The 72,089-nt window shown below is 44.4% G+C and overlaps 1 protein-coding gene across 1 annotated transcript; it reads left to right on the top strand.

Annotated features, from left to right (window-relative positions):
• Nucleotides 1-18,664: 18,664 nt before the first annotated feature.
• On the top strand, nucleotides 18,665-42,629 carry LOC144755572 (uncharacterized). The gene is made up of 2 exons (XM_078644646.1): nucleotides 18,665-21,636; nucleotides 40,480-42,629. The coding sequence occupies exons 1-2, from the start codon at nucleotides 19,387-19,389 to the stop codon at nucleotides 40,672-40,674; spliced, it is 2,445 nt and encodes an 814-aa protein (XP_078500772.1). The 5' UTR covers nucleotides 18,665-19,386; the 3' UTR covers nucleotides 40,675-42,629.
• Nucleotides 42,630-72,089: the final 29,460 nt, after the last annotated feature.

The raw sequence follows: 72,089 nt of genomic DNA on the forward strand, positions 1-72,089 counted from the left end.
CTAAATGGAAGGACAAGCACTGATCCAGATGGGGTAAATACCTTTAATAGGCTTATTGGCCCATCAAGAATAGACTATATCTTACTGGACATTGATCTGTGGCGAGATCTAATTGATATGGAGGTAATACCATCCCAGGATAGTGACCATAACCTCTTGTGCATGAAGTTAAGGTGGGGCCCAAAACATGAAACAAGAATTAAAGCCCCCACTAATGCAAACCAAGGAAGTTGTTCGCTTTAATTCCAACCGCAGACTAAAATGGGAAAGGGTGCAATCCCAGGAAGGGAATTTGAGCAAGATTAGTGAGCACTTAGTAGAGATGATCGCTGACCTAGAGCAACCTGCAGTTGAACCTGTAAGTTTACAGGGCCTTTCTTTCCCACTAGTGTATAAAAGCTCAATAGAGAAAGTGGGCCAATATTTCACCATACAGGGTAGTAGTTGCAGACAGAACCACACTCAGGTAAAATCAAGTAATCCCTGGTACTCGGCTCATTGTAGGGATAAAAGGAAGGCGCTAACTGCAGCTTTGCTTAAAAAAAATCCTTCACTAGTTAGAGCGGCTAGGAAGGACTATGCCAGGTGCTTAGTGCTAGCTAAACAGGAATGGGAAGAACAACATTGGCAGGATCTTAAATCCGCTTCCCAGATGAAGAACTCTTCCCTATTCTGGGATCTAATCAACAAAGCCAGGAGGGGGGGCGCAGAGCCGATTTCGAATCATATAACGGAACAACAGTGGCACTCACATTATTATGAGCTATATGGCGGATCAGTCGAGCCATTCTCTCTACCATTAGTACTTGATAGTGTTGGCAGAGTACTCATGGTTGCCGAAGACCCCTTCTCCGTTAATGAGGTAAAAACGGCCATTAAACATCTGGCCCCGGGAAAGGCGGCAGGGCCCGGTGGGCTCCCCGGGGATCTCCTTCTAAATGACCCTGCAACATGGGCAAACCTCATTTCCCTAATAATGAACCTGATTTCAAGGGGCCACCCAGTCCCGGATTCTTGGAAGGGGGCTGAGGTGGTAACAGTGTTTAAAAAGGGGGGGAGAGATGACTCTACCAACTACAGACCAATCAGTCTGATAGATGTGATTCAGAAAGTGGTTGGCAGGGTCATTATCTCCAGGGTAGGGTCCTGGATATAAGAGGAGAACATCCTTTCCCATTTTCAAGCGGGATTTAGACAGAAGGTGGACACGATGGACCAGGTCTTCCGATTTTTGCTATTTATTGGAAGACCGTGACCATCGGAAAGGGTAGCCTGTACTTGGCGTTTATAGATCTTAAAACAACTTTTGATCTAGTGCCACGCTCCAGATTATGGAATGTACTACAAACAATGGGGCTCCCTGTCTCCCTCCTTGATTTCATTATGAAATTACATGAGGGGAACTATGCAAGGATTAGATGGGGATCCCAGGGCCACCTGACAGAGAGGGTGACTGTGAATAGGGGAGTCCGTCAGGGATGTGTGATGGCGTCGACTCTGTTCTCCCTCTTTGTGAATGGGGTGGTGGACAATTTGAGGGAGGAACCAGCCGACGCCCCATCCCTGGCGGGGGAAAAAACACCTACCCTGCTCTTTGCGGACGACACCCTCCTGATTTCTAAAACCCCCTCTGGCCTTCAAAGCTGTTGGACCGCTTCAGCTTATTTTGTGAGGACAGAGGTCTTACCATTAATACCTCTAAGACAAAGCTTATGGCCTTCTCCCCTTCTAAGAGATTTAAGAATAATGTCTCCCTTAATGGCACCCCACTGGAGTTGGTAGACTCATTCGACTATTTGGGGGTAGGGGTCAATAGTCGGATGAATTGGAGGGACCATTTGGCCCAATTTTTTTTAAATCATAAGCGTGTATCTGGAGCGATCCTGCGGGAGCAGCGAGAGTCAACGAGCAAACCTGTAGCTCCCGCCCTTTCTGTGTATGAGGGTCAAGCTCTGCCCTCTGCACTTTACGGATCAGAGTTGTGGGGGTTCGAGAATACTACTGACCTAGTGAGATCGGAAAATACGTTTTTCTGTGAACTGGTGTCACTCCCCACCTCCACTCTGTTAAAACCATTACGACAAGATATGGGTAGGCGGTCATTAAGGGACATAGCTTGTCTGCGCCCATTACTTTACTGGGTTCGATTAAGGAGAACCCCAGAACTCTCAAACTAGGCGGCTGTCTTGGACGAATTACTCACACTCAATTTGAGTAACAAGATCAAGTGGTTGAATAATCTCAGACAGCTGGTCTTAAAATTAGGATTGTTTGAAGTATGGGCCAGCCAAGCACCTCCCCCCAAGCAAGTAATGAAGAAATTATACTGGGATTGGGTACTGGAGGAGGATCTATGTAGAGGGAAAGGGGGTACCCTTTCAGAGCGGTTCCTAGAGTTTAAACCTGGAAGGAAACTTGAACCGTTTCTCGATTTTATACAAAAACCCCTGGATAGATTACTCTATTTAAAATTAAGATTTGGGACCATCCCGGTGAATAAATTTACGGAAGGGTGGAACAATTTAAGCTTGCCAGCTAAATCTTGCCCTGGGTGTGCTGCCCCTAAAGAGTCCGTGGCGCATCTCGTTTTTGCATGTCCAGCATATAGGGGCGCAAGAAAGACATGGCTAAAGCCAATATGTAAGGAGCTGGGCCTTAGGTGTCACCGGATGGCCCTGCGGGTATTTATTACTGATACTTCCTCCCTAGTCCTGATCTGTGGAGTAGCAACGTTTTTGGGTAGTGCATGGCAGATAAAGTTCAAGCCCCAATAGACGACTCTTTATATGGACTTTTGTACGTTGTTTTTATGTAATTATATATTGTGTTTTTATTGTATATTTTACCTTTTTTTTAAATTGTGCGTACATTTTTGTATTTTTAATCTATAGCTGAATGTACGTATGGTTTGGTGGTCTCTTTGGTACTGTAATGAATGTCAACTTTTATGATAAAAATTTTATCGAATAAAGTTACTTCTACTACTACTACATCCCTCTAGCTAATGACACGGGTGGACTGTGGTGCCCAGTACAGAAGCATGGGAGCATTTAGATCAGGGATCATGTGTGTGCAGCAGTGGTGAAAGGAGGTGCAAATACTGAAGATGCTCTTCCTCTTGACAGTCTGGCTCCTTTTCCCCCTCTTGTTCTTCCTCCGTTGGGTCGGCTGCCTGGTTTTCTTTGGACTTGGCCCTCGTAACTTTTGGACTGGAACTCGTGTGCGCCCCGCCATTTTGGGACCCTCTCCTGTTGTCGCTCTTGCCTTGGGTGCATATTGCCATGTTGAGATGGTTTCCATCGATGCCCATGACCTGGGTCCGCATTTTGTTGATTCTGGTCCCTTGGATTCCATCCTGCTGACCTTCAGACATTTCTCTTACGCTGGACTGCCTTATCTCTTTCTCCCCCTCAGGTCCCCCCCTCTTTCCTCTCACCAATCTCAGCCTCCAACTCTTCTCCTCCACATACCGCTCTCTACCCCTTTTTAGGTTTCGCCTGGCGAACAGCTGCGTAGCAGCGTTTCGCGCAGGCGAAATCTTATGTTAGAAACAGTGTGGCCTTAGTTCTGCCTCTCTCTTCCATTGGCTAGCTCCATAAATGGAGGCTAGCCATTGGAAGAGAGATCTGTCCGTCATTTACCGAGGCGATTGGTGGGCGTTCCGCCGATTTTTTTTTCCCTCTCCGCCCCTTTTAAAACATCATGCGGCGGTGGGCGGTGTTTTTTTTGTTTTTTTGGGTTTGTTGTGCTCATTTCTCCGAAGATGGCGGCCGGCGGGGGTCCTGTTCTGATGAACGCCCGCGCTCAGCTCGGGATGTCCTCGATTCCGGTGAGTGGGGAGCACTGGCACGTGTTCTTGTTGACTTCGTCTCATGGCTGTGCTTTTGCATGTTTGTACCGCGAAAAGATATTTCCTTCCTCTTGTGCATTTCCCAGTGACTCTTTGCTTTGTTTGCTTTTTTGATGTGTGCATAAGGCTCTCCACCTCTTTTCTGCGTTCCCCGCCTCTCTCCACCCTCTTGTTCTGCTTGCTTCAACTGTCGTTGCTTAAACTCATCTGCCTCCCATTAACTTTAAGCTATGTTGCACATCATTCACAGTGCTGTAAAATAAGGCTAAAAACATGTAAACAAAGCTAACAGCTCTCATAGGGGAGAGCTACTGACTTTGCCAGTGCTCGTTTCAGCACACCTTCAGCCCCCCTCCACCCCACTGAAAGCGCCCCCACCACGTCAGCCCTCCTTTCTTCCCCCTGATAACCACAGTGATCCAGAAGTTCACACAGGGCTCCCCCTGAATTTTCATAAAGTTGTCTCACCCTCTGGTTCCTCTTCCGTCACATGTTACAAACTGGCTGTTTTAATTACACTGCTCTCCCACATAGCGGTTTGCCTGTACACGGTAGGAGATGTGAATGAAATGCTTTTAGTAGCACATGCTCTGTGCTGAGGACAGGACAGTCTGTACCAGGGAGCAGAGTGACCAGTCCGTACAAGAGATAAACTCACGCAGTCTGCATTATGGTGTGGCACAAGCAGTCTGTTATGGGTAACAGTCTATACTGGGGATCCATGGACCGCTTGAACCACGGAGCAGTGCGAGCAGTCTGTACCGGGAAGCAGTGTGCTCGGTCTTTTGGGAGCAGTGTACTCTGTCTGTACCGTGGATGAGACTGCGAGCATTCTGTAGTGGAGATCGCACATACAGCATAAGTAGTCTGTACAGGAGACCAGTTGTGAGCAGTCTGTCCTAGGAAGGGCTGCTAGCACTCTGTACTGGATAGCAGTGGAGGCAGCCTGTACTAGGTAATAGCACAAGTAATGTATCCTAGGAAACACTGCCAGCATTCTCTACTGGGGAGCAGTGCATACGATCTGTACTAGAGAGCAGCGTAATTGGTCTATACCGGAGAGCAGTTAGATCAGTTTGTACTAGAACCAGTGCGTACACTGCACTAAAGAACAGCACAAGCAGTGCGTCGTGGGTAGCATTGCTTGCTGTCTGCAATGCTGTACCTGCTGTAGCACATCATCGGCGACCATTACAGTAATTCCCAACCATTTAGCTAAAGGTACACATGTGATCTATGGCCACTGCAATAGTAGATAATTTTAAATATTGCTTCATACTTTTACATTTTTTAAGCGCGTTAAACTATAGATGTTGTTACTGTGCAGTTGTGCAGTGCCGTTTTGAATGTATTCATTTGGATTTCCAGTTGTCTATAGAAGTTAGGCTATTGAATGAGTGTTTTTCTCCATGTAATTTCTAAATAATTTAGTCTAGTTACACTTTTTGGGGCAGCTGTTTGCATTGTTTTTCTCTTACCTTCTAGGTCACACAACAAGTTAGCCCGACTAATGCACAGAGCAAACTTCATCCAGGCAATCACTTCCTTGCTACTCGTAGTGTCGGTACAAAATGTCCTGTAGCAGTGTTGTGAAGGGCACGTACACTCACTTTCAGATGTAAATTGTGCAGGCAGTCAACACCTGCAGATTAAAGCACTGCGTTGAGCCTAAAAAGAGATGCAATTCTCATACCCTGATACTCTACCGGTTTAGGGCGATGCCCTTTACGTTCTGGGTGGGTGTGTGTGGCTCTGGGTGGGTGTGTGTGGCTCTGGGTGGGTGGGTGTGGCTCTGGGGGTGTGTGTGTGGCTCTGGGGGTGTGTGTGTGGTAGTAATTGCTGTCCGCTGAGCTCGTCCGTAGGGTATAATAGGTCTCACATTTGCGAGAGATTAAGCTAATGGCAATGCAAATGACAATCCATTTATTCACCTGTTTTCAAAACCAACACATAAATACAAATTTTGTCATTTACAATGCCAATAGCTCTAACTTTTCCAAAGGCGAAACCGTTGCATTGTAAATGCTTGTTATTTTAATTTAATTTTAATTTTTTTTATTTCTCTTTTCACTCTATAAATATGTGATATATACTTGTCCATGCCGAATCGCTGGTAAAATGGAATCCTGAGAAAATCTACTGTTTGTATATATATTTTTATAGAGATATGTACAAGTTGTAAAGTCACTCAAGGAAGAGATACAAATGGATAAACTCTAAGAATCACATAGGAGTGGTAGTGAGTATAAAGGTCTACTACATATACTAGTGCTAACCACTAGTATATGTAGTAGACCTTTATACTCACTACCATTCCTATGTGATTCTTAGAGTTAATCCATTTGTATCTCTTCCTTGAGTGACTTTACAACTTGTACATTTGCATTTTTTTCTATTTGTATCTCTTCCCTGTGTGACTTTACAACCTGTACATTTGCAAAAAAAATTCTGTTTGTATATTTTATGTAACCCAGTTGCGAATCATAGACTTAGTCTTTATGATTCGCAACTGGGTAATGTTAGAAAATCGCATTAAATAAATAAATAAACAAGCATTTACAATGCAACGGTTTCGCCTTTGGAAATGTTAACGCTATTTGCAATGTAAATGACAATGCCATTTATTTATCTGTTTTCAAAACCAACACATAAATACAAATGTTGTCATTTACAATGCCAATAGCTCAAACTTTTCCAAAGGCGAAACCGTTGCATTGTAAATGCTTGTTTAACTCGGTATCAACACAAACGGTAGTTCCGCTTCCCTGTGCTCAATAATAACTTTTTGGAGTGACGCTATCTCTGCAGGTGAAATCGCCGTGACTCAGAAGGCATTGACCTACGGGCCGGCAGCCATGATCGGTATGTCGAGAGCATGTGATTAGCTCTCACTGTGGAATGAGGCTCTGCATGTGCGTCTCCGGCGGCCGAGCCCTCCCACACTCAGCTAAGAAGTAAACCCCTGTGTTGGTGCCTCCGCCCGGAAGAAGAAACTACAGAGAGGAGGTGGGTGAAGACGGGCTGCTGGACCCGCCAAGGACAGAACAGCTGGAGCCGGATTGATGCACATGACTGGCCAGCGGGTCAGGATGCCAGAGCAGGCGCAGCGCTCGGTCGGTGTCATAATGCCCGACGGGCAGGAGATCTGCTTGGCAGTCGGGGTACGTGTTAATGCAGCAAGCCAGAGGGGGAATGGGATGCCGCAGGTGATGTGTGGAGCTTGTGTGGCGAAGGTGGGAGGGGGGCTAGGAAGGGCCGGGGGCTAAAATGAATGATTATTTAGCATTTCAGAACTTTTTCTCATGTATGAAACCCACCCTTCCAGCCCAAGGAAGGAGCAATTGCAATGTTCATTCTTTCTGCCAGGAAGTTCCCCTCTTGGATAGCTCGAAATTCTGACTCTTCTAATCAAATACTATTTCTGCTATGGTCTCCAAAATTGGCTTAGAAGTCCCGCGCGATTCTGCTGTGGCATACTGGCCAAATATTTCAGTTATGTGCAAATTACGCGGCCAGTGAAGGCACCGCGGGTTGCTGCCCTGCCCCTGACGCTTCTGTGTGTGCCCAATCACGAGCCTTGCGTTTTATGAGCTCCTCTCCTGTCACTGCGTATGTTATCTCTGGTACATCATTATTTCCGTGTGAGCAATCATTTAATAGCTGGCACTCGAGAACGGTTTCACGCGCACTCATTCGGCTTGCGTGGTTTCTAAGCAGTTTCCCAGTCTCGCTTATCATAATGTTTTGAAACCAGGATTCCTGCTGAAACGGAAATGTGACAACATAACTTTGCACTGCAGTACATCGGTGCTAAGATGAGAGTGTCGGACAACCAGGGCTTTAAGTGGGCTGGGTCTTGCCGGTGCTCAGCAGCGGCAGTTCTTAAAAGCAGGTGCCGAAATGGGTCCCCTATCACGCTCTCTATTTTTACCCTCGGGGTGGGGGTGCGTAACTTCTTCTTTTGTTTTATATAGCGCAAACTTGGAGGGCTTTACATTAGCACCAGTTACATTTCACAAGCACATATTCATTTTGTTAATCACCAGATGTACAGCTGACATTAGACTCGAACCTGCCGTCTCAGCTCGAAAGCTCTAGCCTTACGCCACATGCTCGCTCACAAAAAACTGCAGCATTTTCAGTATTATATACAACGAAAACATAGTTAGTTCATATTTATCTTATGCAACTTACAACAATTGATAAAGGCAATAGTACTGGCTTGTTGCAGGTGCCATGTCACTTGTATTTTATATCTGGCTATCTGGATGTAATGATAGAAGAAACACAATACCAATCCGGTGACACACTATGCTAAGCACAGATTTTTAGTACGTGTTTTAGGCCAGGCCCGTAATTACATTGGCCAAGCCCCTACGAGAGCCCCCCCAGTTTTTTAGTTTTTTTAATCCTACTTAAAGCCACGGGGACAACTTGTCGTCGCCATAGTGTTTTTTTGTCTGTGAAAATGTTCCCCAGGGAAAGCTACCCTAATCAGGAATTTAAAATATGTACTTGTGCCAGAAAACCAGCTCAAAACAGGCATTGTTTGGAAGTCGGCTGTGGTGGACAGAATAACACAAACTTGTCAGTAGAGTGTGTGTAGTCTAGCGAGTGGAATTGGAGTAATTGCTTCAGCAGCAGCGTCGGACTGGGAACAAACTACAACAAGTCAGGTCCCGGGCCGCGCTGTGATTGGCTGACGTCACGGGGGTGTCCCGGGCCGGCAGCCAATCACAGCGCGGCCCGGGAATGACGTCACGGGGGTGTCCCGGGCCGGCAGCCAATGGCAGCGCGGCCCGGGACAAAGGGGCGGGGCTTAAAAAAAGCACCAGAAACGCCCCCGAATCGCGTTTTCGAGAGAAAACGCGATTGACAGCCTCTGCCTCCCAATGGCTAGCCTCCATTTATGGAGCTAGCCAATTGGAAACAGAGGCTGTCCTAACCTCACTATTAAAAACAACAGATTTCGATCTAGGAGGGGCTTCGCCCCTCGCCAGGTTACGAAACCTAAAAATAGGCAGAAAAGATGGGGGGAGGTGGGGTGTCGGAGGACGATGGCTGGCAGCGAAGGGGTTACAAGAGAGGAACAAGCATTTACAATGCAATGGTTTTGCCTTTGTTAAAGTTAGAGCTATTGGCATTGCTCTTGACATTATTTTTATTTATGTTTTTTTAACATAAATAAATGGCATTGTCATTTACAATGCCACTAGCTTTATCTCTCGCAAATGACACACAGAGCCCCCCCACACACACACCCACACAAAGCTTCCCACACACACAGCCACACAAAGCTTTCCACACACACAGCCACACAAAGCTTCCCACACACACAGCCACACAAAGCTTCCCACACACACAGCCACACAGAGCCCTCCACACACACCCACACAGAGCCTTCCACACACACCCACACAGCACAAGCAGGCAACAGGGGCACAAGCAGGCAACAGGGGCACACGGAGGCACAAGCAGGCAACAGGGGCACACGGAGGCACAAGCAGGCAACAGGGGCACAAGCAGGCAACAGGGACACACGGAGGCACAAGCAGGCAACAGGGGGACACGGAGGCACAAGCAGGCAACAGGGGCACTTATGGAGGCACAAGCAGGCAACAGGGTCACGAAAACTGAGGCACACGGAGGCACAAGCAGGCAACAGGGGCACACAGAGGCACAAGCAGGCAACAGGGGCACACGGAGGCACAAGCAGGCAAAAGGGTCATGAAAACAAGCACAAGCAGGCAAAAGGGTCAGAAGCAGGAATTGTAATTTAGACGGGGCTTAAGTGGAGAACGGTCAGTAGGGAAGTAGTGCGGCTGGTGCAGTGGTTCCAGGCCGAAAGGTGAGAGGGGCTGTCTGCACCCCAGTTTGGACAGTTTCCACTACCTAACAGGGATTGGTGGGAGGGGGGCGTACTTCTTGCTTGCTTTAGGGCTGTTACTTCGGGGACGCAGTGCACGCTCCTGCCTGCTGCCTGCTGCCGCTGGGACACGACAACAGGCAGGGAGAGGACAGGCTGGGAGAGGGCAGGGAGGGGACAGGCTGGGAGAGGGCAGGCTGGGAGAGGGCAGGGAGGGGACAGGCTGGGAGAGGGCAGGCTGGGAGAGGGCAGGTTGGGAGAGGGCAGGCTGGAAGTGGACAGGCTGGGAGAGGAAAGGCTGGGAAAGGGCATGGAGGGGACAGGCTGGGAAAGGGCAGGCTGGAAGTGGACAGGCTGGGAGAGGCCAGGCTAGGAAAGGGCAGGGAGGGGACAGGCTGGGAAAGGGCAGGCTGGGAGAGAACAGGCTGGGAGTGGGCAGGCCGCGAGAGGGCAGGCCGCGAGAGGGCAGGCCGCGAGAGGGCAGGCCGCGAGAGGGCAGGCCGCGAGTGGGCAGGCCGCGAGTGGGCAGGCCGCGAGTGGGCAGGCTGGGAGTGGGCAGGCTGGGAGTGGGACAGGAACAGACTAATTTGCATATAGCCAGGTTCTGAGCTGGGATGGTGCAGTGAGCTAAAAAACAGTGTTGGATCTAGCCCTGATCTCTTGACTGGGTGAGAGTATTCCGCTTAATTCAGAAACTCTGTCCATCACCACCCCTTGTTGTTAAATATGTCTCTGCTTGGAAGCAGATGTACCAAGCAAGCTGCCCGCTTGTGCACAAGCCTCATAGCTTTTTGAGGATGCTAAATGACTTCCTGCCTTGTAGGAAACATCACCAATATCTAACTGCTGCCACATCTCTTTTTTTGCCCTTCCTGTTTAATTGGTAGCTAAAGAGCTTCCATGGAACCGGAGAGCCCGGTTAGAGGTAAGCATGGATCCATAGTCCCACCTTCCTGAAGCAGAGATCTCATCCGCAAAGAGAGGGAGGGGCCCTGAAGCCTGAACGCAGTGGTGGGTGGGGATGAGCAACATTGTGTCATCACAATATTCAAGCCCACAGCTGCATGGTCATTGCATCCTCAGAGGGCTACCTGCCAGCGCAGTAAGGTAAGAAGACGCACAATTAAATACGAAGCACGTCTACTCCAGCGAATCACAGGCGGCGCCCAAGCTAGGTCTGGAGCAAGGCACTACTCACAGAAAAACGCTTGAGATTTGGCCTTCTGTGCCCAAAGTGCATGAACGGAGGACAACCGGAGAGCCCGGTTAGAGGTAAGCATGGATCCATAGTCCCACCTTCCAGAAGCAGAGATCTCATCCGCAAAGAGAGGGAGGGGCCCTGAAGCCTGAACGCAGTGGTGGGTGGGGATGAGCAACATTGTGTCATCACAATATTCAAGCCCACAGCTGCATGGTCATTGCATCCTCAGAGGGCTACCTGCCAGCGCAGTAAGGTAAGAAGACGCACAATTAAATACGAAGCACGTCTACTCCAGCGAATCACAGGCGGCGCCCAAGCTAGGTCTGGAGCAAGGCACTACTCACAGAAAAACGCTTGAGATTTGGCCATCTGTGCCCAAAGTGCATGAACGGAGGACAAATGAGTGAGAGAAGCATTTGGAATAATCTGCTCCTACTTTGTGTTTTATGTGTATTTCTGGCCTTGCAATAGGGGGCCACCTGATTCCCTGTTACAAATGCACCTTTAACAATGCAGTAAGTGGATGATGGCCTCTTCTACCGAGCAAAGACCTCTTTTGAACTCAAACATTCTAAAATATATTTCGGTAACATTCTTCTTGAAACAAGATGCCTTTTTAAGTCACAGAAATTTTCAAAGAAGAGACCCTTTATTACAATGTCGCTGTTCCTTCACCAAATACAGCTAGAGACTTGCCACACCCAGAAAACCCAACTCAAAACATGGCCCTTCTACAAAATAAAACACATATGTAGTGTCAATTCGTGATAGTTTGTTCTACTAATCAGTAGTTACGATTATTACATTTATTTTAAAATACAAACTAGGGGTCAAGTATGAAGTCGTTTGCATGTTTAATCCGTCATGAAGTATTAATTCTGTAGAAAGAGATCCATACCTCCTCTACACTTCAGACTCTGACATTATGTATGGAAGCAGGCACACATATAGACAGGGCTTTAAGTGGGCCAGGTCCTGCCAGTGCTCAGCAACGATGTTCCAAAAAGCATCTGCTGAGACGGGTCCCTATCTCTCTGGACACAAGGGCAGAAACAGTAAAATACCAGGCGGCTGGCACTCTTTGCGAAGCACATATTTTTAGCTTTTGAGTTTTGGAGCCACGCCCTTTGTTTCATCGGTCGGTTAAGTGCATAGGAGGCTGGGGAGCCTCCGGGGAAGCTGAGTGACATTGTGGGGGGTTCACTGACTGCACAAGTCGTGACCCTGTCTCTTGTTGGTGTATACGTACAGAAACAATGCGATCAAGGAAAAATCCGACCGGCACTGTGGTTGGTAGTAAAGGACAGCCATAAATAGGGTCGCACGTCACACTGTCACTGCACCTGCTGCACTATGGACATCTACGACCATGGGTGGGGCCATGACCATCCTTTGGATGCGGCTGGATCAAGCACCCCTCTTTCCCCACCCATATGCTGCCTGTGCTTGGTTAAACATCAGAAAGTAGGTTCATTAAACACATAACCCCTCCAGCCCATTAACACGCCTGGCCTACGTTAACGAAATCTGTGTCATTAACATTCGGTATGCATAAGACAGCAAGTCCTCTCTGGAGGTATTTTCCTAGCAGTAACTGCACGCAGGCCAGGCACATGCAGACACTGCCAACAACTTACTCTTGAGAAATATACGGGGCCTCTGTGATCCTCATGAAGGGGGAGAACTAATATCATGTCACACTCACAGTTCACATGACACCCTCCTCACCATGAACAGACATTAAAAGCACAGCGCTGTAAGTCTGACAGTCGAGCAATCTGTAAATCGGCTATGAAAAGGCAAAGCATTCATGTAAACATCGAAGAGTATACTGGCATATGGGCTGTGCCACCGAGACCCCACACCAGGAAGGCAAGGCAGCATTTAAAATAAAGGCAGGTGTCAAGCACGGAGTAGAACCCTTCCATGTGCTGACAGAACTCTACTTTCGTTTTTTTGGCACCCCCCGCCCGGTGCATGCATTCCAAATGTGCCCCAGTGGAGCATTTACCGCCATCTTTACCCGAGTCCCAGCTTCTTGCCAGACGGCTGAGACCCACGGAGAAGGAGACCCGACACGAGGGAAGGAGGAGGCGCACGGGGATGCACGGGACAGAGGCGCAGGGGACATGGTGACTTCTACTACGGGGGGAGGGGCGGACACCGACAATGTGTCCCGACGCCCCTCTCCCCTTGCAGGCACTCACCGGGTCCGGCGGCTGCTGGACGAGAGCTCCCGCTCCTCGGGACTCTCCGGGGCCGCGGAGGGACGTTCTCTTTCCCCGGGGCTCCTCCTGTGCAAGCAGATCGACTCACCTGCACCTTGCGACGGCGGCACTTCTCCGGTCTCCCTTTTCGGCATGGGAGACCGGCAACATCGACGGCGGCAATCTCGCTGGCACTTCTCCGGTCTCCCTCTTTGGCATGGGAGACCGGCAACGTCCTCCGCATCTCCCGGGGCTCCCTCCAGGCCACGGGAGCCCCGCGGGCGCCGCCATACTTCTTGCCGTCTTCCTTCTTCCCCCGGGCTGCGGGGGGGCGGGCACTTCCGGCCGGCCGCGCTAGGATTGGCCGGCCGGCCGGTCACTTCCGGGTCGCCGCGGGCAGCGCGGCGGCCCGTCTCTAGCTCAGGCGGGCGGCGAAGTTTCCCGAGGAGTGGGCTCCCTCGTGGACCAGCAGTGACGTCCACGCAGCTTCACCAATCAGGAGCAGGATAGTCACTGGTGCCGGCAATGCCGGACCAGATTCGGGGGCGTTCCCGGCTTTCGGCTGACGTCGCGTGACGTCGGCAAAAGCCAAAGAATCTCGGGAACGCCTCCGAATCTGGTCCGGCATTGACGGACAGGCCCCTCGTCCAATGGCTAGGCTCCATTTATGGAGCCAGCCAATAAATGACGAGGGCCGACCCAAACCCCACTACAGTTCTCATCAGGTTTTCGCCTGCGCGAAAAAGCTGCGCAGAGCGCAGCTTTCGCCAGGCAAAACCTAACAAGCATTTACAATGCAAAGGTTTCGCCTTTGGAAAAGTTTGAGCTATTGGCATTGTAAATGACAAAATTTGTATTTATCTGTTGGTTTTGAAAACAGATAAATAAATGGCATTGTCTTTTACATTGCTAATAGCTCTAACTTTTCCAAAGGCGAAACCGTTGCAATGTAAATGCTTGTTTCCATTTCTTAGTCACTAGTCTGATGGTGGCATGGCTGCAGGCGTTCAGAGAGCCTCTACAAAAGGTGAACTTGTCCACAAGATAAGGGTGGTACTAGTTATGATGGCATTGAAAATAATGTCGCTGATTTTGAAGATGGTACAGGCTGTCAAGGGGAACCAATTGAGTTCCATCAGGATGGCAGTATTATGATAACATTTATTCCAGTCTTGGATGAGGAAGAGGTGTGGCGCCGCGGCTAGGTCAACTGACTACAGAATCTGGAGATCGCGGTTCGATCCCCGGCACCGGCAGCAGATTAGCCCAGCACCATGTGACTCTGAGCAATAGCTTACTTAAATCTTCCCGACGGCCTCCAGCGCCTAGAGACCCTTACGGGCGATTGTGCGCTTTACAAATGTTGATTATTATTATTATTATTATTATTATTATGAGACGTTCTGCTGTGTGTTGGATGAATGTAAAGGGAACCAGTGTGGAGTCTGGGAGGCCATGAAGTAGGATGTTATCATTATCCAGATGCATGAGTACAAGGGCCTAAACAGCAGTAGAAATGGTTTCACTTTCCTTAGAAGAAATAACTGGTACTGGACTGCCTTTGTTCTTTGTTTTTATGTCAATGCATTTCTTGAGTGTGAGATTGTGTCCAATATAAATCCAAATAACTTGACATTAGAGGAAAATTGGGCTTTGAAGCCATCAAGGCTCATGTTATCGAAGAAACTATTTTGCCTTTTGTTCTTGGCAAATAACAAAAATACTGTCTTGGTTAGGTTGAGCTTTTGATAGGTGCTGGACATGCAGGTGTGGGTAAAGTACAGGCATTGGATATCTGGAGGAGAGGAGGCTTTCGTATCGCCGGCATATTGGTGGTTCTTACTGCTGTTATCTTTGAGTAGTGCTCGATGGATTCCCATATAAAGGCTAAAGATGATAGAAGAGAGTACGGAACCGTGGGGGGCTGTGCAGATGATTGGAATATTTTGGGACCTGGAGTTGCCCGTGTGTACAACCACGTATCAATTGAAAAGGCAGGAGGAGCACCAGTGAAGGACATTGCCAGTGAATTCCATTGGAGACTCCAGGGTGTGGATGAGAATTGGATGGTTGACTCTTCATGGCAGTTAAGGTCTAGCTCTATATATTTGGCAGTAGTAATCTTTATCTGTGGTCAGGAGGGTATTGTCTTTGAGGTGTAAGGTAGTGGTTTCAATGACACTGCAATCTGAAGCCAGATTGGTAGTCATGAAAGAGATGGTTAGCACTGATGTGATCTTGGTGTTGAGCACAGACTGATTTTTTTAATGATCTTGCCTTGGCTTCACAACTTGGAAACATCCACTCAAGACCTTGTTTCTCATTCTCCAAAAGATCTAGCAAACATTGTGAGCCCTGGGCTGCTCACAGTCCTTCGATCTAATCTTGTGAGAAACCCCTTTTAATTTTCCTAACCTAACATCAAAATCCACTGAGAACCTCTATACCCAACCTTCTTCTTAAACACTGTTCACCATGTTGATGAACAAGATATGGTCAGGGTGACTAGGGTCAAAAATGATTTTGAGGTTATTCTGCTAATCCCATCATAGGAGACAAGACCCATCTTTAGCCACATAGACTACACCTTCAATCTTGCTCCCACTAATCCAATTCCACATCAAACTCTACAACCACTTCTACAGACTTTATGCAACAAGCAAACATCTTTACCATGGATATTCTTAATGTCAACCCAGGAAATCTGGCCAATTATTACCCATGTGGGACGATCCTTAATCTCCCATCACCCTTACCTCACCTCCATTCACCCTATATTTTCTACATGTGGCATTATTATGATTCCACTGAACAGACAAAATATGTAATATTCACAAACTCAAAAAACAACAGTCACAATTTTCTTTGCACCAAACCCAGCTTAGCACTCTTGAGAAAAATTTGATTTCTTGCTACCATGGCAGGACAGTTTATTACATATGCAATATCGAATCTACTTTCACATCTAAAACAGGACTCACCCTCCTTTTAAGGATCATCAGACCCATCCTTTGTCCCCTTCACAAATTGTGCTTTGTGCTGTTCTTTATTTTTGACTCGCCACCCGTACTCTGGCACAAGTTTAAAACTATCATCTTTGGATTACACAGTCAGATCCTTCAAGTAGGCAACTCCTTGTTTTATTCTTCTCGCTATTGAACACCTTTCTCCGAAATAGAATGTTCAGTAGAAATTAACTTGTTCTATATATTCCTATTGTTGGTCTTCTCGATAAGTTGATCAATGCTCTAAGTACAAAGTGAAGTAAACAGCTTAGTTTATTAGTGACAAGAAGTAATGTCTTCCTGCTACACCATTTGAGCAGCAACTGACGGACCACAAAACGTTCTCATGTAGTGTTCTAAGCCACCTACATGGCACATTCCACAGTCTCAACACATCCTAAGAGGTCTTCAGATTGACGGGTTAGTAATATGGGTCGGAGGGAATCTGTTCATTATTCTGGGTAGGCACTAGTTGGTTCGCTTTTTTCTGGGATTCATCATCCCTCCAACTGTACACAGCTGCCAGACTAGCCCCAGCATACACAAAACAACCTTCCATTACATTACAATATTATCTCAGCCACACTCACTCTTCAAAGTACCAGTTAAATCAGGTTTGAAAATGCATCATGCAAGATGCAATGAACCAGTACAATAATTCAAATCGGTATGAAGACATGAGCCAGTCCTTCAGCATATAGTAGCAAGGCGATTCAAGATGGAAACCCGAAAGGCTGTGACACCGAGCCTGCCCTGTACAGTGACATACAAGCTAGTCGAGGAAGAGACCAGCCTAGAATAAAACATACTAGTTAATTCCAGCATAAGTGTGGATCTTTCAGAAAGACTGCATGGCATAAGGTAAATAAAGGCCCTTCAGCTACATGTGAGCAATTAGGTCACACTGCTAGGAGTCGTGGTGGAAGGGGTATACCCTCAGAACAATAACAAACCAAGAAACAAAATGATCTCACTAGACGTGTACCAGAAGGAGCACAGAGGAAGAATATCAAAAAACCTGAGCTTAATGGCAGGCCGCACAAAATTGGCACACTCTAGAATGTGATCGGTTTGCCTATTTAGTATAGGATATCTTCTTTTGACAGTGTGGCAATCTTTTCTGACATATTTAAGTATGGGTCTTGGTAGCCCAGTTGGGTTCATGTATATTGGATCCTCTTCTCAGTTTGGCTATTCTGAAAATTCTTCTCTTTCCTTCTTCAATGAAAACGCACCCGCACTCACCGACTGTCTTCTGGCGGGGCTCTCCTCCTCACACGGGAGCCTTGCTCCCTGCAGCACTCCTCCGGCGGTCGCTTTGGGGCCGCGGGCGGGGTTCCTCTCCTCCTGGGCTCTTCTCCTAGATGCAGCAGGGCTCCCTCGCATCACGGGAGCCCTGCAAACCGGCCGCCATGCTTCTTCTTTCTTCCCCCCGGGCTGCGGGGGCGGGCACTTCCGGCCGGCCGCGCTGGGATTGGCCGGCCGGCCAACCACTTCCGGGTCGCTGCGGGCAGCGCAGCGGCCCTTCTCCTTAGGTAGGCAGGCGGGGGCTGATTTTTACGGGCAAATGCCGGGTGGGCACCGGCTCTAGATAACAATCAATCGGGAGTGGACACGGACGGCGGGAGGGGGCGGGAGTGGACACGGACGGCGGGAGGGGGCGGGAGAGGACACGGACGGCGGGAGGGGGCGGGAGCGGACACGGACGGCGGGAAACGTGCACAGGACAGCGAGGGGGGGGGCGGAAATGGACATCGCATCAGTGAAAGGGGAGGGAACGGGAAAAAACGTAACTCCGCCCTGGGAAAAAATCTCGGGAACGCCCCCGAATCTGGTCCGGCCTTGACGGACAGATCTCTGTTCCAATGGCTAGCCTCCATTTATGGAGCTAGCCAATGGGACAGGGGGGCGTATTCCATTCTCCTTACTGGAAATCAAGAGATTTCTCTGGAGGCGGAGCTAAGAGCTCCGCCCTCCAGCGAAACCTAAAAACTAGTAAACATCACACTACAAACGGCCATAGCATTTGTAGTCCTACTTCGATGTTTATGCCATGTCTCGGTTTTTGGTTTTCAAAATCAGGGCACTCTAGTCATGCTTACTGATGCACATAAATAAGTGTGTGTGTAACTTGAGTTTACACATGGGCTACCATAGCTGTATTCGTTCTGTATACTAAGGACGCTCGCAAGTCTGCACTGCTACTGTCCATGTTTATTCCTCGTACCGCAACCTGTCTTGTGTGCGTTTGCGAAGTGTGTACTATGTCGATGTTCGTTCTTCGCTGTGCCTTATGTTCTCGCTTTACCTAAGTTAACGTGCTTTTTCTCACCCCTCACAGGACAATTCAGTGAATACCGTTTGGCGGCGTCGCACGCCCGGTTTCAAGGGTTGCCTTCATCACGTCGCATGCGCAGCACCGCTCCGGCTGATGCAACCCACACTAAAGAGGGAGGGGCGGACACATAAACTAGGGCTTGGTGAGGTATTTCAGATTCGCGTGAAACGCTTTTGAAATAGAAAAGCCAACTGTAATGACAGAAACAGAAAAGGCTCGTTACTAGCTGGAGCAGCAGGGTGGTAGGTCTGTCCTCTCAACAGAACGTGGAGCCCTGCGACCAGAGGCTGAAATCAGCCCCGCTTGCCTGCGTGGGAAGCGCCGTTTGAAGGCGGAGCGGGCGGCACATAGTGACAGGCGCCAGTTCCGCCCACAACGCTCCTCGGCCCTCCCCGACAGCCTACCTCCGCTGCGACGCCATCTTCCTCTCCGCACCGGCCCAGCAGCTGTCGGACACGGAAGGGGGCTGCCGTCTGTCCGAGAGCCTGGGGAGCCGCCCGCCACGCTACGAGGAGGGGCCATCTAAGTCCCTCAAAATACTGGAACCCGGCTTCGACGCGGCCGTTTAAGTAACCTACCAAGCAACAAGGAACTGAGCTGCCCTACACCCTTGTCCTATGAGTATGCTGACCTCCGGATTGCTGTGAGTAATTGGGCTCGCGCCTTCGGAACAGTGTGTTCTGGCTCCCCTGCTGTTGGTGACAGTTGGCCTCGCGACCACTACGGAACTTGAAGAAAAGTCGCCTCGAGCCCCTAAATTAAACAATCGGAAGCAGCGCCCCGCGTTCGTTTTCCTGAGAAAGGCCTATGGTTAGGCAGAAGGCGCTTTGAGGTCGCCTGAGCATGGAGGGCACTCGTTTAAGCGCCTTGTTCGTCCTCTCTCCCGAGACGCCCCAGTGCCCGGCTGTGCCACAGCAAAATGCCGAAGTTCCAGGCTGTCGGGTCTGAGGCGTGCGGGCTTGGGCGGGCTCCGAGAGGTGACGGGATGGATGGCCCCAGCACTTCTCTCGGGCGCCCTGGGGCCTGGTTCCGCTCTCTGGCCCGGCTTTTTCGGCCGTTACCCGCCTTTCTGCTGCGGTTGTTGCTTGGTCTGCCCGCCCGCTGGTTGCAGCTGGTCGCCCTAGCCTGGGGGGCCTTGCTGGGCAGGGACCGGTTGCTGCTGCATGCTGAGGAGGAGGAGAACGAGTGGCAGGAGATGCTTCAGGCCTTGGGCGGAGGTGGGAAGCACTCTCAGGGGCTCTACATGGGCTCGGACCCTCTGCTGTGGGAGTCCGGGGGTAAGGGCATGTCAGCAGATGTCTTGGAGGGGCTTCCTACCGAGCTTCTGGAAGGGATCCCCACTGAACTTCTGGCGGGGCTACCCGCCGAGTTGATGCACCGTCACCTGAAGATGATCGGGGCCGATGAGGGACCGCTGCAGATCCAGACCTTCCCCGGTTTCGGCCTAGTGTCCTGTATGCTGGGGGCGCATTGGACAGAGTATCAGGCATGCGGTAAAGACACGGGTGCCTTTTCCAAGGCATACAGCCAGGAAGAGGAATTTAAGGAAGCCGGTTGTGGAAAACAAAGTCCGTGGCAAAGCCTAGACGGAGAGCTGCACACTTCTACTGTTAAACTAGGTTCAGAAACGGCCAAAAAGTGGACAGATGCCACAGAGTTTGTCAGCAGAAGAACCGAGCTCCCCAAATCGTCCAGTAAGTTGTCAGAGTCAATAGAGTGTGTCAATAAAAGGACTCGGCCCCACAGACCTGCCGGCCAGTGGACGGAATCGCCAATGATGGCGAATAAACAGGCCGAGCTCCACGAATCCAGCAGCATAACAGACCCCATGACATATGCCAACCAGAAGTTACAGCCCGCCGTGACTGCTTGGGAACAGCGCCTTCTAGATGCCAGAGACCAAACACAGCCTAACATAGGCGTTTCTGAAATCAGTGGGGTAGACCCTCCTGTCCTGCTTACCGAGCTCCAGCCATCTTGCTCTGATCATGTCCCACTGTCCCTTGTAACACAATATGAAACCCCTGCCCAGGCTGTGACCGAAGGCCCTGGATCTCTGACCTCCGACTGTGACGCCACAAAGCAGGCGATCCCAGAGCTGCAGCTGATCCGCATGAAGCGCCTGGACTTCCTGCAGCAGCTCAGTAAGTTCGACCAGCTTCCAACCCCTGAACAGGACCACGGCTACTGCAGCTTGGAGGAGAACTTGTTGTTTCAGCAGTCCACCAGCACACACATTTCTAGCGACCCATCTCTGCCCTCGCAGCATCAGGACCACGACACACCCACTTGTACTAAATCTCATCCCTGTTATGATACTCGGGTCCCCTCCTCTTTCAAAGCATCTCAGGCCTGTCCGCACCAGTACCCAAATACCTCTGCGGACGAAAGCAATTGTCAGAGATTGGTGGACACACGTGAGTCCTTGAACGTGTCTGGCCAATTGTATACACATGTAGCTGCTAACCACGATGGTGATGGGATAGATTCTGACATTGAAGAGGATCTGCCTGTCCCAGTGAGACCGGTTTGTAGCAACAAGTTGATTGATTATATTTTAGGAGCTGGCTCCAGTGACGAGGAGAGTTCTGATTCTGATGGCGACTGGGATGATGAAGAGGGTGATGATGGTTTTGGTAGTGAAGGCAGCCTCTCAGTCCCCGAGGACTCTGGGGATCTGCTTATTTGGAAATCGTTTTGCAGCCAGGACCCTTACAACCCACAGAACTTTACAGCCTCTATTGAAACGGCTCAAAAGTCTAAGGAAGAGCCAGCTGCAGAAAGGAGTGACTTGTCAGATTCCTCTGACTCGGAGGAGTCTTCCTGGGGGGAAAGCAGCCCAGGGTCTGCTTGCTGCACCTCCGACGATGATAGTGCATCAGAGTGCAGTGCAGACGAGGAAGAGAACTTGAAACTTTGGAACTCTTTTAATAATTCAGATGACCCCTATAACCCTCTACATTTTAAAGCGTCATTTCAGACTATACCAAGTACCAAGCCGGTGGGATGTACGGACAAAAGTTTTAAGCTGGATACCACCGGTGCCCACTCATGTGGTGTATTGTCCTTCCAAGTGCAGCCTAATGAACTCGTTGGTGTCGGCCTTGGCGACCCTGCAAATTCCTACCCCAGCTGTGGAGTAAGCCGCAAGAAAACAAAGCAAAAAAAGGTATATTTCACACTTTTTGCTGTATGTGATAGCCATTAACCAAACTGTGTTTACCGCGGTGTTTTGTGAATTTTATGCTTTTAGCGACAGGGCGGGTGCTTTGCTGTACCCCTGCCACAGTCTATTCCTGGAGGGTCCAGACACCTTTCCAACCACTGTCAGTGCTCTCCGACACATGCTGGCACGTAGTTTCGCATGACTAGGCTGGCGACTGTCTCCGAGAGCAACCATCCATCCGTAGAATATTTATTTTTAAGTCCTGACTGGGTGACCATGGAGGAAGGTGAGGCACGAATGGCTACATTATATTAAAGTCTTCGATCAGAGATATTGTCCCACAGCCCCGCTCAACAGTTTGTAACAGATTAAGGAGAATATAGTAAAATATGGTATCTTTAGAATATGATTTGCATGGTCAATCCAGATTACAGCCATCATGACCGATTCAGAAGGGCCATTTTGAGAATACTGTAGGCCTAGGTTTTTAACAGTACGCTGTTTATCACGATATCTGTTCGAGCGTAGGTGGATAGCTGGCCGTCCTTGCATATTATGTCCACTTCCGACACTATTCAGAAGTGTCCTTTTGTAAGCGTTTTTTTTTTAGCTTAGCGTTGACTGCGAGGGCATACTGTATGAAGGGGGTGAGTTTGCATGTAAAGAGATGGACTGACTAGCGAGAGAGGGAGAGTTCTCGCGAGGCTGGGACTGCTGAAAGACAGGCCGGGCATGGGTTGGGTCACAGGGTTGTCCGATGATCTTTGCAGTGCGCATCGCTATTCACTTATGACGGCCATTCATTTCCCATTTGCCAGAAAGGCAGTCCAGTGCGTGGTAAGTGCTGCACCATAAAATGGGTTTCTCTGTCACGTTAAGACCGGTTATGTAGCACCGAGTATCCTCTTAAGCATGACATGGGTTAGGGCAAATATTATGTGTGGCGAGGAGTTATCAAGATTAGTCAGTTAACACTGTAGTAACAGCAGCAAGTTTCATAACCCGCTTCTGCCTTGTCTGTTAGCTGTTGTCATGGTGATAACGTACTTCTTCAGGAATCTGTCTAATTGGCAAATGATTTTACAACACTGCTGAAATAACATTTTACTGGAGTAGTGAGCCATAGGGTAATATTTTAACTTGTGCGCCTGCTGGACTTAAATGATTTGTATGCGCATCCGCCCATTTTCAGTTGTAATATGTATTTCTGTGCCTGTACCCACACAGTGCACAAGCTGTAAAAATTCATAGGTTTGTTAACCTACTACTATGTGTAGGGCTACAAACAAAAGCAGGACTGTTTTTTCATGGCATCTTCCAAATGCTTTCTAGAAGTAGGCTTCCCCAGGCTGATTTAGTTTCGTTTAGGGCTGCAGATATTACCTGTGAGAATCTAGGTCATCAAGGAGCAAGTGCACCTGCTTTAGTCTCCTGCTTCATCCAATGGCCTGGGGCTTCTTTATCAAGCTGCTTAGCGCATGCGCTGAAGTAGTTCACTCAGTTAATACAGTGAGCAAAGGAGTCAGCAGACTAGTTCTTGAAGCCTTCTTTTTACCATGTACATCGAAGGAGTGTGGATTTTAATTAGTTAACCTTTGGTTAGCCATACCGGCAATGATTTTTCACAATAGGCTAAGATCTCCAGACAACAGTGCCTTTAACTTGTGCAACTTTTACAATCGGGATTTGATGTTACTATTCTCTGGATGTAGCAAGTGTCTGTCAATAGTGCGGTCATTACGTTCCAATATGCAATTTCCCATTTGAGCATGCTATTTCTTTGGTAACAAAGCGATACCAAAGGGGATGATGGATGGAGTTTTGAGCAAATCAAACACTCACCCCCAGTCAACTTATCTGGGTTTAATCCATTATTATTCTTTAGCTCACTCCACCACCCCAGTTCAGACATGGCCATATGCAAATCAGTCTGACCCTGTGGCTCATGGGAACAGTCCAGCCGGAACTGTCAAGCCATGTCTTACCTGGACCAGAAACAAGCATCCTGGGACCGGTTTCTGGCTAATCAGCCAGGCTAGCTTGAATCCAGTGACAAAGTGAGCAAGGGACCCACGTCTGGACTGTTCCCACGGGGCACAGGGTCAAGACTGATTTGCATATGGCTGGGTTCAAACTGGAATGGCATGGTGAGCAAAAAACGATGGATTTAGGCCCAGATCTCTGTACTGGGGTGAATGTATGACATTGTTCTGCATTCTGTCCATCAACTGTTGTTTTTGCATTTCTTTGGTAACAGCAGTATGGGAACTGACATCTGCAACTGTGATGTGCACTGGGCAAGTGGTTTGCTGTCAAGTGTGTAAGTTAAGACCCACCCACCATGTGTACCAGTTGTCCATGAAAACAGTTTGCTTTTGAGACTTGAGAATGCAGTGCATTGTCCAAAACATTGCAGCACAAACTTGCACCCCATGTATCCTTCAATGGGAAAGTTAGGGTGTTCAGTGGCAGCATAGTTCAAGGGCTTCAAAGGCCTAATGGTGTGAGGTAACTTGTTTTTGAAAACATTACTTGTTATGCCTTTAAATAGTGAAAGTTGTTCGCTGTTGTCAGGTAACTGCACAGCAGCCAGCACCGAGCCACTGTTGTAGTCTGTCTGCACTACATTTTATGGTATCCAATATACTCTATGGAAGTGGGAGAGGCCCAGTCAAACGTTCCTTTTAAGGTGGGTTAGTAGTGGCCATTGCTTGTTTCAGTCTAAATCATTCGCATCATTTGTGAGACCACGTAAAAGCATTCTAGTCTATCTCTTGCGCTGCCTCTTGAAAGAAGTAGCGTGTGTCCTGCAGATGTTAACTAATTTTTAGGCTAACTATATTCTAAGCTCTAGAAGAGGCATAATGCCTTTGGATTAGGCCTGGGCGTAAAACTACGCTTTGCTCGTGTAGTTTGCTCAGCTTTTCGAGTTGCACAGTGCAAACACGCTTAGCGTAGCAGGCATTTTTTCGCTTGCTCGCGGTCCTCCACGTAACATCAAGTTGTCGATCGCGAGCAAGGAAGAACCTCCCGGCGAGATTCTTAACGCGAGAGGTCAGGTTTCCCATTGCGAGTGGTCGTGTATGCTTACGATGAGAAATTACCAGTCTGCGTTGAGTACTGCCACTCAAGTACACATCTACTCAAGCGGCAGAAAACGACCGCTTGCACTGTCCAAGATGCCGTTTGCAATGATTGCACAGTGAGGAAAAGCACCCGGCACTGTCCAATCATTGCGAACAGCAGTTCCTACCGCACTACACAGTTCGTGTACTGCTACGTGTAACTCGCGTAGTGCACTACGCGTAGCTACGTGTAGCGCTACTACGCGAACTACGCCCAGGGTTACTTTGGATTCCTGATTCACCTTTTTGTTGCTGGTGTGGGCCTGGTATGTGATGTATCCAAATTCCTGCCCTTAGCAGGAGGCATTTCTTTGAGGATGAACAAGTGGGATTGTATTTGGGATAGTGGTAGTAACATGCTTTGGTAAAAGCATTAGTTTTGCCTATGTGATAAATAATAAGCAGTTTTTTGTTGTAAGTTGTAGCTTGGTAAGCAGTTGTGCAGTTTGTTACTGAAATGTATTGTGCTGGAAACAGTGTGTCTGGAATGGCCGATATTTTGGCTGGGGCAAAACATGCCCTCTCCCATGAGGAATAGGATACTACTTATTAACCCATTTACCTTTGAAAGAAAGATAGAATACAGGCAGTAGAAAGACCACCTTCACTGACAGAAGTTTGAGTAATTGAGGTTTGCCATGAGTAATCAGACTAACCTTTTGGGAGTAAGCAGGCCTGATTGCTTTCAATACCTCCTGCATGAGCAGTATAGTTAGTTGAGCCTGCAGGTGATACATCTGCTCCATATCTAGATCCAGAGGGTTCCATTAGTAGCATAGGTGACGTATTATACACTTCAACTTTTTTCTTGGCCATTAACACGGCTTTCCTGAACTGTAAATGGCTGCTTGTCACAGATCACTTATTGGCGCAGCCATTAAATAGCTGGACACATTTTTTTTACATCCCTTGGTCCTCGAATGGGTTAAATGAAAGGGTTGTATGCTTAACGATAATTTGTTTCTTATCTTAAAGAGAACATGCATAATTCCGATTGTTTATGAAAGGTGTCCTTTCGTGGAATAATGTGGTAATCATTTTTAGGTCGAGCTTAGCGGAGCGCGTGCACTAGGAAATTGGCCTCTTGGAATCACTTCATCTTGTCTAGAAGTTCGTGCATGTGGTGCTCACACGCTATTAGCCTTTGCGTCTGGCTTTAGCACGCAATTGGCCAAAGGCAAGTGGAAGTCCCAGCTTTTTGGGAAATGTTTGCTCTCGGAGAGCCAGCAGCGGCACGCAGGCTGCAATCTGTTTTGGGTCAGGTTTCAGCCTTTGACTCCGCTTCTTCATTTCAGAGGCTTCCCTGGGAACGCGCAAGCATTTAAGCATGTCTGAACTCCGTTACTGAGAGCAGCCCCACACTAGCTCGAGCTTCGGCCTCTGGACCCCCCAGGGAGATTTTCTCTGGTACTTTTACCTTCCTGCTTCGGTGCCAGACCCGCCTGATTAACATTAAAAATCACGGCGCGCGCTCCCATAATGATATACCCCGCCACTTGAGAACAGAGGCAGCGCCCGACTCGCGCATCGTTTGGTGGTTGTCTCCATGGCAACAGTCCATCAGTTGTTTGGATCCTAATCGTCCACTCGCGTTGAGGTCCCGCCTCCCCTGACATCCCCATGCCAATTCGCGCTCCTCACAATAGGAGCCCCATGCCACTCTCTCCCAAGGGTTAACGGGATTCAACTTTACTCTAAATTTTTGCTTTTGTTACCTAAAGCCGCATAACATAATTGCCCCGTTGCCATAACAACTTGTGCATTATTTGTGGGGAGGGGGCCAGACCAGCCCACTTGCTATTTCTGATTTCCTGTGTCTTGTGGCCTGCAAGGTGGGCACTAGATCCGAGGTTCGCTAACCACAGTGCAAAAGGCATTTGGCCTTGCAGCGTGAGTCTCGCTTCTTCAAGCGCGCTTTGTGATCCTCTACACGTCTTTGGTGACATGGCCCTATTGAAAGTCACTGGTCATTGATTGGAGAACGGTAATCTGGGCTCACGTGAGCGGGACTCGACATAGAGAAAAAATGCTACTAACAAATGATGCAAACTTGGAAGCAAGCGGGAACCTTTTACCCCTTGGGGCTCCCTGCTTCACTAACAAAAAAAAACCTTGCCAGACCTTAGCACTAGTGCTTCATTTTTATAAACAAACCGTGAACGGGCCAGACTATTTGTTAGGATCCCGACGCCAGTGCTGATGTATGAGAGGTTTGTCGAGCACCCAGACGGCCCGGCCTTGATGCCGTCCAGTGCCTCTTCCTTCCAACACCCACTGGTCCCTGTCTCTTAATCTCATTCTTGGAGGTGCTTTCTCACTCTTGTTCCCTCTCTTTCTAGTTATGTTCCATTCTTTCTTTGCCTCTTTATGTTCTACCTTTCTCTCTCGTACTCTGGACAGGGTTTTAAGTGGAATAAAAAAATGAAGGGGGTCCCTAAAAGGAGTGGGGCCTACATAATTAGGGCACGGCTTTAACACATAAACTATATTTCTGTGCTTGCTATAGTGTTACCTCCGACCGATTGGTTTGGTTGCTCTGAGTTTTATTATATCCAGAAATATAACACAACTGATATAGACCCCTAAAACCACACAGAACTATTGGCGTTGTCAATGGGTATTAGCTATTTAAGATAAGTGAGTAACAACCATAATTCTGTTCTTAATAATATTAAGTCATTCAATTCTGAAACTGAGATTGTGAATTAAACATTACTGCGGCGTGTGTAGACTGGGAGCTGTCTCCAGAGGGTCTCAATCACTCATGTGGTCTCTCTGTTAGACATGTACGTCCTCTCCACATCTCCTCCATCTGCACATCTTGCACCTCATCTCTTTCCTCCTCACCACCCTCTTTTCACTTATCCCTGAATGCACTTCTCTCATCTCCTTTGTCACCCCACCACTCGCCTGTAAGCACTGCATTGTCTTTTTCTATTGCTTGTCAATATTTTCATAGCTGTGTACCTCTTTGACACGTTTTCTCACTCACAATTACAACTGAGATACATGACCGTTGCTTTGAGCATTCCTTAGAGAGGCCAAGGATTGGATGAGCATGTACTCTGGACACGTTTTTGACCCACTGACAATCACTCGCACTGCCTTCAGCCTCAAATCCAGAGCTCTCCATCGTGGCCTGTTATAACACCTGACGGTGACTCTGTTCAAAGTATGCACTACCCCAGAATAGTATGCTGCACTAAAAACATATAGAAACCCAACATCCTGGAAAATAGTTAACACTTCAAGAATTCAAAATTAAGTAGACCTGTAGAATATAAACCAAAACTAAATCACTGGTGTGGATTGATAAAACGTTTCTTACATTCTTTGTCAGAAATTAATTAGTATTTTGATGGCCAAGTTAAGGACATAAACCTACCATTGAATCATGGATGAAAAAGATTGTCATGAAACAAAACTTGCTGCACTTATCATCCCCACTAAGTGCACCTTTTACTTCTCGCCTGACTCTCCTCGTGGTCAGTCCGTCACCACCTGCACCTGGTTCAGCCCTGTCCATCTTACCTCGGAAGGTTCAGCATGTTGTGACCACATTATATACAACGAATACCCGCGCTGGTTTCATGCTATGGTTTTAATGTATCGAAGTTGCAGCGCTCATGTGGCTATTGGCTATGTGGAGTGTGGGCATGCTAATAGGGATGCTGCATGGCTAAACTTATATGGTCCCAAAGTCGAGACCTATTAGCTATGCCAATGCTTGTTTTTCTTGAGAGCTTGGAGCACGCGTCTATTGTATACAAAACATTCAGGTGGGAAGGGAACACCTCAAGGCTCAAACCAGTTTGATGTGTCCTTCAGTACAACAGCGCCTGATTCTTTAACTAGCCTGGTACTTCACTACAGTCGGCTGCTCTTCCTGTTTGTTTTTTCTCTGCTGACTCTGTACTTTTCCCACTCCCATCAAACGTCAGTCGGAATATTGTTTAATTACATATCAAGACCTGCATATTCCACTCTCCACCTCTCCCACTTTCAGCAGCTTATTAACATTGTGTTTACACCACTGGACGCAAAACAGGACACTTTAAGACCCGGAAAAAAAAGCTGATGGGAAAATACGTGCCCCCATCTTTTCCAGAGTGTTAACGGGCAGTGTACGGTACGGGAGGGGACCATCGAATGGCACCGGAGAGGAGAAGCAATGAGGTGGGACCTGCGAAAGGCTGTACAACCATATGGAGTGAAGGGGTCGAGGCAACGTTTTCATTTTTTTTTTGCAGAGTTTTATATAGCGCGAACTAGACCCGAACTGAATCAGGTATCAGAGCGCTTTACATAGCACCAGTTATGTTACATGAGGACACGCATTCATTTTAGGCATGCGGAGATTCAGTGATTTGCCCAGAAGCACAGGAGGTTTTTGGCGTCGTTACCGAGACTCGAACCCAGATCCGAGGTCGAGCGCCCTAACCATTAGGCCAACTCCTCTCCCCTAAGGTATTGAATGTGTATGATCAAGCGAGAGGATCTGGCTCTCTGCTGTCCCCGAAACAACAATAAACTCTGTGCAACAACTAAATTAAAGAAGGTCCACCCATCAAAGCAACGAGGGGTGGCTGTGAATGAGTACTTGGGCCACGGGATCCTGATAAGAGAAAAACACAGGAAAAGAACACCTACAACCAATAGAAAGGAGGAAAAGAAAAATGACAAGTAGACGGACCAATAAGATGGGAAGGTGGGATGTAATCCCCTTTTAAGATATATTTAATACAATTGATTTCACAAGCTCAGCATAAGCGAAACCTAAAAATAAAGGAAATTAAGTGAAACGGTGGGGTTATGACCAAAAAATGGGAATTATAAATTAAACGTTCCCGTTAACTGAACGTCTGCTTAGGGACCCTTTTAAATTGCCTATATTCATATATAATGTGGAACAGAAATCCTTAATGATTTCACTTTTTTTTTTGTCTGCTTGTCTTTGAAAAAGCCTAATCTTTTCTCACAAGTATGGCTTCAACTCATCAGTTAGCTACTATGCCTTTTGGAAAGGATGTCTATGCACAACATTTTCTCAGTATTTTAATATCTTACCTTATACCTCATTGTGGTCTGTTTATCTCAAACTGCTTTTTCCTAATACAATAACCAGTAAATAACATTCACCTCACGCGCCTACTTCCAGGGCCTAAACTATACTAGTGAAATCTATTGGTCACCAAATACTTGTTTCCTTGCACGGACTCGTCAAGGCCATGTAATTTAACGAAGTAGTGAAATCATTGAGTTTACTAATTTTTATTTTACTTTCTTAGCGTTCTTGTTCCCCTTTTTCTACTTTTGCTTAGAGAAAGATACATCAGGTGGTGATATAGAAGCATATGTAATGAAATTGAATCTATTAATGCTATTTATTCTTAGTTGAGGCATCAGGGTATCAATTGAATTACAAAAGCTCCACTTCCCTTCGAGTGCTTAATACATCTGAAGTATACATTGATGGTGGGGTTCTGGTTTTTGGTCTTAGTGGGATATGTTCAAATTGTTTGTTTGAGACTGCTGGGTGTAGTGTGACTGCCCTACTCTTTGAGACCAGACATTTTCACAAAAGTCCTTCATTGCAGAGGAAGGCCAAAAAGAAAATCCAGTTAGCTAAGTTTAATTCTATGTCAACCTCAATCATAAGTTTCTTGCCATTTAGTTCTGTATTGCGCAGTCAAGATTTCAGCTTCTTTCAAAGCCATTATTTATACATTTGTTTGCCATGGATGAAAGTGCACAAAATAATAATAGTGGTATTTGTAAAGCGCAAACAGCTACCTCAAACAGGTGTCCCGGTGCTATGCGGAAGTCAGGTATGTAGACTGGGACCTTGGAGCTAATCTTGACTGAAGAGCCAGGTCTTCAAGTTCTTTCTGAACTCAGGTTCTGTGTCCACCATGCGCAAATGCTGTGGTAAGGAATTTCATAGCATGGCTGTCCTAACTGTGAAGCACCTTCCTCCCCTTTGAGCCTTTGCTAAGTGAGGAATGTAAAGTAGGTGCTGGGAATTAGATCTCATCGTTCGATTAAGTTGGTAAGGGCGAAGCCTGTGTCTGAGGTGTCTCAGTCGTTTGTTGCTCATGGCCCGAAAAGCTAAGGTCAGGGACTTGTATTCTATTTGTTTCGCAGCCGGGAGCCAATGAATGAGCCTGATATGTGGGGAGATGTGATGACGGAATGGCACCCATCGTATAAGTCTTTCTGCCGCATTTTGAACCATCTGCAGTCTGTGAATCGGGTACATCGGTAGTCCCATTTACAGACTGTTTGCATAGTCCAGCTGGGATGTACCTAGAACCAACTTACCTGATATATATTTCAGCTAGCTGTTCATAGCACTCAATAGAAGGGTTGCTGCAAGACCTTTGGCAAAGATTATTGCATTAGTAACCCATGCAACCCAGCTACAAAGGCACTAGTTGAGCAGATGAGTCCTGCTAGTCCCATCAGTAACCCCATTGAATCTTGGCCTGCAGTGACTCTTGCTAGTTGGAAATCATTGGTGAAATCAATATTAACACCTGCAGCGGGTAAGTTCCCTCAGTAACAATTAAAATATGTTGAGTAAAAACACTGAATGACTTTCACTGGAAATTATTTAGATGGTGATGTAGTATTTTTGTCCTGAAAATGCATTAGGAAGTCTTTTTTTCTTTTTTACTTCTCCCCTACCAGATAGTTTTAGCTGTCTGGTTGCAGAGGACCTCTTGTGAACTGTCCTAAAACCTAATGAGCTTAGAAGCCTACCCATGGTTGGCTTTATCACTTATTTCCTTGCTTCTTCGGTGGCATTCTTTTATCTTCTTGTGTTTATCCTTAACCCTGGAGCAGAACCTCTTTATCGTTCTTTCAGCTGGATGACCTGTATCCTTCCACTTCTCACTTTTAGAGATCTACTACTTTTTTTGGTAAGAGTACATGCGTTTTCCAGCTCTCTACCTCTCTCCCTGTGTTGCACTCTCACTTGCGTGATGCTTTTCCAGCCCCCCCCCCCACACACACACACACACATTTGCTGGGGGAAGTAGACCACAATAGAGCGAGCTACAAAACTCATGCACGTTCATAGTGCTGAATAAAAAAAGAAGAGTATTTGACTGAATGTTGGGCAGTGAAAAAGACTCAAGATGCGCATTAAAAAGGACGATAAAGAAGCTATGTTTAAGGGGAGGTACAAACAGGAGTAAAGAAAGCAATTGAGAGAAACAAGAAAACCAACCAATGGAAATCAATGAGTGGGTTCTATGTTAATGGATAGAATGATCAAATTCGTTGCTTGTAATTACTGTGGGTCACGTTTATCCTTTATTTGTTTTGCTTACTGCACACCCCAGACAGCAGCCAACTTTCTGCAAATCAGGTTTTGGTCTGCCCCAGGTGTAACAGTCGCTTTGCTGTATAAACTTTTTATCTAAAAAAAAAAAAACAGAAGGGCTGTTATGTCTGTACCAATGGTTAAGCGTGGGTTACCTGTAAAGGATGCATTTGTGATTCCTCTTCTAAAAAAAAAAAATTTGGGATGAGGAGTCTCATCATAATTTAAAACTATATTTTAATTTCCCGGCCATGTCGCTGTTTTGTTCAATTTACACAGATGGGTGGTGCCATGGACCCTGTAAAGATTAGCATTGAAGCCTATGAAATTGAGTTACCTTTTTTTTCTGGACTTAAATTGCTGATTAATAGAAGGCACGTCTAATTTTTCATTAGTATGTTTTAACTATTTGGCCGAAAATGCGTCCTTGACCCATCTTGTAGGCACGAGTTTTAACAGCAACTCTAATCTGAAGCAAAAATGTTTTGAAAGTAGACTGACCACAAAACAGACACTCATGCTTAATTTCCACCATTTCGTCTGAATCAGGATAGTTATAAGGTTTTTTTCTGTTAGTATCGTAGTCCTTGGAAGCACAAACCTTTACTTTGAACATAGACCGAAACTGTTTGGCATTTGTCAAAAAGGATGAGATCCTATACCTTCTGAATAGAACTTCTGGGCAGATCACTGCAGGGTAGCGCAATGACCACCTAATTGAAATTTGGAGTGGAACGCCTGAAAGACTTATATTGGAAATGCAACACTCCAAAAAACAAGAACGTTTTTATGCCTATCCTAAAACTGAAGTCTAAACTAGGATTTCTCTCAACTGGTAAAGTGTTTCTCGTGTTATAAAGGTGTTCTTACTGCAGTACTGGATGCTTTTTGGAAAAATTGCATGTAGCAAATTGTATATTAAATCACAAATGTAAGTTGTGATGCACATGTTGCATTGCCGAAACAAAGTGGAGGGGGGCAGGTTTGGAGGGGTGCATAATCGGCTAGCATTTAGTTACTATTGTTTTTTCCAATCATTAGGACTGTATGAGAGGTATACATATGTTTTTCTAGTAGGCCAACCCTGGTTGGGGTTACATTATAGCTGATGTCACATAACCTGGTAATTATGCCGATGGGGAATGCATCAGACTGATGTAAAAGGATGAAACTGATTCTCTGCAGTGGGACTGGGCGGGCTGATGTAACATGAACACATGCAAATAATTCCATAGGGATTCGAATAGAAAAAAACGCAGGCATGGTTTTATGCGGTTGTTACTTCTACTCTAGGACGGCAGTTGAACTAGAGCAATAATTGTATCCAAACTAGTGAGGGTGGGGCGGACAACCTCCCTAATTTAGATAGTAAAACTTCCTGTTGTGCTTAGCTTAGCTTGGGATGTCATGTTTTCAGATTCTCCCCATATTAAACGTCATGCATAGTGTGTAATAAATGCAACATTTCGGGGGAGGAGTGGGATGTAGTTGATTTTACTTTATTTTTGTAAAGCGCAGCGTATGCCAAAGGTGTTTTGGCACTAGGCGTCTTCTGTCAAGTCATTTACAACAACAGTGGTAAGCTGATATGGAAGAGCAAAAAGCCAGGTTTTCCGCTGCGTTCTGAAAATCGGTAAGTTAGATTGGCCTCGCAAGTGCTTTGGAATGATTCAAGAGCTTGTAAGTGTGGCAGGCAAAACCTCTTACCACCCCAAGAGACTTTACAAAGTCTCTACAACACCACGTTCCTAGTTGCACATCGTAAATGCCTATTTGGTACATGCCAAGAGGAGACTCTTTTGAGGTAGTCGGGGCCCGTCAGGTTAAGAGCTTTGTGAGCCGTACAAAGTGCTTTACAAGTTAAATTGCTTACATTATTAACTTTTTTTATTCGAAACTTACCCATCAGCCTGCAGATCTGAACGAAGATCAACATAAGATATAAATACCAAGAACCTGAGCTGTGATGAAGCTATTTGTAGCAGCAGCAGTGGTTTGTTCTTATGTACTACATGAACCAGCTTACATTTTCTGAAACGAGGACCTGTGAAAATGCTAACCATAGCAGCTTTCATCAACCTGCTATGGGTTGCTAAGAATGCTCCGCAAAATCATTCCCCTTCTTCCTTTTGAAGCGAGAAGAATAATGGTCCAGGCCCTTATATTGTCCCGGCTGGACTATGGAAATGTTTTGTATCTAGGAGCCCCGCAGGCTACAGTAAACAATCTGCAAGTGGCCCAGAATAGGGCAGCAAGGATGCTTCTACAGGTCCCATGGCGGCAGTCTGCAAGTCCAGCTCTCCGACAGCTTCACTGGCTACCCATGGCTGCCAGAATACAATTTAAGGCTATGTGCATTGCACATAAAGCCATGTGGAAAACTGGCCCGCAATCCTTCATCCATTACTAATACCTTATATGATGCCGAGAGCTTTACGCTCTAGCTCCCTACATCTTACAGCTCCCAAGAAAATGAGGAAGGCAAGATGGGGCGGACGCTCCTTCTCATTCACTGCGGCTAAATTGTGGAACGCTCTTCCTCAAGCTTTGCGAGAGAACCGCAATCTGTTGACTTTTCGCAAGCTTCTAAAAACACACCTGTTTGGATTGCCCTTTTAAGTGGTGAAATCTGTTGTGCTCTGCTTTCTCTTCCTTAAGCGCTACGAGGCCTCCTGGTAGCTAGGCGCTATAGAAATACTTTTTCATTCATTCATTCATCTACATCATGCACCACGCTTCTGTCAGTACACGTCTTCTGGATCCAAGTATCCACCGATCTCCCTGTGCTATTTCCACAGGCTCTCCTAAATTCAAACTAGAGCCGTTGGTACTGAGACACTCACAGCTCTTTAAAAGTAGTTTTAGCCAACTTATTTTTGTTGGAGAGGTGACTGTTTTTTCGCCTTTCTCTGTTAAACGATTGTGCCTTGGATTAGTGCACATTCCTTATTAAGTAACGTCACCTGTGATCCTTCCTATGCTGACAAAAGGAGGGTCATTAACTTGATAAAAACATATCAAGACTATTCTGTTTAAGTGTGCTCTTCAAAGTGATGACCGAATAGGAGTTGAGCTCGTACTGAAGCAGTCGGTTTGTTTCCAATGCCAATAATTAAACTCTAGAGGTCTATGGTTGGATCATCTCGGTAAAATACCTTAATAGCTTAATGCGCCTGCTGTGGAGATTGGAGTATAATCTTCAAATCACATTCTGTTGGAAAGATTTGTGTGTTTGTACTGCAGATGCAAGTTAAAATCTCAGCAAGATCAATAAGGGCTACTTAACCCACTGTGCATGTTACATAACCTGCTGGTCATTGGTTCCAACACTGGTTGGGTGACTCCGGATTACAGTGCCTGCTGCAAAGGTCTGGGTGTTTTACTGGTTGCAAACCACTTGTATGTAAGGACATGTGATGAGTAATGTCCCTGTAGTGGTGATATGCAGGTCACTGCATTTCAGATTCGTAACCCAACAGGATTAGATCAATTTTTGCACCTAGGTAAAAGTCACAATTATGACATGGTCTTTCTGCTCTCGAGTTTCGGTTCTTTTCTAGTCCGCCGCACTTTAAAATGGAGAGGTGGATGCCTGTGAATTTAACCTGTTCACCATTCCATTGCCTCAATCTCTAGCAATTGTGGCGCTTAAAAGTGGAATGTTTAATTTTCCAAAATATGTGTAGCACCATTTCCTTATCTGTTGGCTTCCTCACTGCAACAAAAGGGATGGAGGCATTTTACTGTTTCCAAGCCGAAACAATTGGCCACCACCCACCCCACATGGAAACATGCATGTTAATTTTGTAAAGCACGTAGGACTGACATATTGAAAAACTGGAGGGCTTTAGGAATCTTACGCACCCCAGTCTCTATTGAACCCAGTTCTGTGTCTGCAGTTACTAAAGTAAACGAGGAGCAAGCTCGCTCGCACTGTTTGCCTACATCTTTAATTACCTTCAGAAACCTCCTGTACCGATCTTTGACCTTTGCTATCTCTCAAAATTGACCAGGCACTATATAAACTGATGTTAGACAAAACTTTTTGCTAAGAAACTTAGCCCCTTCGCCGCTGGCCGGATTCCCCCGCTGTGCTGGGGGGCGTGGGGTGTGTACAGCACCCCCATGCTCATGACCAGGTCAGCTCGTCATGAGCCATGGCGCTCCGGTGCTCATGACGAGCTGAGCTCGTCATGACCGTGCCCGTTCCAATGGAACGTTCAGCACAGCAGTGGAATCAGCTCGGCGTGCGAGCGTTCCAAGTAACGGGCGCGGTCATGACGAGCTCAGCTCGTCATGAGCGCCGTAGCTCGTCATGAGCGCCGTAGCTCATGACGAGCTGACCTCGTCATGAGCGCTGAAGAGGTTAATAATGGTGTGTTTGTTCTGTTGCCCATTGTTGAAGCAAATGCTGTGGAAGGTATTGACCGTTATGTGAATCCATAGAGTAGAGATTGGATGAAACTGTGATAGGCCGACAGGACTGACTGTTTTGAAAGTAAAATTGAGGCTGAAGTTCGCAGAGCCTGAGATGGAAAAAGAAAAGTGATTTTGGTGATCTTTGTGCGGTTTTCAATTTTGTCATTGCTCTGTTGCCATCACCTCTAAACCTACATGCCTCACACTTCTCTTCTCCGCATTCCCCGAAATAGATACAGGAAATATGTCAGGACTGCCCACGTTCAAGGCTAATTCTTGTGGACTACTCTGCCACCACACCTGAGACTTGAAGATGATTCCTGAAATTCAGGAAATCTGTGGAAAGTCACCTCTTCACCTATGCCTTTGGCTAACCCCCTCTGTTACGGGTTTTGTGACTTATTATTCTTGACACTACATTGTCCCTATCCTCGTACTCTTTGCCAGTCAGATGCCCAAAACAGGCAAAAGAGGAGGTAGTTCGGAACGTTTAAGGCTTTTGCATTGTTCATCTGCCTACAAGAAGGGCTTCTGTCATGAGTCTCATTTGATATTTGACTTACTTTTTTTTATCTTCCTCCTTTGTATCGTAGGTGCTTTTGAAATGCCCTAGGTGGTAGGCAGTGCGTTACTTAAACCTACAAATATGTAACCCTCATGTTTGTTTGCCCAAAAGTAAATTGAAAACTTTGCAAACTTTTGATGGCAGAAACTTATGACGTTGCAAAAGAAGAAATAAAAACTTTGCACACCCTTAGTCCTCAGCACATTTTCCTACACTCTCTTCCGATGGTCAAAAGACTGATTATTTAGATTCCTTACCTAGAAACCTAACAGAGCTAACGTGTAAGTTAGAGCAAGATCACAAAATATAATGATGGGCGGAGTGTTGAAAGTTTTCAAACACTCGCCCCTAATTAGCACCCCTGAAAAACCACCACACCAAACAAGACAGTAAAAAGGCCCCCTGGTTCAACGATGACCTTAAGAAATCCAAAAAGCTATGCCGCACTCTCGAGAAAACATGGAGAAAAAACCCAACCACCGACAACATGACCACCTTCAAGGCAGCCACCCGCAAACACCACCAGCTAATCCGAGCCACCAAGAAATCAGCACTCAAGATTCGACTCGACAACAACGCCCATAACAGCAAGGAACTATTCAACATCGTCAAAGAATTCACCAACCCCACCGCAGCCTCAAACGACATCACTCCCTCCCAAGACCTCTGCGACTCGTTATCCTCCTTCTTCTACAACAAAATTGCCGACATACATAACAGCTTCGAAAACAGTTCCAACTAACAATCCTCTCCACCCCCCTCAGAACCTAAACCGCCCTCTAACAACCTCAGCGCCTGGAACCCAATCACCACCGAAGACACCATCCGCCTAATGAACTCCATCCACTCTGGCTCGCCAACCGACCCCTGTCCCCACCACATCTTCAACAAAGCAGACTCCATCATCGCACCCCATCTCCGTGATGTCATCAACTGCTCCTTCATCTCTGCCACCTTCCCAGAAAGCTGGAAACATGCCGAAGTCAGCGCCCTCCTGAAGAAACCCACAGCAGACCCCTCCGAACTTAAAAACTTCCGCCCCATATCCCTCCTCCCATTCCCAGCCAAAGTCATTGAGCAAGCCGTCAATAGCCAACTAGCTGCCTTCCTCGAATCCAACAACTCCCTCGACCCATCACAGTCCGGCTTTCGAGCCAAACCCAGCACTGAAACTGCCCTCATCGCAGCTACAGACGACATCCGAACACTACTGGACAATGGAGAAACAGTGGCCCTCATTCTACTCGACCTCTCCGCCGCCTTCGACACTGTTTGTCACAGCACACTCGTACAACGCTTTAGCAACATCGGCATAAAAGGAAAAGCCTTGGACTGGATCATCTCATTCCTAGCTGGGAGAACTCAGAGAGTCCGACTTCCCCCGTTCAAATCAGAGGCCACCGAAGTCATCTGCGGTGTACCACAAGGATCATCACTCAGTCCCACCCTCTTTAACGTTTACATGAGTCCACTCGCTTCCATCGCGCGTCAACACAACCTCAACATCATCTCCTACGCAGACGACACCCAGCTGATCCTCTCCCTCACCAAAGACCCCAACACCGCCAAAACCAATCTTCACGATGGCATGAAAGATGTAGCCGTATGGATGAAAGACAGCCGCCTTAAACTTAACTCAGACAAAACAGAAGTGCTCATCCTAGGTTCAACCCCCTCTGCCTGGGACAACTCATGGTGGCCTTCGGATCTGGGCTCAGCACCCATACCCACGGACCACGCACGTAACCTTGGATTCATCCTAGACTCTTCACTCTCGATGACCAATCAAGTCAACGCCGTCTCATCCTCCTGCTTCAACGCACTTAGTATGCTCAAAAAAATCTTCCACTGGATCCCCGCCGAGACAAGAAAGACTGTCACCCACGCACTGGTTACGAGTCGACTAGACTACGGAAACACCCTCTACGCCGGAATTACAGCCAAATTACAGAAAAAACTCCAACGCATCAGTGAGACTCATTTTGGACATCCCTCGCCAAGATCACATTACCGGCCACCTGAAAGACCTCCACTGGCTTCCCGTCAACAAGAGAATAACATTCCGTCTCCTCACCCACGCACACAATGCCCTCTACAAACTAGGTCCCGAATGCCTCAACACTCGACTATCCTTCTACACACCCACCCGCCAACTAAGATCCTCCAATCAAGGCCTCGCCACAGTTCCGCGTATCCAAAGATCCACCATGGGAGGTAGATCCTTCTCCTACTTGGCGGCCAAGACCTGGAACTCACTCCCCACTCACCTCCGCCTTACACAGAACCACATCTCCTTCAGAAAAGAACTTAAAACCTGGCTATTCGACAAATAATGAACCCCCTCCCCAAGCGCCTTGAGACCCTCTGGGTGAGTAGTGCGCTATATAAATTCTCGAACTTGAACTAGTCACAGATATGGGTTTAATCCATCGTTATTTTAAAATCAGTCTTGGCCGTACTTCTCATGGTAACAGTCCAACCTGAACTGCCAGGCCAGGTCCTCTGTGGACAAACAAGCGTTCTGGGACCGATTTCGGGGTATCGCCCCTCATTAGACACTCTAGCTTGAATCCAGCGGTGCAGTGAGCAAGGGACCAATGTCTAGGCATACCCATAGCCACTTAGGGCGCACATCGCAAGCTCTCTAAATAAAATAAAATTAATCTGCACTGGTTTTGTGGATTCAAGTGCATTACGTCTTTATTAGTTGTGTACATGAAGTATCGGATGCTAGTATACTTTGTGTTGCTCTCCAGCAAAATTGCTTCAGTTAAATATAAAGGCTATTTCTTTCAAGAAAGTGACTGCTGAGCAAATCTTTTCGCACCCGTCTTTTTTTTTGTTGTTTTTTTTATTTAAACTGTAACAGATTCTGGTTCTTTTCAGGCCTATGTTATGGTAAACCAGTCAGCTCTTCCAAAGTACATAAAGGAAACTGTGTTATCTCTTTTAACCTATGCGCAAGTAGTCACGCTTTTCTCTTCAGTTAGGGTGGATGGCATTTTGTAAGAAGTGCAAGCGTGGTGTCGGCTAGCTATAACCTCAAGCGTTCGAACTGCGATTCCGTCCTAAAAAAAGAAAAACGCCCTGTTGAACCACATGATAAACATGGGTATCTAACTACATATTTGCTTTACTAGGATCTTTATTGGCATTAAAAATGTAGCTCTTATGGTCTGACACATCAAAGAGTATTATTGAGTGTGAATAAGCATTTTTGTGAACACGTGGCAATAATACTAGATTTTCAATCATTCTTGTTGCTTGTGCATAACATAAGGTAAATCAGTGCAAAAGGTATACACTGAATACGTACTGGAGAAATTCCACTTTTCTTTGCAGTTGTTGTGATACATTGGTGCTTCTGAAATTGCAGTGGGCTGACCTTTTTGTATTTTGCTTCATAGGTTACGTTTCTTGATGAAGTTACCGAGCACTACGTAGGCAATGAAGACCGCAAGGGACCGTGGGAAGAGTATGCTCGAGATCGATGCCGGTTTCAGAAACGCATTCAAGAAACTGAGTGTGCCATTGGACACTGTTTTTCTCCTCAACACCGAAGGCAAATATGGTGTCGAATACAGAAAGAGCTTTGCAGCTGACGCTGGAAACGTCGAACGACTGACTGTTTGCTGTCCTGTGATGCATTGTGCTATCAGAAATGTAGGCTGCAGTTTTAAAGGCATGGAATAAAACAAATCAACATTTAACCACTGAGGCCTTTCAATTGTGATGTGTTATGACCAAAGCAAGCATTGGCAGTGTGCATTAGGATGTACTGTAACTCAATCTGATTAAATTTACCAAAGTTTAGGAGTTAAAAAATCGACCTGCATATTTTTTCACACCATTTCTTTCTAGTTCTAAACGTTTGACTGTAAGGTTTGTTCCATTTAACATCTCGATTCAGAAGCTTTTCGTTTTTTTTTGTGTGCATTTATCTAAAAGAAGCCAGTGACTATTTCTTCCAGATATCTCTTTTAATGTAACACTTGCTTAACCTATGTATAAAGCCATAAACCTCGCATCCAGGAAGCAGTAAACCTGACATTGTAGAATTATCTGCTGCCTTTTTGTTTTGTTAAAAGTTCGTCTAGTTTTCAGGATGAACAATCCCGCCCACCATTTCCCTCTCTGATTTGGCAATGTGTTTCACAGTTGCCTTCATTTTAGTAGTTTGTCTCATCCTACTCCTTGTTAAATCAGATGGTATGTCTTTTTTTAATCATTTAAGTTAGGGGCTGTGGCATAATCTCTGCTTTTTCAACATGCAGTGCTTTGAACACAGCATTGAAAGTTGGTACAGTCCTCGCAGTTTTAGCAGCACCCTATGTTTCTCCTTTTACCTCCCAGCAATTATGATGCAGTTCTTTTAAAAAGGGACAGGTTTATCTTTCAATAATTCAAACTTTTAAGCCCGCTGTTTTAAGACACATTTTTTTTTCTCCAGTTTTTAGTTTCGTGATTTAATATTGCTACCAGTTATTCCAAATAGTTTGTGAAATTCAGTTCAGCCATTAGCCCCCGAAGTAACTTGATCGGGTTAAATCAGTTTTGGGAAATTTTAAGTCCGGCAATATGTATGCACATTAATATGCACATTATTACACTTTTTGTGCAAAATGCTTTTCTTAGTTCATTTATAGAATGTTGCTGGGAAGGCTTTCATGTTAAGTATTTTGTAGTTACACTGCATGCTTAACAAGAAGACACTTTACCAAAATGCATGTTCAAACTGTGTTTATACACCGGTAAGCTATACAGCCTTTTGCTCATACTACCGTTGATTATTCCCAGAGTGCTCTGAGATTTTAAAAGTTTAAGTGGCATCTGTTCTCAGTTTTTTGATGGTACATTAGTTTGAAGGTCTGTAGATCTCCAATTTATTCTAGACACAAGCATGGAGATCGTACAGTTGCCTGGTTCCATAGTGCTGTACCATTTCTGAATTGGTAGAACTTATTTTGTGCCCTTGCCCTCCAATTTTTTCCCCCTCCTTCTCCTCCTGTATTTATTAATAAACAGAACAATAGCAAGTTCTACATTTGCGAAGAAAACCTTGGTGTACCACTCAATTATGAATGGATTTTGGGCAGTGTGCTTGAAATTTGCATCACATTTTTGTCAGCCTGAGACTGCAGAGGAGTTTGTCTTTTTTTTGTTGTTTTGTATGCCAATAGCATCTTTGGTTGGGGACTCCAAACAACGGCAAGCATTCAGAGAAGTTCATCATCACTTCTCATGATCGCGTTTAGATCGAATGATTTGTTTTTTTGCAAATATCAGTGATATTATGGACTGTTTCAAGATGTGCTGGATTGTGATTCTAAAGCAAGGAAAGATAAGAGGACTTGTCATATATTCTATTTGAAATTTGAGCTTTGTAATTATGAGATTTTATTTTTGTATTCTGGTTGTAGGCCAACAACCTTTATTGCGATCATCCTTTAAAAAAAATTACATTGTATCCAATGTATTTGTTTCTATTTAAATAATATATTTCTTTGTTAAAATTATAAATGTGTACATTGTAATAAAAAGATTCACTAATGACTTACCCAAATGCTTTTTGATAGCGTATATACTAGAGCTATCTTTATAGTTCAGAGGTAGTACTCTGAAACTTGGTGATAGTTCAGTAATTGTGACCTACCAATCTTATTTGCTGAGACCAATCTCTGTAAAGTACTGTGGATGGACGACTCCTTGGCGTGAGGAAGCAATTGTTGCTCAAGAGCTGACTGATGAGTGGGTCTTTGAAGATGTCTGCTTTCAACTTAATGAGCATCTTGTTCAAGTGATACCTAGAAGTCAAATCGTGCCCTAATCTGATTGCTGTAGGTCTAGTTACCAATTTTTCCCCCAAAATGTTGTTGATAATTCAAAAGAAAGGGGATAGAGGTTGTATAGTGTATTAATGACACCATTGCCCTAGACATCGAGATCTTCCAATGTGTCTTCAGCCTGATCATTATTCTTGGTTATAAGGAGTTTTTGGAATATTCCCCCAGTATTGGCTGAGTGGTATATAAAGGTTCTTTGTGATGTATGATCAGTGGAGCATACCGTTGGTTGAAGGAGTCCATCAAGTTTCTATAGCAAGAGCTAATTGTATAGTGCTCGATACCTGAGAATAGAAATAGCATATTTTAGGTAGAAGGTCTAGAGAGACTGAAGAGGGAATAAGAAGGAAAGGTGTGTGTGGAATATAAGAGTAAAGAATAGTGGGAGGATTAGGCAGGTGTAGGTCAGTCGAGGCTCTGTTTATTTATCTCTTGGGTGTTTTAAAAAACAAAAAAAATGTAATGGATGGCAGGCTACTTTCAGAGTGTGTTTGTAGTAGGGTAGATTACATGCTCTGTATTTAGGGAGGTTTGTATTTCTGTAGGTAAAAATACATTATTTTCCATTGTCCTACTGCATGTAATTGGTGTGTTTGTAAGTAGAGTTATTGGCACTTCTGAAGATACCAGCGAAAGCCACCCTGTGTGGGAGAATACATTTGCTGTGTTTTCCATTCTGTTACTGCCAGTTTATTCCCCAATACTAGGAGAAGAGTGGTTGGGAAATAGTCTGGTAGGCTAAGACATGGCTTGGATTTATACAAGAAGATGCCTAATTCTATTGTATTATTTTCTATGGTTAGTTGAGTATTGAAGGCTTTTTGTAGAAAATCTAGCATCTGAAGCCTTTTTACGTGTTTGCAGCTAAATAACATGTTTTAGATCTCATGTACATTCCCAGAAAGCCAACATGGTTGGAGTAAGAAATGGGATTGTCCTGTTATCCTGAATCTCTGATTGAGTTATTGCCCTTTGAGGCCCATCTCTCCCTGAATATGGTTCTGCCATCTGTTTTGATCTGCCACTGGGTGGTGGAATGTGATTGGGGTGTCTGTAATGGGAGTGTCGTCCACGTTTTTGAGAGCTTTTATGGGACTATGGATTACATTGTGTGAATGGTTAGTTTTGATGTGGTTGGTTTGATTGATCGTCTGGGTTGCAAATAGTGGGATAGTGTCAGTAAGGGCCAGCTCAATCCGCAGCCACATGGGGGTCCCTTGCGATTCAGTATCCAACGAGTTGGTATTAGGGAGAAAGCAGTTTGGTATCGTAGGAAGTCTGGCATGTGTATGCCTACTTTACAGTTATTCATTCTGAGTTTATTGGGGGAGGTTGTTGTCTCTCCAGAGGAAGTCTTAGCTTTATTTGTCTGTTTTGACGAAGGAATGTGACCGTGTATTGGGGAGCATGACTTCAGGAAGTTAACCCAGAGGGGCTATAATCGTCGTCTTTTTTTTCTGCCCCACCAAGTGATGAATTTCGGAGACCATACATGGAGTGAGAGTATCTTTAATAGTTTGGTTTCATTGGTTCTTTTAAATCTCTGCCAAACGAAATGTCCAGATGTTTAGTCATGTTTTGTTGCAATTTTAGACCTGTTGCGCCCATGAATAAAGAGAATCAGTGAATATTTAGAGGAAATATATCTTGCATTTTCCTATTGAGGGAGTATCCGGACACCACATCAAATTTGTTTCTCTTCAGTTACAATAGGGATGGACTTTTCTGCCTCCTCTATGAGTATCAAGATGTCACGTGCATACACTGCTACGGTTAGTTTGCCAGAAGAGAACGGAATTACTTTGATCTGATTAGGTCTCTCTGCTCAGTGAAGACAGGAGTGGTTATATTGCTTGACGGATTACTAGAGGGGATAGAGGCATCCCCAACGCGTTCCCTGGAAAAGACTGAACGGTTTGGAGAGATTATCATTGACTCTAATGCTTGCTTTGGGGTTAGAGTAAAGGGCAACAATCCTATGAATGAAGTCTTTTATGAATGAAGTCTTCTCCTAATTTGAATTTAGTGAGCACAGCCTTCTGAAAGGTCCAAAAGACCTAGTATGGAGCATTTTAGTCCTCTAAAGCAATAGCCCCTTTCTCCAACATGTGGGAGACTAGTCTAAAACTGTTGCATATAAGTCTGCACTTCAAGAACTGTGTTTGGGCTGGGTGAATTAAGTTGTACAGAACGTTCTCTAGTCTTAAATCCTTTATTTAATATATAGTAGTCCAGTAGCTGATTCAAACATTTGTTTCATTTCTCTCAATCACCTGTATTTCAGTTTACACCGTATGCAAATATTTTTGGAGTATAAAGTCCCCAGTTTCATGCAGATATAATTTTCTGATAGATACATCTGCCAGTGGATTCCTCGCCTTGTGAATATCCCCTTGCGTCCGCAACATTCGGAAATTCTTTTTGTAGCTTCACGCCGACGTCACAGAGGCACGGCATCGCGCGTGACTCCGCTGACGTCACCATAATAGGCCCACGCCGGCGTGATGACATCAGTTCCCTTTTTTCTGCGTCTATGCTAACGGTTTTCAAGGGATCGTCTGTAGCTGTAGTAACTTTGTTACTTTGTGTTTCTTCTAGTGTTTTCTTTGTCTTCTGTCGTGATGTCTACGAAGAAGATTGGATTTAAAGCGTGCGGAGAATGTGGCAAGATGATGTCTATCACTGATCCACACGAGTTCTGCGTTTGGTGCTTGAGCTCCGATCATGACGTCGAAGATTGTCCTTGTAAAAAGATGACTCCGAAGGCACTTCGGGAGAGGGAGACGAAACTTCCCCGTAGCGTAGTTGAAAAACAAAAAGGATAAAAAGAGTTCGAGGTCATGAACTCGGCGTTCGAGGTGTCGTTCGAGATCGCACTCTGAGTCGTCTTCGGTGCATGCTTCGAGGTCTTCGAGGAAGAAGCCTAAGAAGAGTCATGAATCTCGCCATCACTCTGAGAGACTCGAGTTCAAGGCCGAAGTCACAGGTGAAGTTACTTCGAAAGGAGACGGTGACCTCGGCTTCGGAAGTACAGGTCTCCGAGGGTGAGGCTTCGCGTGTGGATTCGCCTATGCCACCGAAGCAGTTGCCGAATCCTTCTCTGAATCCATCCCATCCTTCTGGTCAAGAAGATGAAGTTGAAGGTGATTAGGAAGAAGGAGAGGGCGAGGCTTCGTTGCCTGCGGGTTTGTCGACCCCGGTGCACCAGCCTGAGGTGGAGGCCGAGGTCGAGAAGACTCTGCTCCCTCAAGAGCAACCTGGGGGCTTTTATCCAGCCTTTCCGGCTCCAGGTCAGGATCCTACTCAGTTCCTGAATGCTATGTTTTGGAGTTTACTCCAGGGCAATGTACCCCTCTGGTGCACCGGTTGGTCCCACGGGTCCATTAGCATTTAATCTGGGTGTCCCCCAGGCTTATGCTCCTGCGCCTTTTATGCCTTTCACGCCGGCTACAACTCCGCATTGGCATTTTCAGGCGGCGCCGAAGCCTTCGATGCCGAATCCAGTTTGTCCTCGGGTTAAGCTGCCTCTTTCGAGTTCAACGTCGGCTCCAGTGGAGTCGGTATCTGAACCGTCGACTTTGTTTACAAAAGAGAGGTCGAGGCGTGAGGCACAAAGGCTTCTGGAAGAGGAGAAGGTATCGTGATGAAAATTTGGAGGAAGGTGAACTGCAGGATTCGGAGGATCCTTTTGATGACCTGAGAGAGGCTAGTGGTCTTGAGCTGTCTCCTGAGTGGGATTTGGCCTCTGTATCTGACGTACCTTCTAAGGATGTAACACCGTATCACGTTATTAAGAAGGGTGCAGACTTGTTGAATATTACTCTGCCTACTGCTGAATACAAGTCTAACATTCTAACTTAGATCCTTCACTCGCCTTCCTCCATTATTGAACTAATGCTCCCATTTAATGACGCTTTGGTTGAGCCTATTAATGAGGTGTGGAAAAAACCTCTGACCGCTCCTGCTGTTTGAAGGGCGGTTGCGAGAAGGTATAGAGTGGCACCTGGTGACCCGGACTTTTTGTCAACGCACCCCCTGCCAGAGAGTTTGGTTGTGCAGGCTGCCTGCTCAAAGAAGTCTGCGGGTGCTTTTCCACAGGTTCCTGGGGAGAAGGTAACAAGGAAGCAAGACCAGGCGGCAAAGAAATTCTTTTCCTCAGCCAGCATGGCGCTAAAGTCTACAAATGCAACTTGCCTGATGGGTAGATACATCCATGCTTTGATGGATTCCGTCATACAAAATTCCAGAGAACGATAGGAAGGATTTTCAGGAGGTGATTTCTGACACTCAGGCTGCGGCAAGGCGGGTAATCCAGAGTGGGTTGGACACTGCTGATTCAGTGGCGAGAGTGATGGGCTCTTCAGTGGCCACTAGGAGAGCTGCGTGGTTGAAATCTTCAGAATTTTCTGCGGATGTTCAGTCTGCTTTGATGCATTTGCCCTTTGATGGGTCAGGGTTGTTTGGAAAGAAAGCTGACGCTGCTTTAGAGCGGTTTAAAGACAGCAGAGCGACGGCAAAGTCTTTGGGCCTTCAGACCAGGGGCTCTTTTGGAAAGCGATTCAGAGGATTTGGCAGATCTTCGTTTCGGGCCTACAAACAATCGCAGCAGCAGCAAAATACGCTGTACAAGTCGTACAGGGGCAGACAAAGAGCTCGTCCTAGAGGTCGCCAAGCCTCCTCCTCTTCCCCTTCTCAACCTCCTGCCAACTCAGCAAAGCAGCCCTAGATCCGCCATTCCGGATCATGTGGGCCCAGTGGGGGGGTCGGCCTATCCATTTTCTGCGAGATTGGGAATTGATTACATCAGATCATTGGGTTCTCAATCTCGTGGAGAATGGGTATGCTCTTCCCTTTCGGGAATTTCCCCCAAATTACCCTCCTTGCCAGGGTTATTGTTCGGAGGACCACCTACTGCTCCTGCAGGAAGAGGTCCTGGCACTGTTCAGAAAGGGTGCGATTGAGGTGGTTCCGGAGCAGGAGAGGGGTCAGGGATGCTACTCCTGGTATTTTCTGATCCCCAAGAAGGATGGCAGACTTCGTCCAATCCTGGATCTCAGGATCTTGAATCTTTACCTGAAGCAGGAGAAGTTAAAGATGCTCACCCTTGCACAGGTTCTTCAAGCGCTGCTGGAAGAAGACTGGATGGTGTCAATCGACTTACAAGATGCGTATTTTCATATTCCCATCCTGAAGTCGCACAGGAAGTATCCGTTTCACGGTTGGATCGCAACACTACCAGTTTGCGGTCCTTCCGTTTGGTCTTACTACTGCACCTCGAGTCTTCACCAAGGTGATGGCTGCACATCTCAGAAGATCGGGGATACCGGTATTCCCGTATCTGGACGATTGGCTGATCAAAGCAGAATCTCCAGAAATGGGTTTTTCGATAAATGTACCCAAATCTCACCTGGTGCCCTCCCAGCACAACCTGTTCATAGGTGCGTTACTGGACACTACTGTGTGTCGTGCATTCCCTCCTCCTCAAAGGATTCGCGACATACAGGAAATGATTCCTTTATTTGACAATGGAGCGGTTGTTCCAGTCCTGAAGGTCCTTCGTCTGATGGCTTCTTGCATTCTGTTGGTCAGCCATGCATGCTGGCACATGAGGGCACTCCAGTGGTTCCTCCGCAGGCAGTGGTATCAGCACAGCTGAGATCTCAGGGAGTCAGTGAGGATCTCGAGAGAAACTGCAGTGGATCTGTCTTGGTGGAGCGTGGAAGGCAATCTGTCACAAGGAAAGCCTTTTCAACTACCTCCATCAGTGGCCACAGTGATAACCGATGCATCCACTCTATGGTGGGGTGCTCATCTGGAGGTAAAAGGTCTTTGGTCTCCAGAGGAAAGGTTGCTCCACATCAACCTTCTAGAGTTGTGGGCTATACGTTTAGCGCTCAAGGCCTTCCTCCCTCCCCTTTGCGGTCAGTCAGTTAAAGTCCTGAAGAACAACACGACCGCGGTATGGTATGTCAACAAGCAGGGAGGAGTGGGGTCGCAGTGTCTCAGCAGGGAGGCTCTGCGTCTCTGTTCCTGGGTTCAGGACCATCTGATTTGTCTGGTGGCAAATCATCTGGCCGGGGTTCTGAAAGTTCGTGCAGACAGTCTCAGTTCTCCATCGACCACGAGTGGAGGCTCCATCCAGAGGTAGTTCATTATGTCTTTCGGATGTGGGGATCTGAAAGACATAAAGTGGCAAACCAGTCTACCTCAGGTAGACTGGTTTGCCACTCACGAGAATGCTCACTGCCCGTTGTTCTGCAGTCTCCAGTTTCTGATGCAAGGAGCACTGGGGGACGCGTTTCAGTTGAGTTGGGACTCTCAACTCCTTTACGCGTTTCCTCCCATACCCTTGATTCCTCGTGTTCTGAGGAAGATAAGCCAAGACCGGGCCCAATTTTGATCGCCCCGGATTGGCCAAGAAGGGTGTGGTACACAGATCTTCTCCACCTCTCCTCGTGCCCTCCGCTCAGTCTCCCAGTGCCTCTGTGTCATCGTCGGCGCGAAGCTACAAAAAGAATTTCCGAATGTTGCTGATGCAAGGGGATATTCACAAGGTGAGGAATCCACAGGCAGATATTGTATCTACCAGAAAAAGCGTTACCGAAGGTAAGTAACTTGTTCTTTTGTTTCTTTGTTTGGCTTATTTGTTTCTCAAACACATACTCATCAAATATCTCCTGTGCCTAACTGTACATGTGCACAATTATGACACTTTCCAATCGAATTTGTTGTGGTAAGAGGAGTATAATGGTTACCATTCTGGAAGTTGTGCACAGCATGTCCTCTATCTAATGGCTGAAGGGTTCGCTCATGAACCGATCGATACTCTAATGGTGTTTGTTTGAGAGGGATACTCGGTCTATAGAAGAACCCAATGGAAGAGTTTTAATCTTGCACATAGGTGATATCATCTGAGCAAAGCCATGTAACATTTCTACGAGATGGGGACTCCTGAAATGTAAAATGATACAATCCCCTTCCCTGTTCTTTGGATGAATATCAAGCCAGGCCACACTTCTCACGAGCACCAGCTCCTGAAACAAATCGCCCACCCAACCCGAACTAATTTTCAGCCAATACAATGATTTGTTTATCAGTGTCACATAGTCTTCTTTAACCTCTATTTATAATTCGGGATAATTTGTCAAAATTATAACCTGGGGTACATTTGGGTGGTAGTTGTGGGCAATGCAGGTGGTTCTTGCATAGCAACGCGCAATGGCTAATGGGTAGGAGGAGCAACAATCCCACGGTTCTTACTTTGTAGTACTGCATTATCAACAATTAGGCCTCATGATGGGGCCCTTTGCACTGAGGGGGGGTATTGGATACAAGAGATGCAGAAGGTGCAAAAGGTACATTTCCATCAACAATCCCATTCTTTGTGACCGTGACAAAGTTGAGCATCTCTAGCTGTTGTGCTTGGCCCAGCACTAACCTAGGGGGTTCATTTCCGGTCATTAATCTCACACCTAAACCATCTGGCTGCAATTTTTTAAGTCGTTATGTGGGTGTCGATGGTATCCAGGCGTGAATATATGGGTAAGAGTTACTGTTTTAACAAAACCTTAAACCAGTCATCCAACAAGCATTTACAATGCAATGGTCTCGGCATTCTTAAAGTTAGAGCTATTGGCATTGCTCATGATATTATTTTTATTTATGTTTTTAAAACATAAATAAATGGCATTGTCATTTACAATGCCAATAGCAGGGCAGGAGAGCAAGCACAACGAACGAGGGGGCAGGACTGCAAGCACAACCAACATGGGGGGCCAGGAGAGTCAGCACAACCAGCAAGGGGGAGGAGGGGGCAGGAGAGCAAGCACAACCAACGGGGGGAAGTAGAGCAAGCACAACCAACCAGGAGAGCAAGCACAACCAACCCGGGGGGGGGGGAGGGGCAGGTGAGCAAGCTCAAGCAACGAGGGGGCAGGACAACAAGCACGAGGTGGCAGGAGAGCAAGCACAACCAATGGGGGGGGCAGGAGAGCAAGCACAACCAGCCATTGGGGGAGGGGGGCAGGAGAGCAAGCACAACCAGCGAGGGGGGGGGGGGGCAGGAGAGCAAGCATAACCAACGAGGGGGGCAGGAGAGCAAGCACAAGCAACGAGGGGGCAGGACAGCAAGCACGAGGTGGCAGGAGAGCAAGCACAACCAACAAGGGGGGCAGGAGAGCAAGCACAGCCGAGGGGGGGGGGGGCAGGAGAGCAAGCACAAGCAACCGGGGGGGGGGGGGCAGGACAGCAAGCACAAGCAACGAGGGGGCAGGACAGCAAGCACTAGGGGGCAGGAGAGCAAGCACAACCAAGGAGGGGGGGGACAGGAGAGCAAGCACAACCAACGATTGGGGGGGGGGGGCAGTAGAGCAATCACAACCAACGAGGGGGGACAGGAGAGCAAGCACAAACAACATGGGGGGCAGGAGAGCCAGCACAACCAGCGAGGGGGGGGGGAGGAAAGCAAGCGCAACCAACAAGGAGGGGCAGGAGAGCAAGCACAAGCAACGAGGGGGGGGGGGCAGGAGAGCAAGAAACGAGTGGGCAGGACAGCAAGCACAAGGTGGCAGAAGAGCAAGCACAACCAACGAGGGGGGGGGCAGGAGAGCAAGCACAACCAACGAAGGGGGGCAGGAGAGCAAGCACAACCAATGGGGGCAGGAGAGCAAGCATAACCAACGAGGGGGGCAGGAGAGCAAGCAACGAGGGGGGGGCAGGAGAGCAAGCACAACCAACGAAGGGGGGCAGGAGAGCAAGCACAACCAACGAGGGGGGGCAGGAGAGCAAGCACAACCAACGAGGGGGGTGGTGCAGGCGAGCAAGCACAACCAATGAGGGGGGCGGGCAGGAGAGCAAGCATAACCAACGAGGGGGGGCAGGAGAGCAAGCACAACCAGCCATTGGGGGAGGGGGGCAGGAGAGCAAGCACAACCAGCGAGGGGGGGGGGGGCAGGAGAGCAAGCATAACCAACGAGGGGGGCAGGAGAGCAAGCACAAGCAACGAGGGGGCAGGACAGCAAGCACAAGGTGGCAGGAGAGCAAGCACAACCAACAAGGGGGGCAGGAGAGCAAGCACAGCCGAGGGGGGGGGGCAGGAGAGCAAGCACAAGCAACCGGGGGGGGGGCAGGACAGCAAGCACAAGCAACGAGGGGGCAGGACAGCAAGCACTAGGGGGCAGGAGAGCAAGCACAACCAAGGAGGGGGGGGGGGGACAGGAGAGCAAGCACAACCAATGATTGGGGGGGGGGGGGCAGTAGAGCAATCACAACCAACGAGGGGGGACAGGAGAGCAAGCACAAACAACATGGGGGGCAGGAGAGCCAGCACAACCAGCGAGGGGGGGGGGAGGAAAGCAAGCGCAACCAACAAGGAGGGGCAGGAGAGCAAGCACAAGCAACGAGGGGGGGGGGCAGGAGAGCAAGAAACGAGTGGGCAGGACAGCAAGCACAAGGTGGCAGAAGAGCAAGCACAACCAACGAGGGGGGGGGGGCAGGAGAGCAAGCACAACCAACGAAGGGGGGCAGGAGAGCAAGCACAACCAATGGGGGCAGGAGAGCAAGCATAACCAACGAGGGGGGCAGGAGAGCAAGCAACGAGGGGGGGGGCAGGAGAGCAAGCACAACCAACGAAGGGGGGCAGGAGAGCAAGCACAACCAACGAGGGGGGGCAGGAGAGCAAGCACAACCAACAAGGGGGGTGGTGCAGGAGAGCAAGCACAACCAATGAGGGGGGCGGGCAGGAGAGCAAGCATAACCAACGAGGGGGGGGGCAGGAGAGCAAGCACAAGCAACCGGGGGGGGGGGGCAGGACAGCAAGCACAAGCAACGAGGGGGCAGGACAGCAAGCACTAGGGGGCAGGAGAGCAAGCACAACCAAGGAGGGGGGGGACAGGCGAGCAAGCACAACCAACTATTGGGGGGGGCAGTAGAGCAATCACAACCAACGAGGGGGGACAGGAGAGCAAGCACAAACAACATGGGGGGCAGGAGAGCCAGCACAACCAGCGAGGGGGGGGGAGGAAAGCAAGCGCAACCAACAAGGAGGGGCAGGAGAGCAAGCAAAAGCAACGAGGGGGGGGGGCAGGAGAGCAAGAAACGAGTGGGCAGGACAGCAAGCACAAGGTGGCAGAAGAGCAAGCACAACCAACGAGGGGGGGGGCAGGAGAGCAAGCACAACCAACGAGGGGGGCAGGAGAGCAAGCACAACCAATGGGGGCAGGAGAGCAAGCATAACCAACGAGGGGGGCAGGAGAGCAAGCAATGAGGGGGGGCAGGAGAGCAAGCACAACCAACGAGGGGGGGCAGGAGAGCAAGCACAACCAACGAGGGGGGGCAGGAGAGCAAGCACAACCAACGAGGGGGGTGGTGCAGGAGAGCAAGCACAACCAATGAGGGGGGCGGGCAGGAGAGCAAGCATAACCAACGAGGGGGGGGCAGGTGAGCAAGCACAAGCAACGAGGGGGGGCAAGAGAGCAAGCACAAGCAACGAGGGGGCAGGACAGCAAGCACAAGCAACGAGGGGGGGGGCAGGAGAGCAAGCACAAGCAATGAGGGAGGGGGCAGGAGAGCAAGCACAAGCAACGAGGGGGGCAGAACAGCAAGCACAAGCAACGAGGGGGCAGGAGAGAAAGCACGAGGTGGCAGGAGAGCAAGCACAACCAACGGGGGGCAGGAGAGCAAGCACAACCAACGAGAGGGGGGGCAGGAGAGCAAGCGCAACCAACGAGGGGGTCCAGGAGAGCAAGCACAACCAACGAGTGGGGGGGCAGGAGAGCAAGCACAAGCAACGAGGGTGGGCAGGAGAGCAAGCACAAGCAACGAGGGGAGTGGCAGGAGAGCAAGCACAACAAGCGAGGGGGGGCAGGAGAGCAAGCACAACCAGCGAGGGGAGGCAGGAGAGCAAGCACAACTGAAGAACTGTAATCTTCATTCTCAGGGGTCTCACTAATACAAAGAACTTGGCACAGAAGCTGAAATATGAAAAGACATCTTTATTAAACTTAATTAAGTGAGACTACGTCACACAGAAGCCTTGGCAATAGAATGAGGCAGTCTAAAGAGTACAAAACACAGAGGCCTTTTATATGCTTAGGGTTACAAACTCAGCATAAAATAAAGGGGCAGTCCTAGCTTCTGCAAGCATGCAAAATACCTAATATGGACATACAAGATCTGCAAAATATTAGCCAATAGAACATTTAAAAAAAAGCATCATATAACCAGAAGGTCCCCCTTACGTCGTGTTTCTGCCCAACCCACAAGTAAATTAATTACAGCACCTATAGGTCAATCAGTAATGGCAGGACATGTCTGTATGCAGTTAGGCCAGCTGGTGTCTGAGATTGATTTCAAAGCAAGGACAGAGGGGGGTTTTTCAACACGTTGCAGTCCAAAGGGCAGAGACACTTCATGAATAGAGCAGCCTGTGTAAAGGCAACACAAATTGATGACAAATGTAAGATGGAGTAAAAATGAAAGAACCTCAGACCCTGCTTTTGCCATTACACAGGCAAATCCTAAAATTATTTTGCAAACATTTTCAGGGCTCCTAGTTATTTCAGCGACTATTGACAATGCCAGTAAAACAATAAGAATCAGTCTCCAAACACCCATTCTATGCAATCGCACGGGAAATACCCAGAGTCCGTCGAAGCCTCTCTGGCAGGCTTCTATTGTCCATCAAATCTGCTTCTGTTGTTTTCTTCCGCATGGGCCTTTTCATTCAGGCCTTTCCTGAAAAATGGTGCTTCTCAGTATCCGTTGGAGTGCCTTCCTGGCAAACACTCACAGCTCACTTGAAAGTCTCAATGCAGTGCACCAATATATTTCCTGTGCTGCAGGCACTACAGATATTATGCTCTTCGTTAGTCATGTTATATCAAAGAACAACGGTTCCTGTGGTATAATACTTATTAATATAAACTTGATATGTAGCTTAATAGCAATTGACACTAACACAGAGGGTTGACAGGGATGGCGGAAAGGAATACACAACCAATTATATACATTTCAAAAATGTTTACTTCATTATATCAGTAGTATTCAATCATATTTAAATTGTCACACAGTCATGTGAATATAAAGACACAAACAAGGTGCACAGTGTCCCAAGTGTACATGTGAAACCAAAATGACACTACATACAACATAAACTACATAAGGGCACAGTGGTTTCTTATTGGATACATGAAGAAAGTCAGGCAAATGACCAAACAAGGCATAAATAATTATTATAGTGGTTCTACACGATCGTAGGCACTATTTTAGTGGTTCAATTCCTTGTGGCGTCGACGGCGTTTCGACACTCAGGGATACGGGTCTCATCAGGACAGGGCAATGTGGGACATCTACAATTAAAAGGACGAGGTGGGAGTGAATATAGTGTATGACAATTGTTAACCATTATAAATATGGACAAGGGACCAAAAATACCTGGATAATATCTTGTATTCACCCATGCATGGTGAAGAATAAAAACTCACTTACAGGTAACCCAGCCGGGTACTGTTATAGAAAAAGAGAAAAAGTGGCGGGATAAAAATCAATTAAGCAGGACTAAGGGTTTTGTTCTTATCACACAGCCATATTTATTATGTGTGACTTTCCACCATCATATGTGCAGGTATAGTACTTACCACATGTAGTGGTCAAGGAACAGGGATGAAGGGTGTACATACAATGGCGCTTTCAATATTTTCACAGGACAATGCCTGTTAAAAATAATATATGCAAAACGCGATGTTAATGAATACCTTCATTTGCGTATATTGTAAGGTCAACATATTATTACAATGTTTAATTTTAAGTTTAGAATTTTACTTGAGCACATGGGAATTGCGCCAGATAACATAGATTGCACCAGCGTCTTCGATAGAGATGAATTCGATATATTCAACAGGACGATGCCCGTTCAGAAAAAGTAATAATGAACAGAAGAGAACGCGTCATTGATAATGTCAAAAGCACATTTCTCGCCGTATCCCAGGTCGATAAAACCCTTAAGTTATCCGTACTACAAACATTTACCTGTGTAATGTGGCGCCCGATAGTGTGTCACAGTTGTCTCGATTGATGTGTTGAAAGGCATCTCCCCGCCCTTCCGGTTACCAACTCTTGTCAGACATGACGGTGAGAGTCAAGAAAACTCGATCACCGTCCGGTCTTGTAGTCGAATGTGGCGACAGTTACTGCTGCCTAGTCGCTTATACCCGTTGCCTGTAAAGACTGTCCCGAGTCTGGCATTAGTTGTAACAAAATCGGGCATGGTGGGAATTATTTATATTTTTTAAATTCAGGTAATTTGTGAAAATTGCAGCTTATTGCAGTGGCAATCTATAATATACAACATAGCATCTTTCTTATGGAATACATGTCCACAATGTAGTTATACTAATGGTCATCGCACTACTTTGTCAATTCATAAGGAAAAATGCATATTCATTCAAAAGATGAAGGTCAATTATACAATTTACTTATTACGGAAGACGTAGATTAGATCTTCCATCAGCACCTACAGTGATTTACAAGAGGCTATGATTATGTCTCAGTAGTACATTAATTTCGGAAACGAATGAGGGGAATCCTTGCTTATTTTTGGACATATATCCACTTGTCACAGTATTCAGTATAATACACTTAAAATAACACTTGTAACGCACAATATATATTGTTGCAACCGATACACAATAGAGTATAACGTACTTATTATGGAAAGTACAATTTACATAGTGAAGACACAATCGGATCCTTTGTCAGCGTCTACGGGGAAATTGTAAATACATGTCTATATAGTATTGCTTCTCAGGAGAACAAGTTAGTTACTTATATTTGACACATATCCTCTCCATTCATCAGCAGAGTTTAGACCATGATTGATAGTCAAGTCTATCAATCCAGTGACATTCTCTACGTTGTAAAATCTGTGAGATGTCACCTCCTCTGTCTGGCATCGTTATGCTGTCAACAACCTGCCATTTGATTTGATCTGCAGTATGATTATGGTCTCTGTAATGTGCTACAAGTGGTGCTGTCAGGACTGATTTCCTGATCCGACTCCGATGTTGGCCTATCCTTGCTTTAATGGGCTGTTGTGTCTGCCCAATGTAGGGTAGCCCGCAAGGACACCATATGCAATATACAACACTGCGTGTATTGCAGTTTGAAAAAGCTCCCAATGTATGTGTGACTTCACTGTGTTGGAACATGATAGTCTTGAAAGTAAAGGGACAGGCCACACAATTCCCACATGGATAGTGACCTACCACTGGTGGCAGGCCCCATACTGATTCCAATGTACCTATATCATCTCTTGTCTTCTCATTTGAGGAATGCACGAGATGATCTTTCAGATTCTTGGCTCTTTTATAAGCAAACAGCGGAACCTCAAATGATGGATCGATGTTCTTAATGATATGCCAGTTTTTTGTTATTAGACTGCGAATTTTGTTTGTATGCGCGCCAAAAGTGGTCACACATACAATCTTCTGCATGTCTTTTTTAGGGCGTGTCACTAAAAGCTCCTCCCGTGGACAATACCACGCGCGCTTTAGTGATCTCTTCACCAATTTATTGGGGTAGCCTCTACTGAGTAGTTTCAATTTCAAAAATCCTGCTTCTTTCATATAATCTTCCCTATGGGCACAGTTGCGACGAATGCGCAAAAACTGCCCGAAGGGAAGGCCATCTCTTGAAAGCTCTTGGATGGTGGCTTTTATATGAAAGTAATGTGTTTCTTTCCGTGTCTTTTCTGTGTAGTGAAGTGATCAGTTTATCACCCTCACTCATGATATTGAGATCCAAGAAGGCTATGGTGTCTTTCTGAATTGTGGACGTAAAGGTAAGATGTTGTTGAATACCATTCAAATGTGTCACAAAGTCATTAAACTTTTCTGTATTACCACTCCAAACTAAAAAAAATATCGTCAATATACCGGTACCAACACTTAATGTTGGCACGATATGGATTGGAATCATTGATGGCAAAGGATCGTCCAACCTGGTCCATATAAATATTCGCCAGGTTGGGAGCAAAAATTGCCCCCATGCTTGTCCCACAGCATTGTTGGTAGTATACCCCATTATGTACAAAATAGTTCTTTTGGAGGGCAATGCGTAGTAAGGAAATTATAAACGAGGTAGGGACATTCATAGGCCTTGCTCTGGTATCAAGAAGACTTTCAATAGTGGCATTACTGACATCCTGTGGGATGTTTGTATACAGTGATGAAATATCTAGAGTTGCCAGCCAGTCAGTGTCTTCGTTAAATAGCACAGTGTCGACCAAGTTAATCATGGGCACAGATCATCTCAGGCAGATCCAAGTACTATTAGTCGGGAAAGAGCAACAGACTTTCACACTCAGCAACACTTTCAGGCTCCAACACTCTCTATTCAGTGTCAGAGGATGCTCGGGCTGCTCTTCCATTTAATCATAGGTACCACAATGTAGTGCCCTCGAGCCAATCTTGGATCCTCCGGTGCACTGCACTTCCGTTGGAGCAAAGAAAAGGGGGTGTGTGGCCAAAACTCAGGCCAAGGTGCTCAAGGGACTGCACACTGTCAGAGGTTACCAGCACATGACAGGTGGAAAACTGAAGCCTCAATTCTTTCGCTCTTTTGCACTGAAACTCTGGTTCTGTGACAAAACCAGCTCCTCCTTCTTTTCTGATGTCCAACGCCTTCTGATGAAGCAAGCACAAAACTTTGGAGATCCCATTGATGGCACGCTGGCGATCGCTGTCTGGGTGCTGGGACTTTTCATCTGTTAGCTGTCACTAATGGGATTGTGGGTGAGTTCCGCAGGTTATTATGACTTAATCCCGCAGAACCTAGTGACGTAGGAAATGTGACACAGTTGGCAGTAGGCAAAACAGTGCCTCTAGCCTCTTCAATTGGTTTCCATGTGAGAGCATATCCTCTACCATCTAAGGGTAGATAGCTACATGGGAATTCTATCTGAATAGATGTCCTCACACATGGTGGCATTGTCTAATGGGGCAAACACTTTTTTTTCTCTAAATGATTACATATAGGTGTTCCCTAATTCCTTATCTAGAACACCTCAAAAGAGAAATCACATGATACAGATTATCAGGGACATGTAGATACCTCCCTTTTAATAACTGTGCATCAGGTGCACTATACAATACACAGGCTAATGATCAAATGTGGAAACAAAAAACAAGAACTAGAGAGTCCTAGTATTTCCATAATTAGAACATATCTGCTCCACCAAAAATTAAAGCAGCAGAAAAAAGAAACTAAAAACCAAATTAGAATAGGCATTGAATTTGTCACATTCAAAAAAACGTAAGGTGTCTCCTATTGAGGTGGAAAACTTATCTTACTATAGTATTGAGTCAGTTAACCAGTCCATCACTGCCCTGACAGTCAGACTGGAAAATATCAGAGTAGGCCTAAAGAAAATTCTTGAAAACCAGTCTGGTCATACAAAAGGGAATTATACATAATATGGGTGTCTCTGGTACATTACTGCAATCTGGAAGTGTGAACCTGAACAATACAAAAAAATAATAAAAGGGCTAACTGGTGAAAGGAATATGGAAAAGAGAAATGGAACTAGGACACAGCTAAAATCCCCAATAGCTAGGCACGATGCGACATCGGTCAGGGGAGAAGTAACAAAAGAAAAATCTATAGGAAGAACAAGGAATTACTTGGGTGAACAAAAATCAAAAATAGTTCACAAATGTTAGTTCTACCGCTGGCCGCTAAACCATATACGGTAATCTCAGCTAATGTTCCAGTTCCTTTTTCAGGGGGAAAATGAAAAGTTTAGGTCACCTTTAGCAAGAGCCACAAATCTATAATTTATCCTTGCGTCCAATCAGGATACATAAATTTAGGGCTGCCTGTTCCTTTAAGGGAAGGGGGGGCAGTAGTGTGACTAACAGCAGGTGACACACTTTGATCCTGTATATCTCTTTTATTTTACTTCAATACTATATAGCCAAATTTGACATACACTGGTGAAGTGTTGTCTGTCTTGTTCACAGCACGAAAAATCATATCTGTGAAATTTAGTATCAGCGCAAATTCACCCAACTGTTGTGCAGCGATATACATCGTCATGTAGAACCCTTCACAACACAGGTGAACTCTTAATAGTATCTAAAGCAGCAACATAAAACAAAAACATGCATAAAATAAAAAAAAACACACATATGCCAAGCCATCAGATATACGTGCTGTATATCAAGCACAAAAAGCATAGACAAAGTACCATAGCATATGTAAATAAGCGGTAACACACAACACCATTGCATGCACTTTATGCTTTGTGAACCTGCAGCCCAAGACCCAATATTCGGGCCTGCTTAATTTGTCAGGCTTAAAATCCTCACCCTCCTTTTGACAGCAGATCACCAGTTAGTGGAGATTTGACTGTCAAACACAACTTACTGTGTCGCTTCTGACACACAGGACCAGCAGGAACAATTCATAAAAGGATAACATGCAAAAATATGTAAAACGCACGAACATTTCTTTTCAAAAGAAGTCATAATAAAAAAAACACATCTTTTTCAACATACTGCTGACACTGCACATAACACACAAAATATCAACTGTAACCAACCATCTTTTGAAAACATGCTAAACCACCTTAATTGTGACGTCCCAAAAACTCTTTCACAGACACTCTGCGTGTCCCGTGCGACAACACCCTTTGAGGCCCTGCTTTTCCAAGCAATGATTTCTCTATCTGTTTACACTTACTCCTAACTCTCACCTCACTGACCTTAAGGTCAAAATCTGGCTTGCGGGCTCCTCAGCCCTCTCCCTCTTCCTCACTTTAAGGCTGAACAAGACAAAAATCCTTCCCAACTCTTTCTAACCTGCAATAACCAACCCTATTTAAAAACACATGATATATATATTACTCCTGTTAGGGGCTACAATTTATTTCTATACTTCGATTATTAAAACAGTTACTGTGAATAATTCGCAGAACATAATAACACACATACCAGTTTTTAGAACAAATGCTTGTTTGCAATGGTACTCATTTCATCAACCTTAAATGGATTAAGGGCTCAGTTAGGTCCAGCCAAAGTTAAAACCTTCCACCCTGATATTAAACTCAAACCTCTGCACCAGGCACATTGGCTCACTGAGCCATTTAAAAGCAAACCCAAATGGGAACAACCTGCAAATCTGTATTATACCCAAATGTATGCATTTACTGAAACCTATAGCACTTTAAAGCTATTGTAAATGGCAAAAATGCCCAAATTTTACCCAAATTCGACTTTAATATTTGGGGCACTTAAAAATAAAGATCCTACAATTGCATTACTTATTAATCATCCTCAGAATGTTCTTTACAAATTGCAGAGATTGGACATTAGACATATCTCATGTAATTCCTTAGAAAAATGAGTTTGTCACGCCTGCGCCAAGTGAAATTCTATATGCTAATGTCCTCATTATGCAGTATAACATAACTTAAATTAAATTATAATGCTAGGAGGTCACAGTATAAGTATTAAGCTTCATGAATAGTAAAAAACCAATTTGGTAGCACTTATTTTTAATAATTATTTTGCTTAATTAATAATTATTTGTAATAAACCCAATAATTTTTGATAATTCCACATATTAAGGTTCTGTAATTCCTCGAATCTGACTTCATTTTCTTCTTCTTTTTTTGCTCTGTGCCACGTAGGCCTGCAAAGATAGCCTGACGAACAAGGTGGCCTGGCCTCGAAATCATTTACAACGCATACCTTTACAATGCTAAAATAACATTTTTTTTTTTTGTAAAATAAAACCTGGCACGGGATGCAGGGAAACTAGGGGTTTTGGGTGGGGAAGTGTCTTAAAATGTTGAGAAAAACTGAACGTTAATTTAAAAAAATGCAACGATTTTAATAAAATTATTACTCGAGTATTAAAATTAATACCCGAGTATAAAAAATTAATACTCATGTAATCGTAACTGTTGAAAATTTTACAAAGGCAACGAAAATAACAATAAAATAAAGTTAAAATATATTAGTATGAAAGAAAATAATTATTCGTAAACAGAAACATTATACATACACATAGCCGCCATTTTAAACTGTGTAGTTCCTAAATATGTCCTACAACTCTTTCCATGAATATAATACCACAACACTACTTTCAAAATGGATGCCAAAACGGAACGAAAAAGTGAAAACAATATTTCTTTACACGAAGTTTTAAATTATAACTTTCCACAGTAGTAATTCGTACTTAAAAAAATATTACCAACGCTGTGTTTCTTAAAAATAACAATGACACTGACAAAAACTTATAAATATGAGCCCAACACCATTTTTAAAACAGTTGATTCTCAACTCCCAGAGTGACCAGACGCCAAAAGCTGACCCTCTGACCTCTTCATCAAGATAAGATCCGAATAGATTTCAGGAGCATTATTTCTCGTAATACAAGTGAGTTACTAAAACTAATGTCAGAAATGTTTTCTAGAAACAATTAAAAGGCTGCCCCTAATAAGTTTGTTTTTCCTATTTTAAGAAAATAATATAGCACCAAGATATTACTATAATTATGGATACATATATCCATAAATAAAAAACCCTACATATTTAAAGCAGACTAAAATCTAAATAAAAATGTTTATTATTAAAAATTATTTTCAATGAAATAAACATATATTATTTTTCACACATCACAAAATGTTACATTTTTTTTATTAGTCGAACTACTATAAACTGTGACGAAAAAGCCCAGTTTAAATAAACTGGATTTTGCTACAGAAGCGGCACTTCTCTTCAAGAATAATTTGAAGGTACTTTTCGAATTTTTAAAAATGACAATTCTAAACAAATGAAACGAAAATAAATTTTTAAATCCATATGTATTTAATCTGATTTTCACAGATAAATACTATTTTGATAAAATAAAAAACTACTTTCTACTTGGAAAATTGAAACGTCAACTTTTAAAGAAGGTAAATATTTTTTTATTTACATAACTGCATTTTTAAAATGTAGTCATTAATGAAGAAAAGATTCATAAAGAAAAAAAAGTGTAGAGATAAAATAATTTAGAGAAGTCAATAAAGGTGCTGCAGTAAGGAAATTGTTAAATGGTGTAGGGGTAGAATAACTATTCTAACTCCAGGAAGGTACAGCAGTAGGGAAGGTATAGGATGGTGTAGGGGTATTATTTTCTATTCTAACTCCAGGTAGGTGCAGCAGTAGCGAAAGTGTAGGATGGTAAAGGGGTATAATTTACTAATCTAACTCCAGACAGATGCAGCAGTAGGGAAAGTATAGGATGGTGTACAGGTATCATATACTATTCTAACTCCACGTAAGTGCAGCAGTAGGGAAAGTGTAGGATGGTATAGGGGTATCATTTATTGATCTAACTCCAGGTAGGTGCAGCAGTAGGGAAATTGGTGAATTTTGTAGGGGAATAAAATACTATTCCAACATCAGAAAAATGAAATAACAGGGAAGGGTTAGTATAGTATAAAAGGAACAGTAAAAAGAAATGTAAATTATACACAGTATTGTTGACATTTTTAACTGCATCAGAAACATTTTACATTTAATTAACATTTCCTTTTCCATATTCATTTTTTTTAGAAATTCACAATAATCTTCTGATCACCAAATATCAATCCGAATCCCAAAAGGGCAATAACCCAAAAGGCCACCAAAAAAGAAAAAGCAGAGCAGAAAACAGACCACAAAGAAAGAAACCAAACCAAAAGGTAAATAATATACATACTGCAAGGGAAAATGTTCTATGGTATAGGGTATCAATTACTATTCTAACTCCAGGTAGGTGCCGCAGTAGGGAAAGTGTAGGATTGCAAAGGGGTATTATTTTCTATTCTAACTCCAGGTAGGTGCAGCAGTAGGGAAAGTGTAGGGTGGTAAAGGGGTATTATTTTCCATTCCAACTCCAGGTAAGTGTAACAGTAAGGAAAGTCTTGGATGGAGTAGAGATATTATTTACTAATCTAACCTAACTCCAGGTAAGTGTAGTAGTAGGGAAAGTATAGGATGGTGTAGGGGTATTATTTACTATTCTACCTCCAGGTAGGTGCAGCAGTAGGGAAAGTGTGGGATGTTGTAGGAGTATCAATTAATATTCTAACTCCAGTTAGGTACAGCAGTAGGGAAAGTGTAGGATGGTGTAGGGGTATCAAATACTATTCTAACTCCAGGTAAGTGCAGCAGTAGGGAAATTGTTGAATGGTGTAGGGGAATAAAATACTATTCCAACATTAGACAAATGCTATAACAGGGAAAGGTAAGTATAGTATAAAACAAACAGTAAAGAGAAATGTAAATTATACACAGTATTGTTGACATTTTTAACTGCATCAGAAACATTTTACATTTAAATAACATTTCCTTTTCCATAATCATTTTTTTAGAAATTCACAATAATCATCTGATCACCAAATATCAATCCGAATCCCAAAAGGGCTACAACCCAAAAGCCAACCAAGAAAAGAATAAACAGAGCAAAAACCAGACCACAAAGAAAGAAACCAAACCAAAAGGTGAATAAAATACATACTTCAAGAGAAAAAGTTCTATGGTATAGGGGTATCAATTATTATTCTAACTTCAGGTAGGTGCAGAATGAGGGAGAGTGTAGGATGGTATAGGGGTATAATTTTCTATTCTAACTCAAGGTAGGTGCAGCAGTTCAGAAAGTGTAGGATGGTAAAGGGGTATAATTTTCTATTCTAACTCCAGGTAGGTGCAGCAGTAGAGAAAGTGTAGGATGTTAAAGGGGTATAATTTTCTATTCTAACTCCAGGCAGGTGCAGCAGTAGGGAAAGTCTTGTATGGTGTACGGGTATCAAATACTATTCTAACTCCAGGCAAGTGCAGCAGTAGGGAAAGTGTGGGATGGTGTAGGGGTATCAATTTCTATTCTAACTCCAGGTAAGTGCAGCAGTAGGGAAAGTGTGGGATGGTATAGGGGTATCAAATACTATTCTAACTCCAGGTAAGTGCAGCAGTAGGGAAAGTGTGGGATGGTGTAGGGGTATCAATTACTAATCTAACTCCAGGTAGGTGCTGCAGTAGGGAAATTGTTGAATGGTGTAGGGGAATAAAATACTATTCCAACATCAGAAAAATGCTATAACAGGGAAAGGTAAATATAGTATAAAACAAACAGTAAAGAGAAATGTAAATTATACACAGTATTGTTGACATTTTTAACTACATCAGAAACATTTAAATAACATTTCCTTTTCCATAATCATTTTTCTAGAAATTCACAATAATCTTCTGATCACCAAATATCAATCCAAATCCCAAAAGGGCAACAACCCAAAAGCCAACCAAGAAAAGAAAAAACAGAGCAAAAACCAGACCACAAAGAAAGAAACCAAACCAAAAGGTAAATAAAATACATACTGCAAGAGAAAAAGTTCTATGGTATAGGGGTATCAATTACTATTCTAACTTCAGGTAGGTGCAGAATGAGGGAGAGTGTAGGATGGTAAAGGGGTATAATTTTCTATTCTAACTCAAGGTCGGTGCAGCAGTTCAGAAAGTGTAGGATGGTAAAGGGGTATAATTTTCAATTCTAACTCCAGGTAGGTGCAGCAGTAGAGAAAGTGTAGGATGTTAAAGGGGTATAATTTTCTATTCTAACTCCAGGTAGGTGCAGCAGTAGGGAAAGTCTTGTATGGTGTACGGGTATCAAATACTATTCTAATTCCAGGTAAGTGCAGCAGTAGGGAAAGTGTGGGATGGTGTAGGGGTATCAATTACTATTCTAACTCCAGGTAAGTGCAGCAGTAGGGAAAGTGTGGGATGGTATAGGGGTATCAAATACTATTCTAACTCCAGGTAATTGCAGCAGTAGGGAAAGTGTGGGATGGTGTAGGGGTATCAATTACTAATCTAACTCCAGGTAGGTGCTGCAGTAGGGAAAGTGTAGGATGGTGTAGGGGTATCAAATTCTATTCTAACTCCAGGTAAGTGCAGCAGTAGGGAAATTGTTGAATGGTGTAGGGGAATAAAATAATATTCCTATATCAGAAAAATGCAATAACAGGGAAAGGTTAGTATAGTATAAAAGAAACAGTAAAGAGAAATGTAAATTATACACAGTATTGTTGACATTTTTAACTGCATCAGAAACATTTTACATTTAAATAACATTTCCTTTTCCTTATTCATTTTTTTAGAAATTCACAATAATCTTTTGATCAGCAAAAATCAATCCGAATCCCAAAAGGGCAACAACCCAAAAGCCAACCAACAAAAGAAAAACCAGAGCAGAAACAAGACCACAAAGAAAGAAACCAAACCAAAAGGTATATAAAATACATACTGCAAGAGAAAATGTTCTATGGTAAAGGGGTATCAATTACTATTCTAACTCCAGGTAGTTGCAGCAGGAGGGAAAGTGTAGGATGGTAAAGGGGTATTATTTTCTATTCTAACTCCAGGTAGGTGCAGCAGTAGGGAAAGTGTAGGATGGTAAAGGGGTATTATTTTCTATTCTAACTCCAGGTAGGTGCAGCAGTAGGGAAAGTGTAGGATGGTAATGGGGTATTATTTTCTATTCTAACTCCAGGTAAGTGTAGCAGTAGGGAAATTATAGGATGATAAAGGGGTATTATTTACTAATCTAACTCCAGGTAAGTGCAGCAGTAGGGAAAGTGTGGGATGGTGTAGGGGTATCAATTACTATTCGAACTCCAGGTAGGTGCAACAGAAGTGAAAGTCTTGGATGGTGTAGGGGTATCAAATAATATTCTAACTCCAATTTGGTACAGCAGTTGTGAAAGTATAGGATGGTATGGTAGAAACAGATACTATTTCAACTCTATAAAAAATTCAGCAGAAGGAAAAGTGTGCTAAACTCTAAAACAAAATTGACTATTTCTACTGCAAAGAGGAGAAACATTAGGAAAGGACAAGAATAAAGTAACAGGAGGATTAACAATAGAAATTCCCAAAAAATTCAAAAGCAGAGAAACTGTTAGATATAGTTCTGTGATTTTTTTGTTTAATGAAACACATTATTAAAACATTTTTTTCCCCCCACAGATAATGTCTACTCAGGAAAGAGCTTCCTACATCAAATCCAGAAAAGGAAACAAACTACTTAACCTTGCAGGATACATATATTGTAAAGAAAGGATACGTTTTCCTAGAAATCATTGGAGGTGTGTGCAATACTACACAACCCATTGCAGCGGCAGAGCAGTTACCCATGATGATATCATTATCAAAACTACTGATCACAACCACTCTGCCTCTGCAATGGAGATTGATGTAAGGGAAACCATTAACGAGATGAAAGAACTAGCAAGCACCTCCAATGATTCAACAGGATCCATTTTAAGAGAGGTTGCACAACATGTCCCCTCTCATGTTGCTAGTAATATGCCTATAATTCCTAATTTGAGGCGAATTATTCAAAGACAAAAGCAGGCAAGTAACACTCAAACCACAACACCTCATACTTTTTCTGACATTATTATTCCACATGATCTAACTATTTCTTTTTCTAATGAACCCTTCCTTCTCCATGACAATGAAAACCCTCAAAAAATTTTAGTACTCCCCGCAACCTTGTAAAGTTAGAAAATAGTGAAATTTGGATGATGGATGGAACGTTTAAAAGTACACCCCATTCATTCTTCCAAATTTACACAATTCACGCTAAAATTAACCATAATGTGATCCCCTTAGTATATAGTTTGCTGCCTGATAAGACTTCTGCAACCTACACTGAACTTTTATCAGTTATTAAAAATACAACAACAAAAAGTCCTAGGAAAATAATAGTAGATTTTGAATTGAGCATGATCAACGTGATCAGTAAAACATACACGGATACCCAAATTCAGGGGTGTTTTTTCCATTTTTCCCAGGCATTCTGGCATAAATTACAGAAAACATCCCTGGTTACAGATTACTCCACAGACAGCAAACTCCAAGTTGAATTAAAAAAATTAACAGCACTTTGTTTTGTTCCTCCCGATAGTGTAGATGAGTACTACACTGCCATTACTGAATCTGAATATTACAATCAAAATGAAGACAAATTGGCACCCATCCTAAATTATTTTGAAGACACATGGATTGGGCACCTAAGCAGATCCGGTCGCAGGAGGAAGCCACGTTTTCATGTGGAGTGGTGGAACTGTTACACGAGCTGTTTAGAGGGAGAAGCTAAAACAAATAATGCCATTGAGGGATGGCATAACTCCTTCAACCATACAATTGGAAGACCTCACCCTAATTTCTACTCATTTTTGCAAACTTTGAAGAAGGAGCAAAGTTTCCAAGAAATGAGACTTTCCCAAGCATTAAGTGGTAGTCTAAACCCGCGAGTTACTGAAAAAACAAAAAGAGATGTCTGAAAGACTATTGGGTATAATGCAACAGTTTTCGTTGTGTGTGGCTCTAGACTACCTGGAAAATGTGGCTAACATTCTAAGTTTCTAAAAAAAATATTTGACCTTACTTTCCTGCTTTGCCCTAAATTTAATAAAACACTTATTACAATTGGCTATATTATATATTTTGTAAATGAACCAAAAATATTAATCAGGTCAGCCTATTTTTTTTTCTTTATTTTTTCTCATTTTTCCTCCCATATGTAATCCTTTTTTTTACACCAAATAACCCCAAGTATTCCAAATTGAAAAGGAAAAAATAAATAGTATCATTTTTTCCAAATTTAAAAAAACCCTTCCAATTTTGCAAACAACTTAAAGCATTTTATTTTTTTTAAAATGCATTTTTTTAAAAACTGTTATGTACGAACCTTTCAACTATAACATTTTTTTTTAAATGCTTCTTTAAATTTAGATATAATTTTCAAATATAATTTGGTTAGAAATACAAAATAATTTTGTCAATTACATTTTTTTAAATCCAAAAATATCTAATCAGATGTGTTTTAAATACACCCTTTTCTTTATTTATTGAAATCAAAAGCATAATTTCGATAAAATACTACCATAATTATCTGTATTGAAAAATGAAATCATTTCAATCTCCAGAAAGATCAATATAAACATTTAAAAAATATATATCAAACTCAATTGCATTATAAATTCATGCAAAAAATATATTTTTGCAAAATATGAGAGTACTATAATAACATCCTACATATTTTTCTACCTCCTACCAGAACATTTTCTCACTATACAACCCGAGCTATTTATATATTTAAACAAAAATAACCGGCCATTATTTATTCAATTCAAAAAGAAATTACCAACCAAACAAAACATATTCACCAAACCAAAACAACTGCTATATTATTTTTTGCAGCCAAATGAATTTTTTTTAACCTACTGACCAACCAAGTGAAAATAAACAAATAATCCCTCCAACCTTAACATAATAGAAACTATGGCATTCATAACACTTTTTAGAAACAATGCATACAAACAAAATTATTTCTGGATAGTGTTCCTAACCAAAATGACAGTAATAAATTGAAGAAGCATTTTTCATTAATGTACTACCAACATTTATCAAATTTATAGTTGAAAGGAAATCGATTCAATTTTTAATAAAATGCATTTACAATTTCATTCTTTCGTAAATCAAAATAGTAATGTAAAACAAATATGTTTTCATTTTTTTCAATAAAAACCTATACTTTTTGTGACACGACATAGGCATACACTAATAACACGATCGTCGACATGTTTTTTTTACAAGTTTAACATTAAATTCTAAAACGGCAGCCTCTCCTTATCTTTTCTTTACAATATATGTATTCTTTTTTAAGTTAACATGTATATTTAAACTTAGAAATGTTTCCTACCTAGACGTAGATCAGCTTCCAGCTGCTTCCTGCATCGATGCTCTTCAAAATGGCCGCTTACATTTACGTTTACGTGAATACATCATAGAAAGCTGCAAAGATAGTAAAAGGACTATTTAATACTGTAATTTATTGATTTTATTAATATTTGTTTATAAATCGTATATTACATGTAAATAAATAACAAATAAATGAAAAAATCAATAAAAATAAATGCAAATTTTCTATATTTTTTGAATAATAAAAAACCAAAAAAGAAACTATGTTGTATTTATTTTATTAATGTACTTATGTTAGCGTTACATCTTTTTAATATTTATTTACTTTAAAATTAATTATATTTAATCCTTACCTTCATCCTTATTCCTTTTCCATTCTAATCATCCCCTTTCTTCTTCTTTAACACCTTCCTTTTCTTTTCCGCGGGATGACCACCTTCAACTATGGAAATAAATGAAGAACAATTGCGCCCATTTGAATCAATGCAAAATCGTGGGAACTTTTTTTCAAAAATGTATAATAAATTATGTTTCAACTTAAAAAATTTATAAAAATTATACTTCTATATTTTGTCACCTAAAATAATTTAAAATAATTATTTAAAAATTTCAATTATTTTTTTTTAAAACTTACTTATTCAAAATTGAAACTAATAATAATAATACATTTAAAATCTTTTTATTCTTCAAAATAATAAAATAAATATATACATTATAAATTTCATATTAAATTACAATATTTAAAAATATAATAAATTAAAAATACTTAAGTAATATTTCTAAATTAAATTATATTTTCATTTTTAAAGTTGGACAAATGTATACATTTTCAAAATATAAGTTCTACTTTTTTTATAATATTTTTTGAAATACATCATTAAATATTTATAAACTTAAATAATTTAAATTGCCTAACAGTATATTTTTAAAAAATACTAGAGTATTCATTTTCATTTTTTAACTAACTATATAAATAGAAATAATTAATACTCATAATAAAAAATAAAACAAAAGTATTATTTATTTTAACTCAAATTAATAAATTAACTCCTATAAATAAAAATATTTTTTCAACAATTTTCAAATTGATCTATAAATAGAAAAAATAAATACTCTTTTACAAATATTAAAATAAATACTCTTTTTTAAATATTAATACTACAGTATTATTTCTAAATACTCAAATTAATATATCTACTACAAAAAAAGGAAAATATTATTATAACAATAAATAAAAAACAATTATAATATAAAATAATACATATTAAAAATATATAAATAAACATAATACTTACGATGTAAAGGTACTTGCGTTGTAAAGGTACTTGCGTTGTAAAAACATGCGTTGTAAAAACATGCGTTGTAAATACACTTGCGTTGTAAAAGTTTCGTTGTAATGGTAGTGCGTTGTAAAAGTTGCGTTGTAAAGGTTGTTCACTTGAGCCATCGGGGATGACTTGATAAATGACACGCGCTGCGTGCACTGTGCCTCGCACTCACCAGATTTCTTTAGGTAACCTCCTTGACCCTGCCAGTACATTTACTCACCCCTGCCCTCCCTGTACTCCGGACAGCCTGGAAATGCGGTAATTAAAGATCGCCACACATCCAGGCCATCTAAATTTACATGCATCTGCAGTGGCATTTGCGCCCCCCTGGGAACCCCTCCACGCCCCCCAGGGGGGCGCGCCCCACAGTTTGAAGACCTCTGAGTTAGGGAGAGATGAGGGGCACTGGTGGAGGGTGGTAGTGAGGGAAATCCGAGCAAGAGTTCATGGGATGGAGGGAGGAGCTAGGGAGAGATGAGGGGCACTGGTGGAGGGTGGTAGTGAGGGAATCCGAGGCAGAGGTCATAGGGTGGAGGGAGATGCTAGGGAGAGATGAGGGGCACTGGTGGAGGATGGTAGTGAGGGAAATCCGAGGAAAAGGTCATGGGGTGGAGGGAGGAGCTAGGGAGAAATGAGGGGCACTGGTGGAGGGTGATAGTGAGGGAAATTCAAGGAAGAGGTCATTGGGTGGAGGGAGGAGCTAGGGAGAGATGAGGGGCACTGGTGGAGGGTGGTAGTGGGGGAAATCCGAGGAAGAGGTCATGGGGTGGAGGGAGGAGCTAGGAAGAGATGAGGGGCACTGGTGGAGGGTGGTAGTGAGGGAAATCCAAGGAAGAAGTCATGGGGTGGAAGGAGGAAATCTAAAATTTTTATTTTAAAACTTTAAATTTGTGATTTAAACATTGTTTGAGCCAGCGCTAATTTTTAACATTGTGACTTAGACTCTGTAAGAGCCCGCGCTCACCTTTTTTAAAATACTCTTCGTCACTCACACACCTTGTGCACTCGTTCTCCCCGTTCCACCGCAGCCGTTCATGCTGTTTGAGTGGAGGGAGTA

Source organism: Lissotriton helveticus, chromosome 5_1 (genome assembly GCF_964261635.1).
Source record: "Lissotriton helveticus chromosome 5_1, aLisHel1.1, whole genome shotgun sequence".
Taxonomy (NCBI): domain Eukaryota; kingdom Metazoa; phylum Chordata; class Amphibia; order Caudata; family Salamandridae; genus Lissotriton; species Lissotriton helveticus.

Bases quoted from the DNA above. Each gene is read 5' to 3' on its own strand.
- LOC144755572 (XM_078644646.1), top strand. From the start codon at position 19,387: ATGCCGAAGTTCCAGGCTGTCGGGTCTGAGGCGTGCGGGCTTGGGCGG. The intron at 21,637-40,479 runs GTATATTTCACA...TTTGCTTCATAG, and splicing joins AGAAAACAAAGCAAAAAAAG to GTTACGTTTCTTGATGAAGT.